We start from the raw sequence: 72,089 nt of genomic DNA on the forward strand, positions 1-72,089 counted from the left end.
TAAAAAGCCGCGGCGGGCAAAAAGCCGAGGCGGGGTGGGGGCAAAAAGCCGCGGCGGGTGAAAAGTCGCGGGGGCAGGGGGGAAAAATCCACGGCGGGAAAAAGCCGCGGCGGCGAGGGGGCAAAAAGCGGCGGGGTGCAAAAGGCGGCGGGGGGCAAAAAGCCGCAGCGGCGGGGGGCGGGCAAAAAGCCGCGGCGACAAAATTCGCAACGGCGAGGGGTCAAAAAGCCGGGGCGGACTAAAAGCCCTGGCGCCGGGGGGGCACAAAGCCGCGGCGGGCAAAAAGCCGCGGCGGCGGTGGGGCAAAAAGCCACCGCGGCGGGGGCGCAAAAAGCCGCAGCGACGGGTGGGGGCAGAAAGCCGCGGCGGGCAGAAAGCCGAGGCAAGGTGGGGGCAAAAAGCCGCGGCGGCAGAGGGGCAGAAAGCCGCTGCGGGCAAAAAGTCGCGGCGGCGGGGACAAAAAGGCGCGGCGGGCAAAAAGCCGCGGCGGGGGGCGGGGAAGCCACGGCGGGCAAAAAGCCTAGGCGGGGTGGGGGGAATAAGCCGCGGCGGCGGGGGGGCAAAAAGCCGCGGCGGCGGCGGAGGGTGAAATAATGGAGATGGAGTGGAAGGCCGGCACAGCTTGGCATCGCTGGAGTGCGATGTGATAGGAAATGTGCAGCCAAAGACAAAAAGATGTAAGTAGGCTTGACTCATTGAAGCTAAGAACCCAGATGTTATCTTGAGGGTATTAACTAATAAGCAGTTTAAATCAGAATGGCACATTCTGATTTGTTTCTTGTACGTTCACATTTGGCAGGCATGGATACTGTTTGAAGAGAGAAAAGTCAGTAGAGAGAGGTAACAAACTTAAATATGTGCCAAGTCTAGAAACAAGAGACCAGGGGGATAGGGACCTTTCAAAATAAAATGCAAGATTTGAAAACTGATTGGCTGGGGGATGAGGAAAAGGCAGGTCTTTAAGGTCCATCCCTGTTTTGCTTTAAGTTGTTAGGGGGTGGTTTTATCACATGTTGTAGAATATGTCATTTCAGTTTTGAACATCTTGAGTTAAATTGTCCTAGCATATCTTATGAATTTGATTTTCTTCCCTGGAAAGCTAATATTTCAAACACTTAAAGAGTATATAGATTTCCAACTTGTATCCAGTTTATAAAACTATCTCTAGGCTGCTGATTTCAGGAGGAGGCTTATGAGTATTCTCCTTGCAGAGAATATATCAGGAGTTAACAGCAGCTTCAATATTTGTGGATGACCGGTTAACTAAGCCACCTCTTAGTGTCTTTAGTTGGGAAATCTTAGCTGAAGATATTCAATAATGAACCAAGAGTGACTAAGAAATTCAATATTTAAGTATATTTCATTGTAATTAATTTGAATTGAAGTAGCCATATACAGCTAGTATTTACTATATTGAACAATGCAAATAAGAGGAAAAAATTAATAACCATCTCTAATACCACAGGCCAAAATCCTCATCAATTTATTCTAGCTAAAGGAGTTGATCAGAAGCAGTAGTTGAAAGCACCAACTAAACCCAGCTGGGGTTAGTTCACTGTCATTCTCTCAGAACCGTCTCTTCTCTGAACAAAACAAGTACAAGAGTTCATTGTGAATCTGCATTCTCCTTGCCTATTTTAAGGTTTTGATGTTGACGCAAATTTGTGAAATCCCTCCTGTGGTGTGATATTTCGTTTTCCTTGCTTTGTGTTAGGACAAGAATGCTTCAGCTCTTAATTTAAAATTATGTTTCTCCCTCCTAGGTTGAGTGAACTTAGAATGCATTCTCTGACATATCCAAGATTTTGTTAATATGAATTTCGGGAAAAAAGCATACTTAATTAGCTAAGACGTCTTATTCTAAGCTTGACCCTATGTTCGACATCTTTTGAATTTCTGGTTGCGTGGGCTGCTCTCTGACACTGGTTAGTGACCTGGAAGCTCTATTAATGTTAGGGGAGGTGGTGTATGAGCATTAGAGGTATCCTTGCAAGGAAAGACTTGTCTTATCTCAATACGTCTTTTTTTTTGCACACAAGAAAGTCAATGTCTGAGTCTTCTAAAATCTTCCTATTTCCAAATTGCAGATTATGATTGATTCCTAAACAAAGACCTAATTTTTGACTCAGAGACGTGGCAAGCTAGTGAATCACCGTTATAATTTAACAATCTTCAAGATAAAATTATCTCTGATATTTAGATTTTGCCCAATTATTAAGATATTTGGGTGTTTCGTTAAGAATGGAAAACTCTAGTCTCTTGAGCAGAGACTATAAAGGCCTCAGATGATCATTTTTAATTTTATGCTCTTTTCTTTAACACCTTCAACACAGTTGGAAGCAGCCGATATTCCGCAGAGTTGTTGTGTTTTTTAAACCAAATGCATGGTTCAGTGGTAGAAAACTGGGCTGATCCAAGCTGTTTTCAGCAAACACTTCATTTCAGGTGACCCATTTCGTATTAAATAATCTCTAGATCCTGTCTTCGAAACTAACTAGATCAGATAAACTACCCTGGATTTTCTCTTTTTAGGGTCTGAGAGCTGCAGTCACTTTTGTGAAAATGATTACAATGACAAGATAGAGTTGTAGATGGGGAAAATGTTTTGACTAATTTAAGCATAGTGGTATTTCATATGAGAATTTAAGTTACACACATTTGAAAATTATAATGGAGTCTCTTGGCTGAGCTTTAAAAAGAAATAGCGTTTAGGCTAAAAAGGGAACTGCTACCTCTCCTAAAATCAGAAAGATGTTACAGTAATTCTCCATTCTCTAGAATTATCAAGAAGCACCTTTGTGATGATTTACTTTTGCTCTTGCGAGTGTGAGCCCGTGTAGTCGTGGAACCATCAATTAGAATGGTGGCTTTCTGATCCCAAAGTCACTCGTTCTGAAAACAATATTTTTCATAAATTTGAAAGTGAGAAGTTTTGATCTTGCCATTCCCAAGTAACTCTCTTAATAAGAGGCATCAGCATGCTTCAGTGACAGCTGTCACCTTCCATTGCTGAGAGTCATCTTTGAGTTCTCTATTTCACTCCCTACACTCCAATTTACCTGCAGTTCTCTTGGCCAGTCCTATGAAATACATCCATGGCCTAACGACTTCTCACCACTACTACCACTCATGCTGACAGCATTCTCACCTAGGTCACTACCTTTTTTCGCTGGATTAGAGTAGCCTCCCAATTTATTTGCTCACATAACCTATTTATTCTACACAGTGCACCAGATACACCCCTTTGAAATGCAAACACAATCATATTATTCTCTGGTGAAATTATCTCATATATTCCTATCGCATTTAAAATTAATTCAGAATCATCCCATGATTATCAAAACCCTACATGCTCTTCCACAACATGGTTTACTTCCAAGATATCTCTTCAACATTTTTTTCACTGTACTGAATTGGTGACTAATAGTCATATTTTTGTTTTTGCTCAAAAAGTCTTGACTTGTAAATTTTTCAGTTTCTCCTTTATCCACAGGTAACTCTTTCCTGATAAGGCGAATTGCTTGCTTCCTTGAATTCTGCTCTCAAAGATACCCTTCACTTTCTACCTAATATTAATAACTTTAATCATTCATTATTCCATTACTATGCTCTATGGTGTATACAATTTCTGTTCTTTGTCATGTTATTAACTAAATTATTTATTGGGTCCAGTAACGTATTCCATAAATATTGTACACATAAAAATTGTGTTATTTTTATTCCTGTATGCTGAGCTGCCCAATAACAGTCTGAGGATTAACATATTTGTTAAATGCACAAATACATTCTTTCACAAATATTAGTTTAATAATTTTATATTAAACTCCCTCTATACTTACAATATGAATTAGATAATTCAGAATAAACATTCCATTGGAAAAAGCTACACAATTTGTTATAAAACATCCTTAAAAGCATCAGAAAATTAATACAGCAATGAAGAATTACAGGACCAAATTAAGAATGGTATGAAAGCCTGTTTGTGACGCTTATGTTTGGGTTATCTCTTTATTTGAGTGACTATAAATCTCAAAAGAGAACTAAAGGGAGAAATAACCGTATCTACTAACACGCTGAGGGTACTTAAACATCTCTTAGTAATTGAGAAAATTGAAAGAAAAGAAAAAAGAGAAAGGGAGAAAGAGAAACAGCGAAAGGGATAATGAAGGAGAGAAAGAAGAAGAGAAAGGAAGAGGAAGAAAAGTAAAAAGGAGGAGGAGGGGGAAGGAAGAAGGCACAATCACAGCTCACTGCAGTCTCGATCTTCCAGGCTCAAATGATCCTCCCACCTCAGCATCCCAAGTAGCTCACACTACAGGCACCCACCACCACACCAAGCTAATTTTTATTTTTTTTGTAGAGATGGAGTCTCACTATATTGGCCAGGCTGGTCTTGAACTACTGTAGTCAAGTGGTCCTCCCACCTGAGCCTCCCAAAGTGCTGGGATTACAAGCATAAGCCACCATACTTGGTGAGATATGAATTTCTAGGAAAAAAAATCAAAATTGACTCAAAAAGTAGAAAAAAAACTTACATAGATTAAATATATTGAATCAGTAATGAAAAAACTTCCCATAAAGAAATTTCCAGGCCCAAGTGCCTTCACCAAAAAGTTTCATGAAACATACAAGAGAAACAAACCAACCAACCAAACAACAACAACAAAAAAAACTCTGCCACCAACACAGAGAATAAAAAAAGAAGACTCCCGAGTTCATTTTACAAGGTTAAAATAAAAATAACCTTGATATCAAAACCCAACAAGGCAAGTGCAAGAGAAAATATTTACAGGCCATCATTATTCAACGTGGATCAGCAATTATTTTTAAGATGTACTGGCCAGGTGTGGTGGTCATGCCTGTAATCCTAGTATTTTGGGAGGCCCGAGTGAGAGGATGGCCTGAGCTCAGGAGTTTGAGACCAGCCTGGGCAACAAGGCAAAATCACGTCTTTATAAAAAATACAAAAATTAGCTGGGCATGGCAGCACACCTATAGACCCAGCTATTCGGGAGGCTGAGGTGGGAGGATCACTTGAGCCTAGCAGGTTGAGAATGCAGTGATCCCTGATCATGCCACTGTGCTCCAGCCTGGGCAATAGAGTGAGACCCTGTCTCAAAACAACAACAGAAAGATATGCTGACCGCCTGTGATGCTGGCCAGGATGGCGTATGCATGCTACGGCCTGTCATTTCCACTGATCACAATTTGAAACTCTGGACAAAATATAAATAGCAATGACCCAAGTACTCTGAAAAGTAACCAGCAGACAGGTTGGGAAACGTCAAAACCTGAAGAATTATCTGGATGGTGGTGGTGAGAGATCATATTCTGGGTCATAAAACAAACCCTAAAGTTAAACAATTAAAATTCAGTGAATTATTTTCTCTGATGACAGAATTAAACTAGGAATCTAGAACATTTCTAGAACATCCCCAAATATGAGAAGTTAAATGGCATACTTCTAAATGGCCCATAGGTCAAAGAGAGTATCTTAAGACAAATTGGAAAACAGTTTGAACTTAATAAATATGACATCATCTTATCAAAATATGTGCTTACAGGGCAATTTATGGCACTAAATTATGAGAAATGAAGCATCAAATCAATAATGTAAGCATTTACTTTAAGTAAAAAAAGAACCAAATAAACTCAAATCAGGCATAAGAAAAACAGACTAAATCAGTAATATTTAAACAAAAACAGTAAAGGAAAAAAATTCAACGAAATCCAAAGTTGGTTCTTTGCAAGGGCGGTGGGAGGTGGAAGTCAATCAAATGAGGAAGCCTCTAGCAGACTGACAAAGGAAGAAGAGAAAACACAAATTGCCAATACCAGAAATGAAAGGAATATTATTACAAATCCTGTAGACACTAGAAGGCTAGAATGGACACTACAAAAACAAAACAAACAACTATATGCTTCTAAATTCTACAAATTAGGTGAAATAGATCAATTCCTTGAAAGACAGACTACCGAAACTCAAGAAGAAACAGACAGCTTGAATACCCCTGTATTTATTAAAGAAACAGAAGTGGCACAGCACTTTGGAAGACAATTTGGCAGGTTCTGATAAAGTCAAACGTACATGGACCATGTGACTCGGCAATCCTACCCTTAGGCATTTGCACAAGTGAAATGAAAACCTATGCTCAGACAAAAAGCACTTTGTGAATTCCAATCCACTTATAATTTATCAAAAAGTGAAAATAGTCCATATTCCTCCAACGACAAACCAATAAGCAAACCATGTAGTATTTATACAATGGATTACTATTTGGCAATTAAAAGGAATAACTGTTGATGCAGTATATGAAAGTAGCCAGACTCAAAAGGCTACATCCTGAACGATTCCATTTGTATAAAATTCTGAAAAAAAAGCAATGCCAGAGGAACACAGATCAGTTATTGCCAGAAGTTTACAATGGAAGGTTTTACTATAAAGGGCAAGGTAATTTTTGGAGTGATCATATAATTTTGTAATCTACCAAAAACAAACATAATAAATGGGCAGATAAGTAAAGTTCATGGATTGGAAAGTTCAATATTGCAAAGGTCTCCCAAAAATGACCTATCAATTTAATCCCAGTGGAAATTCCAATCAGTTTTGTGAAGGCTGCTAAGTCAACTCTAAAATGGCCAAGAATAGACAAGATCACCGGAGAGGAAGCAGGGAGGTGGACACAAATATCTTCTGATTGATGAGTGAAATCATTAGAAGGCCAGCAAAAATACAAGTAAGCCAGAATTTCTAAAGCACCACAAAAGAACACTAGTTAGTAGTGCATAAAGGTATCTCCTAAATTTGTTGTAAACATAGGCCTTTAAAAAAAATATTAGAAACTGATATTTAAAGAGATATAAACTCATATTAAGCTTTTAAAAAATTCTAAGCAAGGGCCTCACCTAATTTCATAAAAGGTTGCGTAGAATCAACCATTGCTGCAAACGATGTGCTGCCCTGAGATGTGAGGATCCCAGTGGTCCCTCTGGGTCAACAGCAGCTACCGCAGGTGAGCCCAAATTCTGATACATTATCTATCTACAATCATTATTTTTAACAATTTATATCAATGCTACCCATAAGGCACAGAGAAGCAGAAATGTTTATGTGGCCTCCTGCCAAAAACAATCACTTGCACTTATTTCTAGTACTCCAGAAAACAGTAATAGAAGTTTTTCAATTTAGAAAAACATTTACAGCAAAGAAAAAAATCTCTGTAAACTTCCTGCTTAACCAATCTAGTGAATTGTGATGAGCCATATAAATTCATTTAGCCACCTTATGAAAGACTTAATCCAAAGTCACTTCTAACTTCTAGAAGAGCTAATGTATTATAATCACAGTTGTGAAAGACTCAAAGGCCAGAAATGTCAAGGTGTGGTCTATATCCTAAGTCCAGAAAAAAAAACAAAAAGCAACATGTACAGGCCAAATGATTGCCAATTTCTTCTGCCTACGTCATCTTTCTTCACTATAGCCTGAAATTACATTTCATGTTTGACAATTCTCAGCAAGGAGACAAAACAAGCTTATGAGTAAAATAATAGAAAGCAGAGCCACAGAGAGGACGAGAGGCAGGAGTCATCTCCCAAGTCCAAGTTCAACTTCTATATTATTAGACAAGGCCTCAGTGTCTTTGAACTGCAAGGAATTAATATTGATTGTAGCATGAGTAAAATCTATCTTCTACTCAACATGAAAAGTCACAGTCGTTTTGTTTAAAGACTCCAGAATTATTATAGGCAGAAACAAGTAGGTTCCACACCTATTTGGTGAAACGAGGAATCAGGAATGAGCATTCCCAAGAGAATACAATTACAAAAGTAAAATCACCTAGAGTTTTTGGGCTGCTTAAAAAACCCAGAAAGAAGTGCCAAATGGGAAAATAATCAAATTCAGTGGAAAAACTCACTTGAAGGTATCATGGTCAGCTGGGTTTCCACCCCTTTGTTGCACTTCAAATCCTGTGTATTCCACAAAGACTTGCTCCTTTCTAAAGGCTATGGTTCACATTCAACAGAATAGCAGCAACCACCATGAGCCTGAGGGCTGGCTAGTCTTTAGTATTCTGCCTTATTCAAAGAAAGGATCATTTCCCTCATTCCTAAAGATCTCTTAGGTCCATCACAAAAAAAAAAGGAGCAGCAGCCAGGCGCAATGGCTCACACCTGTAATCCCAGCACTTTGAGAGGCCAAGGGGGGAGGATCACCTGAGGTCGAGAGTTCAAGACCAGCCTGGCCAACATGATGAAACTAAAAATACAAAAATCAGCCGGGTGTGGTGGTGTGTGCCTGTAATCCCAGCTACTTTGGAGCTGGGTAACTGGCAGAGGTTGAACAATTTGCAGGTCTCAGAAGACAGGAAAATGTGGGAAAGTTTGAAATTCCAAGAGACTTGTTGAATGGCTTTGACCAAAATGCTGATAATGATATGGACAATGAAATCCATGCTGAGGCAGTCTCTGATGGAGATGAGGAACTTGCTGGGAACTGGAGCAAAGGTGACTCTTGTCACCTTTGATAAGATGGTGGTTGAGGAGAGGTCTTGGCAAGCAGTGATGTGTGAATGTAGTGAGGGGCCTGAAAATGGAACTCAGAGAGGACACTGGGTTTTAGAGGCTGAAACTACAGAAAGTCCGCTGCGTTCAAGGCCTGCTTCCACCAAAATCTAGCAGTGTGGCCTCAAACCATTTCATTTCTCTTGGCCTCAGTTTCTACATCTGCAAAATGGGATTTATAATCCACCCCAGCCCACAGAATTCAGAGTTATATGAGAAGGCTAGAAGAGCTCACCTACCAAGGGACTCTTTTAATGACAAGGTGGGGAAACTGAGGCACCGAGAAGGCTAGGGCTCTGCTAGCTGTCACCCAGAGTCTGATGGACCTGAGATGAGAAACCAGAACTCCTGCCCCTAGTTCCCCCGGCTTTCCTCAGGCTGGGGAGTGAGTGCGGTGAGATAGAAAGGGCAAGCCCTCCTGCTGTTTCTCTCTGGACAGGGGCGGGATGCTGGGTGAAGGGTGAAAGGAAGAGGCTGGAGAAGGGAGAAAAGCTCCAGCTCACACTAAGTCTGAATTTTTTTAAAATGCGGACTCCGTGGCCCCTCCCTTACCCGCCCCAATCCTCTCTGAAGTCCTGGTTGTGAGGGGCCAAGTCCCAAAGTCTGCTGCTCCGCCTCTCTGTGTGCAGAGCCATGGGGCCTTCACAGGCTGCAGTGGGTCCCGAGCCCCCAGGGCTGTGCCTGCTGGTCCTGACCAAGATCGCGGCTGCCGAGGTCAGTCCAGCGCCAAGGGCACAGGGCCAGGGCAGGCGGGGCAGGGCTACCCGAAGCGCATAGAGGCTGCTGGTGTCAACGTGACGTCTTCTGGGGCGCCTGGCATCCCTAGGAGTGGAAGCCGCTGATGAAGTCAAAGCTGCCTCCTCCTTCAGGAAGACTTTGCTCCCATAGCTGGCGAACAGGAAGCGGAGCAGCGCCAGGAGGATCTGCGGGCGCTGCTGAGGGCTTCTTTGCAGGGACAGTGCAGCAGGCAGCCAGGGACAAGACTGCACGGCAGCGCCCCATGGCCAGGGGAAGCTCAGAACCGGAGTCGCCCGCTGCCCGGCGATTCTCCATCCCTGGATCGGTACAGGGGCATTTGGACGCTGTGGGGAAGTCGCGGTCTGGGGATATTGGGTCCAGCCTTCGGGTAGAAGCAGGTGATAAACGCACTCAGGCCAGCCCGGAGCGTCAGCCACACTGCGGTGCCCACGATGCCCAGGGTGAGCGCCACGAGGCGCAGGAAATTGGCTAGGGTGGGAGCTCACTGGTAGGCGGCCCTGGAAGTCAAAGATCTGCTGCTCCAGCGCTGCCACCAGTTGCAGGCAGCAGAAGGCGAGGAGCGTGTGGCACCCGCGTACTCGCCCATCGCTCCGCGGACCTCTTTATCCAACCTTCAATAATTATTCTTTTTATTATATTCAATGATTATTCTACTTTTCATAGAGAGCAGCTGTCAGTCCAATAACACACTTAACAAATGATATACCTAGTCCTCAAGGTTAACAAACACATGAAGACCAGCCCAACCCTGAAAATCAGTTTGCAAACCTTCGCTATATCTGATGCCATTCCTAAAAATTTTTAGGGACAAGTTTTGTTTGTGGTAAACAACATAAGGTGGGGTGTGTGCTGAGCCCAAAGCTGACCAATTGCTCACAATTACTCATAACTACCCATTGACTTGATTTTATCAAACTTCAGACAGTCTTGTCTCCTCTCCTCAGGCCCCTGGACCTTGGCTCACCACCTAAGACTGAACAAGCACTAAAGGACAGACCAGCCCGCTAACAGCTCACTCCAAAAATGAGCGGGACTCCCAGAGAAACTATTTTTATTGGAGCATCCTGGTTTTGCCACCTGCTCACCCGACTGCCTGTCCTTCTCTCCAAGGAGGCTTCTGCCAGCCCTGCTTGTCCTTCCCTAGAAAAGGAAAGCCTTTTCCTGTTTGATCCTGAGACACCTGTAGATTGAGTTTGGAATATTCTCCCTATTGCAATAGTATTTTTGAATAAGTTTTATTTTTCCCTACCTCTGGTTGATTTTTAATTAATACCAGTAAGCTTGGATGAAAGCCTGCACACCTTAGGTGTGTGTGTGTGTGTGTATGTATGTACTTTAGCATTATCATGAAAGTAATAACAGTAAAATCAAACAAACACAGATGGATAAGCAATATGTTGGACTAGTATGAAAATGGCATTGCCAGCAGTGATATGATTTTTTTTTCAAAATGGTACACTTTTTGAAGTATAATCTTATTTTAACCTAAAATCTTACTATCAGAAAATGCAGTGTACATTAAAATGTTCTGAACTGCTTTTATTCATATATTAAATGGTTGTACTCAAATATCTACAAATTTGTTTTTCACTTATGTAATTGTCTTATAGAATGTTCAAAAGTCTTGCAGAATGTGAGACAATTTTCTATTGAATACGATCGCTTTATCATTGCAAGACATCAAACATCCCTGTTTCCTGCCAAATAAATGTACAATAGCAATAAATGTAAAGGTGTGTTTTGTAAAAAAGATATATTTTTGAGTTACAAAACAAGGATTTTAAAACTTGAATTGTTACAGTGAATATGTCTTAATACAGGCCAGAGTCATTTAGGTAAAAAATTACCTCATATCTATTCTTTGCAGTATCACTTAAAGGTGTTTATTTAGCGGCAAAGATTTTTTTTTTTGTGCCTAGAGGCAGATATTTTGCCCCATGGCTATTTACGGTATGAAACTGTATTTAAATGAGTGTACATATATAAAAGCTGCCATTCTGGCTGTAAACTATTGCAGGTTATCAAGATTAAAAAATAAACAAATAAAAATATTTCAGTTTTTCTATGAAATGTCTTTACTCGAGTCCAAATGTAGAGATATAAAATGCTTGAAATTCATAAAACCAAGTGTTTCACATATTTCAGTTGTGATGGCCTTTGTCCTACTTTTGTTAGTGAAGCAGGCAGACTGCATTTTTTCCCTCTCATACATCTTCAAATGGTAGACAGAAAAATTTGATAAAACTTCTAGGGCATTATCTGATGAAACACATTAAACACTAAAGGAGAAATACAACTTCATTGTTTATAAAAGACGTATAAGAAGGAAACCTGCATACATATATCTATCAGTTTTGTATTTTCAAGAAATATTTGCCTTAAAATGAACTTCATTAGAATATGTGTTCTCCCACAGAGCCAAGGAAAGTAAGTTAGACACAGGATCTGGAAGTCTACCTGTGTGATGTAATTACATTGAAAACATTCCACAAATAATGCAGAAATGTATCATTGTGACCCAAAATATTCTCTAAATTTTCTCAAAGCAATGTGGCCACATCTATTATCTTTTACTATGACTAGTCATCATTCCATGCATTTGAACATTACCTCACCCATTTGCAGCCTCCTATCTCTGCAATTAATTATGGCTAACATTCTCAGCAGTCCAAACATCTTGCAAGTGACAGCTTGAAAAGGCCTACCAGAATGATGTTCACTCTGCCACCTGACTAGCTTGTCTTCCATCTAGACATTGCAGTATGTAGAAGAGTGCTTTTAGTATTATAAATTTGATCCAACACGTGTTCAATTAGATGAAATCTTAAATATTGCACTACATGTGAATTGGGAAAATGTTAATTTGCTTCTGTAGTTTTAAGTGTATTCTCAGAGGCAGATGAAGACATATTACATCACTGAGTTCAAGAAATAAAGTAAATAGAAGAAAAAAGGTGTTATTTTAGTTTGGTTATGTTTATATTTGAAGTTTTCTTATCATACCTTATTTTTTGTTTATTAATTCCAGGGTAGAGTAGAAAAATATGCTCTCATATAATATAAAAATGATATGGGGAAAAGAAGTAAAAAATTAACTTAGAGACACCATTAATTAATTTCTTTTATAAATGAAACACTAGATAGTTTCTATTTGTTTTGACAAATAGATAATATATTTAGAATCAATGCTTTATTTCTTGGAAAGTGGAGTGAAAAATTTAAATGTAGTATTCAGATTGTATTATAACTGTGCACTACAGATCACATACATTTGTCTTTTCTTTGTATTATACATTATTTAATGGTAAGCATCCTTTCAAGGGCTATTTTATATAAGTAGTAAGGTATCTGGAATTTCTGAAATAATAAAAGTGACCTAAATCACTGTGTTTGGTAAATTCACAATACCCAAATAGCAGGAGGGGAGTGCTAGAGGTAGGGAGGAGAATGCTCATGTTCTCATTATTCCCAAACAGATTCTTAAAGTCTTCTCACTGGACACATGGATGCACCTCTGTAATACCCAATGTCTTAGCCACAACTGTCTGCACTTTTTAATGAGATACATTTCAACATTATTCCTTGTCACCTCAATATCAGATACTTTCTCATGTAATCTTTTACTTCTGAGGAGTTGAATTCTTGATCCATAAACTGATTCCATAGTTATGCATCCGTGGATGTTTTTAAATTATGTGAAAATTTTGTATATGCATTTTTCAGGGGAAAGTATCAGATCACCCACCTGGTGATTGTAACAAAAACAATCACTCCTGTTGGTATTTAAGTCTTAATTCAGAAAAATTTGCACACACCCTAAGGTCAGATAGTATTTTGTACCCTACATATAAAAACTCCTTTTTTTTTTTTTTTTTTGAGATGGAGTCTCACTCTGTTGCCCAGGTTGGAGTGCACTGGCATGATCTCTGCTCACTGCAAACTCTGCCTCCCATAACATTAATGATCACTGATCACAGATCACCGTAACGAATATAATAATAAGGAAATATTTTAAAAATTGTGAAGATTACCAAAGTGTGAAACCAAGACACAAAGTGAGCACAGGCTGTTTGTTAAATGGCACCAATAGACTTGCTTCACCAGGGTTGTCACAAACATCTCATTTGTAAATAAAGAAAAAATGTTCCTATCTGTGAAGCACAATAAAGAGAAGTGCAATAAAATATGTTTGTATTAATTTGGTTAACTTTATTCCAACTTAATGTAAATTAGTTTTAAAACAGTTTATAAAATTCTTAAATGAACCTGGCAAATTTAGAGCAATAATAAAATTATTTAAATTAGAAAAGTCTTTTTTAAAAAGGATAAATAACAAATGTCTCATTGGAATTATTAAAGTTGTTTCAAGTTCAGCTCTGAGGTTCTTAGAAACTAAAGTAAAAAAGTATGACCAGTTTCTGAAGTCAAGATAAAATCATACAATCTTTAACTTAGAAAATTATCTTCTGTGTTGTGTCCTAAGCATAAACAAATGTAAGGACTTGCCCTGACACTCTGTAAGTAGTTCCACTCCAATACGCCCTGCAGAAATATTTCCTGGCAAGAACAGCAAGTCAGAAGCCTTTTCAGCATGGCAAGGAGGGAGAGAGACTATGCTATTAAAAAAAAAAAAAAAAGATGAGGAGGAACAATAGTACCTTAGACAAGTGAGAAGTTTCAAAAGAGACATATAAGGAGAGCAGTTGCAATTATAAGGAGCAAAATATGGAATGATGAAAAAAGATACTTTAAAGAAAGTTTTCCTCAGTACTTTGCAATGCGCTTGCCACCTTCTGAAGAAAGCTGGCTCCTTCTGGAACCTTAGGGTATTTCGACTCATGCTTTGGAATGGGGTGACCAGCTACATCAAGCTAACTTAAATTCAAATTTGTGTTCATAGGATAAGAATAATTGGGTTAAATAAAATTCACTTTTAACCTAAAATGTCATTCATTAGTTTTGACCAACTTTCCTTACCACTGGCCACTTGGTCCTTGTCTTGTTTGACCAGGGTTGTCAAACAAGGTTTGTTGTTTCCTTCTTTGAAGGAAAGAGTCAGTGTTTCTTCCATTCCAATGCATCCACTTGAGGAATTTTTAATAAAATGGGCAATGAATGGGCAGCAGAAGAAGTTACAGGCCTGCTGATCAAATGCTAAGTAATAAACCCTGGAAATTCTAAACTCGTTTACATGAAGACCTTGCTTATTTTGTAACTATTATGTATTATCAAATGTATACTTAATTCTTTGAATGTGTTAGTATGTGTTCAAAGTACACCTTAATTTTATATATATATATATATATATATATATATATTTAAATTACATAAAATAAATAAGCCACTAAAAATTTTTAAACATTTTCTTATATTTCCTTTCAGTATTTTTAGGTGCATGCATCTGTACTTGGTAATATTGCTGAATGCATGTTTGCATTGACAAAGCCTCTCCCCTTGCCCAAACTCTAGTTGGGATCCTCTAAGCCACCTCTCAGCCTCAGCTTTCAGTGTTCATCCTAGTCTGGCCCACATCTCTCAGGTTTAGGAAGAAACTTGCAAAGAATCCCCCACTCTCAGTACTGATCACCTTTGATATCTGATCAAATTTGTTATCTCCCACCACCCTCCAGATGATTTCTGATCGGTCTGGCCTGCCTTCAGTAAGAATCCTGTTCGATCTGTTTAACCCAAATCCCCTTTGCCCCTGATATTTCCTCTTAGTATCCCCAGTTGAGCCAATTTTCAACCATTAAAAAAATCTTGGACAAAATTAAGTTCAGATAGGTTCCAGAGTGCTTATATTCAGTTCTTGGCTTTCTGAAGACCTGGCATATCCTCTTTAAATTGCCTCAATACAAGAAAATACAAAATGGAAAGAAGTAGACATTAGAAATTGGAAAAATGGAGAAATACAGGAATGAACATAAGTTTCTATTTCAAGTAATTAGGTAAATTGTAAGATGTTTATATTTAACTTTTTCTCATTAGCTTTAGCCCCTTGAATCTTTGAGAACATGTTATTACTATAGTTATCGAATGTTATATTTTTTATTTTAACGTAGAATGGTATTTTCACTCAAATCTCTTGAAACATATATTTATAGTCAATAGTTAAATTTTATTTAATATCAATTGTTCCTTTTTATTAGTATTTTCTTAAAAAAATAATATTGGCCCAGCGCAGTGGTTCACACCTGTAATCCCAGCACTTTGGGAGGCTAAGGTGGGCAGATCACTTGAGGTCGGGAGTTGGAGACCAGCCTGAGCAACTTGGAGACAACCTTTCTCTACTAAAAATACAAAAATTAGCCGGACGTGGTGGTGCATGCCTGTAATCCCAGCTACTCAGGAGGCTTGAGGCAAGAGAATTGCTTGAACCTGGGAGGTAGAGGTTGCAGTGAGCCGAGATCGCACCACCGCACTCTAGCCTGGGTGACAGAGCGAGACTCCATCTCAAAAAAAAAGAAAGAAAGAAAATGCCAGACATTTATTGAAGGGCTGGAATGGTATAGTGAAGTGTTCTGAGTCAGTTGGGCTCTGATTGATAAAGAGCTTGGCATGTTTGAAGGACAGCAAGGAAGCCAGAATAGCTGGAGCATAGCAGCAGGGAGACAAGTGCCACAAGATGAGCTGGAGAAAGGCACTGGGAAAGGTTTGTCTTTTAAGTGCTCTGAGAAGCAATTGAAGATTTGAAATAGAATAGTGACTTGCTTGATCACATTTGTACTTTTGAAAAGTTCCTCTGGCTGCTGTGGGGAAAGGCTTGAGTAGATGCAGGGTGGGAGAAGCATAACCAGCAGTAGACTCTTGTAGCAGGTTAGGTGAGAGATGGTGGTGGCCACGAGTGGGCTGCTAGTGGTGGAAGTGACAAGAAGCAGAAGGATCGGAGACAAAACTTGAAGATAAAAAGTCTTGAATTTGCTGATGATTTGCATTGACGAGGTGTTGGGGGAGAGGACTGAAGGAGCAGAGGAGAGTGACAAGGGACTGGATGCCATTTATAAGGATGGGGAAGACTGGGATGAAACCGGTTAAGGGAGAAATTTTAACCATGGCAAAATTAAGAGGGGTTTTATGTGAGAAAATGGAAATGCTAAGGAGGAAGTTGAAAATCCTGCTAATTTGGAGATCTTTGATTAAAACTAGAAATAAGAATGTGGGAAGCATCAACTTGCAAGATGCCCTCATTGTAGATAACACCATTTAGGATCTAGGCTCAAGCCCTGGGAAACTCCAGGGCTTTGGAAGTCAAATAGAGGAAGAACACGTACAGGAGATGAAGAAAGATTAGCGAGGAAGTCAGTGAATTATCCACAGGTGGGCTGCTGCCAAATCCAGCAGAACAGTATGCCAGATGTTAGGAGCATGAGTAAAATGAGAAAAGAGAAACGGCTTTTGACAACACTTCCCTACTAATAGTAGGGAAGAAGACATAGGTACAGATTCAAGTTGATTTGAAATTATGAAAGTGAGGTAATTGACCTGCAGTGGTTGCTGCTCAGTGAAATCAGCATAGTGATTACCTGAGCTAGGTTAGAGATTTGATGGGTAAGAAAGAACACCTGAGGGTAATCCTGGAGGGGGAAAAAAATAAAGTGTTTGCTGGAGAGAATGAGTTGGATTGCTGGACTTCAATGTGTGTGGGTTGAGTTTGTGACTTAAAAATGAAACCAGTCTATTGCTTGTGTGGCTTTTCCAAAATACCGTTATTCCGTTACCTATCTCTTACCCCAAGAGTAGTCACATTCTTATTTCTGGTTATTTTAATTCCTGGTGGTATTTTTATGTGATTAATGAGATAGTACTTGTTAATTTGATGATATTCTAGAAACCTGGTAAGTACTATGTACCTTGTCTTAAGTTTTGGTTACTTGATTGGTAAAATTATGCATGCACCATTGAATTACCTAATTCAAAATATATCCTTTTATTGTTTGACATTTGTCTTGTTTTTCTTTAAAATGTTACCTTTGTGGAGTAAACATTTTTCTTTATGCTGTTTAGCATCTTCAGATTAGTTCAGGGTATTGCTGAATGTGGTTGTTTGGAAGTAAAATGCTTTAGTTTTAGTTATATAGATTTTAATAAGATACTACTTTCTATATAATTTATCAGGTACTTTAGGCATTTTAATTTGCAAATTTAGGACAATTTGCTTTAACGTTTCTTCACTTTTGTCCATTGGATGTAATTTCCATAAAGTATTCATTTCCCTGAGTAAAAACCGAAACCAAACCGGCAACTAATGGTCACTGAAGAAAGAGTGATTAAATGCTAAGATTATAATGGTATTTGCATTTTAATGTTACCAGCTCTCTACAGTGTAAAGTTTATGCATTTATCTATTGCTTATGTTTCTCATTGCATTCTTTGGCCTACTGGTTTTGGTTGTTTATAGCTATAGAATATAGAATTCCTTATGGTTATCCATTTCTCCTTTTAAGTAGAGTGATAGTTGTTAGAAGAAAAATAACCCCCCAATACTTTCTTCTAGTGTTAATTCTTAAAGTGTGATTGACTTTTATTTACTTTTTGGTGCAGTAATTGCAGTTCATGAGTCAATGTTGATGTCATATAAACCTTAATTTTTAATGTTTCATTGTAGTGATGTCTCTGTAGCAGCAAACATTTAAGTTATTTGTTATACTTAAATGTTTAAATCACTGTTAGTGATTAGCTTATTTTGCCTTCCTTGAAGCAATTTGTCCTAAATTTCCATATGTTTGCATTTGTTTTTGCTGTTCTAAAATTCCTTAGTTGCTGGCTTTGACCTTTTATGTTGCTGAGTTTTACACATCTATTTTCTCAACTGCCATATCCTAGGAGGCTTGGAGTACCCATAATACAGTGAGCCCACCTTCCTGGTCCCCAGACATTTCAGGAGGTCGGGAAATTTTTAAACCCAGGCAGCTTCCTGGCAGTGCCATTTGGAGCATCAAAGTGGTAAATAAAATTGCATTTACATTCATATATCATTTCTGTCTGATTTGTTTTGCCCTACTGGGTGTAAAGAATTAAATCTTTCTTTTCTAGATTGAGCTTCCAGAAACACTTTTTAAATCTAAAAATTTTAATGTAAAGAAATAATATGCTTGCATTTAAAAATCAATATACATTTTTAATACCTCTTTTTATGGTTAATTCCTTTTGTTGTGATTACTACCGGTTTTATGAGGGAGAAGTCCTTGACATGTAGACCAAAAGGTAATTAAGGACCTTTTCATTCATGATATCATAAAACTTTGTTGCTTAGAAAAAAGCAAAAGAAAAAACTCCATTAATTTATTATGTTCTTATGGAGAAGAAATACCAAAATTGTGGCAGATTTCATTGTCTGTTTAATACCTTAAAATGACAAGGCTTTTTTCCCCATGACATTGGTTGATGGCTGTGCCAGTCCTTGAAGTGAGTTAAGTAGTGTGATGCATTTTGAAGAGAAAAAAATTAATTTGAAAAAGTATTAACTCAAAAGTTAAAATACTTCATTGACTGGAGATGACAGTTTTTCTTCATATTCTATATTTAATATTCTGGAATATGGCTGTTTAATTCAGACTAATCAAGGATTTTAAGGAATTCTAGATTATACTTTATTTTCTTTCATGACTGGAAGAACTATTTTTTTTTAACCTCCCTACCTCCCCCTGATATCATCCAAGATATTGAGGTATAAATATACCTCATTTGACAGTTTGATAATATAGACCACCAATTTTTACTTACCTTTTTTCTGGGTCAGCATTTCATGTTTGAGAAAATAAATTGAGAGATTACTGTAGTCTTGATTTTTAATCACTGACTTAATTTTTCAAAAATCTTTTATACCAGTTTAATAACAAAACAAACTCGGCCGGGCGCAGTGGCTCACGCCTGTAATCCCAGCACTTTGGGAGGCTGAGGGGGCAGATCACCGGAGGTCAGGAGTTCGAGGCCAACCTGGCCAAAGTGGTGAAACCCCGTCTCTACTAAAAATACAAAGAGATTTAGCCGTGCGTGGTGGCATGTGCCTGTAATCCCAGCTGCTAGGGAGGCTGAGGCAGGAGAATTGCTTGAACCCAGGAGATGGAGGTTGCAGTGAGCCAAGATCACATCATTGCACTCCAGCCTGGGCAAAGAAGCGAGACTCCATCTCAAAAACAAACAAACAAACAAAAAACCCAAAAAACTAACCTGACCCCATCTATCTGTTGTGCAAAGAAGCTGATGCACTTCTCAAAAGGGATCTCAAGGAGAGCAGGGTAAGAGAAGACAGGAGTGGCAGTTTGAAACTGGGAGCTGGCTGTATTTATTACATCCAAAGGGAAAAAAGCCATTCCTCCCATTCCTTTTGTTCATGTGTTTCTATTTTATGCTTACAGTATCATCATAAATTTTTGACTTGGAAACCATTCTGCTAAATAGGGAATCAGTTTATTTCAAACTATGATAAGGGACATCAGTTGAAGATATGACATATTATTTAACTTATGGTGAGGGAAACACCTAAGTATTTTCCTGAGCATCTGGATAATTTTAAATACACATAATTCATCTACTTAGGTAGGTGCCAGGTTTTTTCAAGGAGTAATTAATTAGTACGAACAAGGGTGAGGGGGCAGGGAACACCATACTCTGGTACTTAATGTCTGAAATTATCAGGGAATTTAACACATTTTCCCATAGGTTTATTTCTTGTGTAAGAAGTCAGATAAATTATTTCCATTTCAAGTATTTATTATTCAGATTATTTAAAGCAAAGCTTTCACAAAGCCTTTTGTCAGCTTTCCTGTAATCCTCAAATAATTTTTCCTGGCTGGACGCTTTGGCTTACTCCTGTAATCCTGGCACTTTGGGAGGCAGAAGCAGGAGGATCACTTGAGCCCAAGAGTTCTAGGCTGCAGTGAGCTGTGATCACACCACTGCACTCCAACCTGAGTGACGGATCAAGTTCTTGTCTCAAAAATAAAAGTAATAACAATAATAATAAATTTTCCTCTAAATACAATGGTGAATGAGGTAGAAATGTTGAGTTCATAAGAGAACTGTTGAATAGTGAAGGAAACTGACTTAATTTTAATGACAGGAAGAATACTGTTACACACTAGCAAAAATAAACTTTCATGCTGATGTAGCAGTACAGAATATGCTTCCAACCCAGGGACGCTGGAGCCAGGCTTGCTAGCTAAGCGACCTTGGACAAGTTACTTAACCATTTTATTCCTCAGCACACTCATCTCAAACGAGGATAATAAAACCTACTATATGGGATTGTTGAGAGTAAAAAATACTTAGATTAGTACATAGTAAGTACTCAATAGATGTTAGCTATTACTGTAATCACCGCGAGACCAGTTAATGAGAGAGTTCTTCCTTATCCTTACTCTATATTGAATACAATTTGTTGCACTTCGAAATATCTGGATAAGGCTATAGTTGTTGTCGTCACCGAGAATGTAGGAGTGGCAAAGAGAAAAATCATGCAAAGGCTTGCTGATAGCGTTCACAGTGACAGCCCGAAAGTATGATTCTAAGGTTGTAAGCATTTTATATTTAGAATTTTAAGTTGTGGAATATACTTTTAAAGATAAAAATAATAAGCCAGGTCTCTTAATACTTATCTAAAGAAGTGTTTGTATAACATTTAATAAAATGTTTTATCTCAGTGGCATTTGGATTTAAAAATTATTTTGGGCTGTCACAGAATGTTGACTTTTCCTAATCTGTTACATAGGGCCATGGGTCTGGATTTCCAGGAAAGCGGAGACCTCGAGGTGCAGGACTGTCGGGGCGAGGTGGCCGAGGCAGGTCAAAGCTGAAAAGTGGAATCGGAGCTGTTGTATTGCCTGGGGTGAGGCTTGCTTCATGTATATTTTCTCTAATCTAAATGTCAGTTAATGATGAAAATCTCATAGCAAGTTATTTTGAACTTAAAAATCATATAAATAGGTCAAAATGTTTATTTTACTGTCCTACTTTGCTTTTTTTTTTTTTTTGAGCCTCTGGTTACGTTTTCTTGTATATTTACTTTCTCATCCTTTCTCTTTTCTTACCTTCCTCTTTGACTCCTTATCTTTCTATGCCAACCCTCTCTAAAAAGTCAGTATGTAATATAGTTGCTCTTTTATTTAAAAAATTTTAAGATTGATATTTGCTTACTATCATGTTACGAGGCTTTATTTATATGTGTATTACAAATATATTTGTTAACTACTAGCAAATATTTTATGTAATAACTTCGCTATTTTATTAAAATCCTGTTTTTAAAATTCTGAAATGTCATTTTAAGTATAGGAGACAGGTGAAATTGTTCAAGTTTACTACTAAACCAGGAATAAGGAAGCTTAGATTCTTGTCCTTTTTTCAAAAAGAAAAATTTTAAAACCAGGCTTATTGAGGTATAGTTGATATAAGCTATATTTGACATGTACAATTCCATAAGCTTTGATATATACATATACACCCTTGAAAACGATACCACAATCATGATAGTGAATATATTCATCTCCCAACGTTTCTTCATGTCCCTCTGTAATTTTCTGCATTCCCCCTGCCATCCGTCCTTGTCCCCAAGATTAGTTTGCATTTTCTAGAGTTGTATATAAGTGGAATCATACAGAACTGTGTGCTTTTTGGACTGATTTATTTCAGCACAATTATTTGGAGATTAATCTATGCTGTTGTACTTGTTAACAGTGTACTTCCTTTTCTTGCTGAATATTAATAAAACTGTGGATGCACCACGGTTGTAGACCTGTGCACTTTTTTTCTTCTTTTTTTTTTTTTTTTTTTTTCTGAGACAGGTTCTCGTTCTAATTCCTGGCTGGAGTGCAGTGGTGCGATCATAGCTAACTCCAGCTTTGACCTCCCACCTCTGTCTCACAAGTAGCTGGGACCATAGCTGTGTGCCAACACACCCAACTACTTTTTTAAAATTTTTAATAGAGACAGCATCTCACTATGTTGTCCAGGCTGGTCTCGAACATCTGAGCTCAAGCAATTTTCCCACCTTGGCTTCCCAAAATGCTGGGATTACAGGCGTGAGTCACCATGCCCCAGCCTGTAGTCTTAATTTCTTGTAATGTCTTCATCTGGTTTTGGTATCAGCATAACTCCAGCTTCATAGAATGAATCAGAAAGTATATTCTCATCTTCAGTTTTCTGGAAAAGTTGTGTAGTAGTGGAAATGTATCTTCTTATATTATACATGAATTTATTAGTGAAACCATCTTGGCCTGAAATTTTCTTTGTGGGGGGTTTTTGTTGTGTTTTCTTTTTTTTTTTCTTTCTTTTGAGATGGAGTTTCGCTCTTGTTGCCTAGGCTGGAGTGCAATGGCACAATCTCAGCTCATGCAACCACTGCCTCCCAGGTTCAAGTGATTCCCCTGCCTCAGCCCCCTGGATAGCTGGGATTACATGTGCCTGCCACCATGCCTGGCTAATTTTTTTTTTTTTTTTTTTTGTATTTTTAGTAGAGACAGTTTTTCACCATGTTGGCCAGGCTGGTCTCGAACTCCTGACCTCATGTGATCCACCTGCCTTGGCCTCCCAAAGTGTTGGGATTACAGGCATGAGCCACCATGCCCAGGCTGGAGTGCAGTGGCGTGATCTCTGCTCACTACAGCCTCCACCTCCCAGGTTCAAGCAATTCTCCTGCCTCAGCCTTCTGAGTAGCTGGGATTACTGGCATGCACCAACATGCCTAGCTAATTTTTGTGTTTTGGGTAGAGATGGGGTTTCGCCATGTTGGCCAGGCTGGTCTCGAACTCCTGACCTCAGGTGATCCATCTCCCAAAGTGCTAGGATTATGGGATGAGCCACTGGTGCCCAGCCTGTGGGACAGTTTTTAACAACAAATTTTATTTCTTTAATAGGTACCTATTTAGGTTATCTGTCTCTCCTTGCATAAATTTGCACCTTTCAAGAAATTTGTTCATTTTGTCTATCTTGACAAATTAAAGGAATGGAGTTGATCATAATGTTTCTTATTATTTTAATACCTGTAGAATCTGTAGTGATTTCACCTTCCTCATTCTTGATACTAATAATTTGTATCTTGTCTTATTTTTTTCCTGATCAGTCTGGCTAGAGATTTATCAATCTTATTGATCTTCTTGAGTCAGCCTTTGTTTTCATGGACTTTTCTCTATTTTCTTTCCCCTTTCTGTTTTATTGATTTATATTCTCATCTTTATTTTTTCCTATCTTCTCACTTTGAGTTTAGTTTGATCTTCTTTTTTTGTTTACTCTTACGTGTCCCTGCTTGGAAGGGACACTTGTGAAGTTTAGGTCAGAGCTTTCTATTCTCCTTGGCTTATATCTGTGGTCTAGGAAAATGAAATTTCTATCACCTTCTGGATAAATCACACTATTATCTATGCAGGCAACAATAGCACATATTTTCTCAAAGATTACCTTTGCCCTCAAGTTAGGTTTTATTTTTCTAGCAGTCTAAAGGTCATGAAATAAATTATAAAATAAAAACAGTGGGTCTTCAAGCTAGAGGATACTGTTTTCTTTCTTGCATGGACAATTATTTTAAAATATTTTGGTTTTTCTGCACTTATTATTTAAATATGACTCCCCACCCCCACTTGAATCTAGGGACATTGTAGTTTTCTACTGCAGACTTTGTTTCTGGTTTATACTGGGAATATATTGTTTATCATTTTCAGTGAAAGCATCCACTGGTTAAATTTCCTTTTAAAAATAATAATGGATCTTTACAATTTCTTTGAGCTGCTCAGTGTGTATAATGTGTTGAATTTTCTGTTAGTGGTTGGGAGGTAGAAATAGATACTTTATCTCTATTTTAGCCATTTCCATAATTATATATCTCAATAACCTTGTCAATGCATCATTAGTCCTATGACTGAATTAATGATTACTTTTAGTAGTCACTTAGTTTCTTACTGGTGATGATGATTCTACTTTTGTGAATCATCTTGGATGATTCTCTAAAATCTTAGAAAGCTAATTTTGTTAATGCTATGCATACAACACATCAATACATTTTCTCTATTAAAAAAATTAAAGCGTTATAGGTAGATCAGAATTTACCATTACTAACTCCTCAAGTCCTCCTTATTTCCCTGTTACCAGTTTGGTATATTTATATATTAGGTTGATCCATATGAAATTGCCAATATTATTTCTGAACTGATGAAAAGCAGCAATTTCTTATGATTCAACCTATTATATGTGCCCATAGACTACATATAATGACTTTGCATGTTTTTATATTATAGTGCTATACCTCAAATACTGTTCTGCAATTTATTTTTTCATCAACAACGTCTTTTGATAATTTCTTTCATGGCAGTCTATACAAGTTTCTACCTCCCTACTTTTAAAATGTTGCGTAATTTTCTAATGTTTGGATTTGTCATGGCTTTACTTACTCCCTAATGATGAATATTGGCATTATTAACACTTGTAGTCATTAGGGTTCATATGAATATAAATTGCTCTTATAAAGCATTAGTACTATCCATTAAAACTGCTTTTAGGCTGGGCACGGTGGCTCATGCCTGTAATCCCAGCACTTCGGGAGGCCGAGGTGGGTGGATCGTGAGGTCTGGAGATCGAGACCATCCTGGCTAACATGGTGAAGCCCCATCTCTACTAAAAATACAAAAAATTAGCTGGGCATGGTGGCAGGCGCCTGTAGTCCCAGCTACTCGGGAGGCTGAGGCAGGAGAATGCCGTGAAGACAGAGCTTGCAGTGAGCTGAGATTGTGCCACTGCACTCCAGCCTGGGTGACATAGCGAGACTCCATCTCAAAAACAAACAAACAAAAAAACAAACAAACAAAAAAAACTGCTTTTAAATGTATTTGTATTGAAAAATACTGAGATATAGTCCTTCTATTTAGTTAACCAACCAACCTTCCTTCCTTCCTCTTTTTTTTTTTTTTTTTTTTTGAGACAGGGTCTCCCTCTGTCACCCAGGCTGGAGTGCAGTGGCGTAATCTTGGCTCACTGTAACCTCTGCCTCCTGGGTTCAAGTGATTCTCCTGCCTCAGCCTCCTGAGTAGCTGAGACTACAGGCGTGTGCCACCACGCTCGGCTGTTTTTTGTATTTTTGGTAGAGACAGGATTTCACCATGTTGCCCAGGCTGGTCTCGAACTCCTGAGCTCAAGCGATCCACACACTTTAGCCTCTCAAAGTGCTAAGATTATAGGCATGAGCCACCACACCCAGCTGGTTAATCTTTCAGTTGTTCCTCAAGAAAAGTAATTCAGTCGTTTTATGTTTTGACCTTGAACATAACCTGTTGTGTTTCAACTCTGTCTTTCCAGGCTTCGGTTGTAAGCTTTTTAAAGAAAGAGGATTGTATTTTATGATTTTGGCAGTGCCCTCCTTGTCTTCTTCTACAACTTCTAGTTCAGAGCTTTATTTTGTTTCATATCACTCTAGAAATTATTAACAAACCAGTGGCTACTTAGTTGATTTAGTCAAATAGAACTAAGTCCAGACTGAACAATATTGGTTGATAATCATTTGGCTGATACTGAAATTTGGATGTTATTCAAAATAATATTCTAAAGCGGTGCTAATAGAAATATAATGAGAACCACATATGCAATTTAAAACTTCCTAGTAGCCACATTAAAAAGTTACAGTGAGCTGGGTGCAGTGGATCATTTGAGGTCAGGAGTTAAGAGACCAGCCTGACCAATATGGTGAAACCCCGTCTCTACTAAAAATACAGAAATTAGCTGGGCATGGTGGTGGACAACTGTAATCCCAGCTACTTGGGAGGCTGAGTCAGGGAGAACAGCTTGAACCAGGAGGCAGAGGTTGCAACGAGCCGAGATCGCGCCATTACACTCCAGCCTGGTCAACAAGAGTGAAACTCCTCTCGAAACAAAATAAAGGTTATAGTGAACAGGCGAAATTAATTTTAATGCCTTCCATTTTGACCGATATATCTAAAATATTACCATTTCAACATGTAATATGTAATTATGTGCTGTATTTTATGTTTGCAGGACATCTCAGTTCAGACTAACTACATTGCAGATCCCAAGTGTGTGTCATTAAAATAGTGATAGATTTGTGGTGTACATACCTATAATATTATCATTTATAGTTTCTTGATTAGAATTCTGCATAATCAAGTCTTACTAAGACAGGTTTATTATATTTTCTCATTACCTCTTGGTCTAAAGGAATTCTACCTCTAAAGAGAGAATGAGTTGAATAATAAAATGTCATGACTCCATTTTGCTGTAGTATCTTAGCATTAATATTTGGAATTGTTATTCTAGACCTTAGCAAAAATATATGTTTTGATTATGAATTTTCTGAAGCTTTCCAGTTAAGTGTAAAACAAGTGAAAAATATAACTTCGTATTTTGTGTATTTTGCTTTTTATAGGTGTCTACTGCAGATATTTCATCAAATAAGGATGATGAAGAAAACTCTGTGCTCGATATGGTTGTGTTGTTTTCTAGCAGTGACAAATTCACTTTGAATCAGGTTTGAACTTGACAATTTACTGTCTTCCTCATTGAATTCCTCCTTGCACATTTCTGCTTTATCTCATATACACAGAAGTGATCCAATATTTAGCTATAGAGCTATATTAGTTAAGAAGGTATTTTTAAAGTAAAATTTGTAGGTTTTTAGCTTAGTCTCCATTTAAAATATGTTCTGTTTTCTTAACTTCAGGATACATGTGTAGTTTGTGGCAGTTTTGGCCAAGGAGCAGAAGGAAGATTACTTGCCTGTTCTCAGTGTGGTCAGTGTTACCATCCATACTGTGTCAGTATTAAGGTAAACATCCTTAAACTGAGTTAACAAATATGTATTGAATTTTTATTTGGTTTTAGTAGTAACATGAGCTCCCAGTTCTCACAATTAAGTATTATGATTATTAAACATATGTGACAGTATTTAAGTACTTTAAATACTGCTTTTAAGGGTTTCCTATCTCAAGAAATTTGCTCCTCTATAAATCTTATATTGTACTAATATCCTGCTTTTGTCTTGAAAAAGTAAAACATAAAAATATATGCATTTAATTTAAAAGACAATTTATACTATTCACAAAGATTTTAGGTTTAGCTGATTCATTTTGTCTGTTGACTTATAAAGCTGAGAACTGGAGTATTTAGTAAAAAATTATTATCCCATTCTGTTCTTTCCCACATTCTGTCTCCTCTGTGCTCACTCATATACAAAATGACATTTTCTCCTTATAGCCAAAAGAAAGAAAACAAGTGTCATATTTAATGCAATCGGTAATAATCGAGAGTCAGCACTGCTCACTTTCAAGCATTTCAGGATAGAGGCTTTCTGGGGAACCTTTTAAGTGGTATCGTGTGCTTGGTTTTAAATATGGACAGGTCTCAATACTTCACTAGTTGTATCTAAGGTTCTTGGTTTTTTCTTTTTAAGAACTCAGTCTTAATAAAACTTACATATTTGAATAAAGTGTCATGGCCACTGGAAGCAAGCATGGAGGTATAGCTGTACAGCAGAGGTCTTAAACTGTATACTCCACAAGGAAATCTTTTCTAGTATTGCCATACCATGTAATATAAATACTAACCTCAGTTTCAATAATAGGTTGTGAACCATGAGTGATTTTTATGCCATTCTCCCCTGCCCTTCAGACATCACTGTGTTATATCATTGTCAGTAAAATGTCAGTATAGTAAGCAAATCAACATTATCTCCTTCAGAATTCTTTGTTGATAACTACACTAGTATTTATTTTATAGGGTAATACAGGTTTTTGTGAATTTAGGAATCAAAATGAAAGATTGTAATTAATACTATCCAAAATAGAAGACTAGTACGGTTAATTTCTGTAGTTTTTTAAAATTAGTTGCTCATGCTATGTGACTGAAAAACACAGAGTATATAAAGCCAATTAAAAATGGAGTTATATATGCATAAAACATGTTTCTTTTCTTCTTTGTACTTTATATTCTGTATAAAAGTAGCTGCTATCATTAGATTTTGTTTTTTAGAATGCTTAATGTTTTGGACCTAAGGAAATTGAATAAGATCCCTTTCAAGATAGTAATGTATTTCTTTTAACCCATCCAACAATTACCGAATTCCCATTTTACAGATGAGTACGACTTACATAAGTTAAGATTGGACAATTAGTGCACTATCAGACACCTAGTTATTCCTGTTTTTAAAAATTATGTGTGGTTCCTTTTACATGACACTGTTTTGGACAGTATAGAATACTGCAGTCTCATTGAGAAATACAGCAGTATCTAGAAATATACTAGGGATATATGAATTGGCTCAGCTTGCATTTTTATTGCAGGAGGCAATTGTTTGTGGATAAGTTTGATACCTTTGAAGCTTCTTTTTAAGCTTGCTGGGGCAAGTCTAGAAAGCCTTCACTCTAAGGTGGATATTTTCAAACTTTATGGTTTTAGAACCTTAACACTCTTTAAAATTACTGGGGACGCCATAGTTTTTGTTCATGAGGATTTTAACTATGGACTATTCAGCATTTTAGAAATTAAAACTAGGAACATTTTGTAACACAAGACTACAGAAGCACAACCTGTACAATGTCAATGTAATATTATGATACAACATGTAGCTTCTATAAACACCACTGTATAATTGTGAATAAATTAAAGTGAAAAAAGGCAAATTAAATCTTAGTATTATTTAAACTTGTTTTAACTTTACAGACCCACTGGGGTTCCCTAGTCCACATTTTGGTAGCTGCAGTCCTAGCATTAGTTTAACCCTATACTTAAGACTTGGCCTTTCTGGGATCACTACTGAATTCTACCCCCTGTTCACCAGTGTCTTTGTACTCTGACTGGTTGTGCTTCACTTGTCTTTGAGCCTTTTGCAAGCTCTGGTAATTGTGCAGCTTACACATTCCCAGTAGATGTACTTTCCCCTGGTTGTGGGTCTTTGGGCTTCTAGAAGTACGGCTTGGTGTTCCACCAAAGACTTCAGGGGATCCTTTGTAGATTTCTGGAGCTCTTAGTCCTTATTGCTTCTTCATTTTGAGTACTGTGTCCTGCAAATTCCACTGCCTCGCCTCCCCTAACCTCAGCGAGGCCATTGATTGTACTCTGCTGAGGTTCTCCCTCCCTGGGCAGCATTCTGGAAAATGTTTCTAGGCAGAATATCATAGGACTCCCTGAGTGTTTCCTTCCTCTCAGAGACCACTGTCTCCTTTACTATGTGTTGTCCAATATCTGAAAACAGTTGTTTCATACACTTTGTCCAATTTTCTACTATCTTATGGGAAAACAGGCTGGTCCCATATACTCCATTATCGTTGAAGCATGTATCCGTATTAGATTATAAAACATATCTGTAACAACTTTGGACATGGTACCATGGATGGAATCCTGGATGACATCTTATTTGAAAAAACTTTTAAAACTAAGGCTAAACTGGTTCAATGGAAGAAAAAAATGATAGTACAACCCCAGTACCTAAGTTAAAAGGAAATTTCAAAGACAGAGAAATTGTTGAAGTGTTGAAGTACTAGAAGTCAAGAAACACAAACACTAATGTTTCCATTAGATTTGAGAATAAGAAGGTCTTGACAAGCCTGGCTTAAGCAGTTATGAGTGGATGTGGGTGTAGAGACCAGACTGTAGTGTTTTGAAGAGTGAATATAAGCGGAGAAACTTGAGAGTTTGGTTGTAAAAGGGACCACAGGTATCTGTGAAGAAAACTTAGTAGGAATGAAGATAAATATTTTAAAAATTCTGCCACTAAACACCTCAGATCTGTCTGCCACTTTGTCTTCAGGTCATTGTTTAAGCCAGGGTCAGGCAGACTGGCCCATAGACTAAATCTGGCCCATTTCCTGTGTTTGCAAATAAACTTTTATTGAAATATGGCCAAGTTCTTTTGTTTACATATATTTGTAGCGGTTTTTGCATTACACTGGCAGAGTTTTTATAAAGTTGCAACAGATCATATGGCCCTCAAAACTTTCTGTTTACTCTCTGGCCCTTTATTGGAAATGTTTGCTGGCTACTGCTCTAAGCCACCCTGATCTTACCCCAGGCCATTTCCTTCATTTGGGCAAATAATATACTAACTTGGTAATCTAAGACAAATTCTTAAAAATCAATAAGCTAATCAAAATAATAAATATACATGTTTAAAAATCAAATGACATTAAAAGCCTCGTAATGGGCCAGGTGTGGTGCCTCACACCTGTCATCCCAGCACTTTGGGAGGCCGAGGTGGGTGGATCACTTGAGGGCAGGAGTTCAAGCCAGCCTGGCCAACACAGTAAAACCCCATCTCTACTAAAAATACAAAAATTAGCCGAGTGTGGTGGCTCATTCCTCTAGTCCTAGCTACTCAGGAGGCTGAGCCAGGAGAATTATTTGAACATGGGAGCCGGAGGTTGCAGTGAGCTGAGATCACACCACTGCACTCCAGCCCAGGCAACAGAGCAAGACTCCATCTCAAAAAAAAAAAAAAAAAAAAAGGCCTTGTAATGAGCAACCAACTCTTGTCTTACTCTACGTCCACATCTGAGGGAATCACTTTTAATCTTTTCAGGTCTTTTTTCTTGTGGTTAATGCTATAGCTCTAAATAATCAACTGGTTTACTGCTTTATCAATGCTAGATTTTGTTGACTTTCTGCTGTGAATAAATAAATTCTGATTTAGGTCTTAAAATACACCTCCTTCCTTCTCCCAATATAGTTGTATTACTATGTTTAGTTCAATTAATAAGGTGTTGGTTATGACTCAGTAAATGTTCACTGCAGATCTAAACAGTATACTATGAGTTTCTTTTGTCTTTCATGGAGTTTTTAATAACAAGAAAGTAATAGTGACTCTCCATTCGTACTTTGTTTTTGCCTACTATAGAACTATCATATAAGATTATTTTTTAAAGTACTGTTTTTTTCTGGGAGAAGTCCTACCCTCTTTCTAGACATTCCCTTCTCCTGCTCTGATATGTGCCAGTGGCTTCTGGGTGTGTTGTTCTCATCCTTAAACTTCCCTGGCCTGATGTCCTTTGTCGGATCTGTTGATTTATAGATCCCAAGTCTTCCTTTTCTTTGTAATACATCCTCATTCTGTTCTGCATATCTCTAAGTAACTTTATTAGAAGGAGAATGAAGGAGCTGAATTTTGAGTCTTCCTGTGTCTACAACGTATTCTGTCTTCACACATAGTTGCTTGTGTAGCTAGGTTGAGAATTGTACTTTGAAAAGTATTTTCCTGTAGAATTGGAAGATTATACTCTTCTAGCATCTGGAGTTGGGAAGTTTTGTGCCATTCTGATGGGTGTTCCTTTGAATTTAACTCTTTTATTTTCTTCTCTGGTAGCTTTTAGGCTTTCTTGTACCTCATGATCTGAATTTTTATTCTGTACCCTCATTACTTGCTGTTTCATTATAATGTGGGCACTTGATTGGTTCTGTCTGAGGATCCTAGTCTTTTGAGATCTTTAAGAAGTTCCGCAATCTTAATATTACATGGTGTGGCTTCCTTCAGGAGTTTGTTAGGGATTTGGAAATTCCCAAATATTCTGCTAACTTATACCCTTGAGAGAGGGGAGAATAAACAGAGGAGTGAATGTGAACTTCAGAATTCCTAGCTTCATAGTCTAAATAGAAATCTTCTAAGATCATAAAATGTCCCTAAGAACTCATGCTTTACATTATTTTTTTTGGTATTTTTTCTATTGATTCTAAGCATGGAAATGTAGATGGAGATTTTGTTGATGTATTTTCAAATTATGTATCAATAATAGTGAAGCTTACTTGATTTCTTTAAAATCTGGTCACTATATCTATAAATACAGTGGACATTAAATGTACAGCATAAGGTAATTATGTGGACTTTAAAAAGGCATTAAAATATGTGCCATTTTCTATTATTCTGCTCAGTAGCCTCCTAAAAGCGTGTATGAACATGCCCAACCCAGTATTGGGCCTCCGTAGGCGCTCAATAAATGTTAGTTGATTGCCCCTTTCTGCTTCTAGGTACATAAGCACCATATTAATTTATATAGTATATTTGATTATGTTAGGTTAATGCATAAATCACATGGATTGGTTGTTTCTTTTACAGATCACTAAAGTGGTTCTTAGCAAAGGTTGGAGGTGTCTTGAGTGCACTGTGTGTGAGGCCTGTGGGAAGGCAACTGACCCAGGAAGATTCCTGCTGTGTGATGATTGTGACATAAGTTATCACACCTACTGCCTAGACCCTCCATTGCAGACAGTTCCCAAAGGAGACTGGAAGTGCAAATGGTTCTCTAGGGTTTGTTTGCCTTGTTAGTCTTTCAAGTTCAGAGCTTTCTCATACCACTTTAGTTTTTAAAAATTAGCCATACCTATTTAATTGAATAATACACATATTCTATGATAGATACCACTAATCAGAAAAATTTTCACATACACATTAAATCATTTGCCCCATTATGTTCGTATGTAGCTTCCTGAATTACAGTAACTGAATAACTAAGAAAATAAAATTGAGACTTTTCGGGGGGATTTGGATTTCAGGTGTGTTTGGTGCAGACACTGTGGAGCAACATCTGCAGGTCTAAGATGTGAATGGCAGAACAATTACACACAGTGCGCTCCTTGTGCAAGTTTATCTTCCTGTCCAGTCTGCTATTGAAACTATAGAGAAGAAGATCTTATTCTGCAATGAAGACAATGTGATAGGTATTGTGCTATTTTTTCATCTTTTTAAAGCTTTTCTCTTTGAAATGTAGCAAAAAAAAAAAAAAAGGAAAATAGCTTTTCCTTAATCACAAGTTTTAGGTACAGAGCTTTTTGCCTTGTAGATTTTTAGTCACCTAGAAACTTACAGAATTGATTTCCTGTTTTGAACTCTCAACTCCAGACTAAAGTTTTGTTTTGTTTTGTTTTGTTTTGTTTTGTTTTTAAATTTACAGACAGAGTCTTGCTCTGTCGCCAGGCTGGAGTGCATCGGCGCTATCTCGGCTCACTGCAAACTCCACCTCCGCCTCCTGGGTTCAAGCGATTCTCCTGCCTCAGCCTCCGGAGTAGCAGGGACTACAGGTGCATGCCACCACGCCCAGCTAATTTTTGTATTTTTAGTAGAGACAGGGTTTCACCATGTTGGCCAGGATGGTCTCCATCTTTTGACCTTGTGATCCACCCGCCTCAGCCTCCCAAAGTTTTATGATTATAGGTGTGAGCCACTGTGTCCACCCAAGACTGAAGATTTTTAATTTAGGCCTTTTTGAGGGTTTAGGAATCCCTTGAAATTAGATGGAGAATTATTGCCTTCATCTATGCTGTTTCTTATGAAGGGTTTCTGAATCTTTTAATAGATTATAAAAAATATCTAACACTTTCTGTTCTCCTTAAACCACTTTCTCTTAAAGCTCTAGATACTAGATATCTAGGTATTAGATAGCACCTTCTGCCCTCCCTACGTAATTATGTGGAATTTCAAAATCAAGAATGTTTCCTTGCTTTCATTGGTATATTGTTGTACTCTTTAGAAGTTAAGCAGTGAACATATATTGATAGTATTATTTTATCAGTAGTACAGTATTCTTGGGACTCTGGCTACTAATTATCTGTTCCATTGCAAGACAACTTTTTACTTTATTTCCCAATTACCATTCAACATCGCTTTCCATGATATATGTCTACTTCAAGTTAGATGCATTGCCTGGAGCCCATATATGCTAGCACTGCCATTTGCCGTTTTCTGAATACCTTTGTGTTTGCCCTAACTAGCTTCCTTGCTGTCTTTGAAATATTTAATATATGATGATAAAATAATTAGCTTCCTTATGTAATGTGCTTTGCTTCCTCTCTAATAGTTGTTCTCATTCCTTTTTATTTCCTCCTTAGCTCTATGAAAGTTTTTCTGTTAATAGGGATAGTTAGGAGAAAAGGGCAAGGTAGGAGGAGCATGTGAGGCTTAGGGCTTTTAAGTTTGATGACTCAGTGTTACAGGTTTTAAAAGGTAGCAGTTCTCAGTATATTCCATTTTTTTAAAAAAATGTACAAATATGGTCTTTTTAGATGGATGCATGCAGTTCGTCAGAACTTAAATACTGAGGAAGAAGTGGAAAATGTAGCAGACATTGGTTTTGATTGTAACATGTGCAGACCCTATATGCCTGCGTCTAATGGTAAGAGAATAATTTAAACTGTGAGTCTGCACTCTTGTACCACTCACTTGCACCTTACTGTCCATAACCAATGAATTAGCTTAGCTCTACTCTATTTTGTCTTTGTGAAACTTACTTTGACAAGTATTTTATGAAAAATATTATTGTTGGTTATACATGACTTATCACAACTTGTTATAAAACAATTTACATGAAACAATAAAAAGCATATACTTTAGATGTAAACTATAATTTTGCTTCCAAGGAACATGATCTTGTAGTTATTGACAATATGTTAAAATCCAATGTGTTGATTCTTTCTTAGCCAGGTTTTCCTCCATGACTTGAGTATTTCCTTCATCACTTCTTGTTTTGTTGTTGCTTTAAAAAGTGCTTTTAACTTTAGTGTTCAAACATTTATTTTAATAAAATGAGTATAGAAACAGAAATTTTAATCATATGTAAGTATGTAAATACACTCTACCTTTTCTGAAAAGAATTACCTGGATTTTTTTTTTTTTCATTTCAGTGCCTTCCTCAGACTGCTGTGGATCTTCACTTGTAGCACAAATTGTCACAAAAGTAAAAGAGCTAGTTAAAATTTGAAATGCTTTACTTAATTTAATTAATTTACTTTGCTTAATTTTTACATAATTGGCTTACCACTTGTAAAATCTGCTTCAATCATATGGGTGTTCTATCCAAATTCTGTAATGTTGGTAATCATTTCCACAATGATATATAAAATGTCATCCAGCTTTACTGGGGCAGTATTCCTATAAATTTCAGCAAGTTGGCAACAAAAATAACAGCTCTTAGAATAACCATTAATGCCATACTTGCTTTGGTTTCATTGATATATTACTGTGCTTAATTATCAGTTAGCAGAAAATACGGCCTAGTTAGCAAGCAGATTTCTTTTAGAATTAATTCAATCTCTTAATTTTTTAAAATAATTAATAAGCCTAGTATGGTGATTAATATGATATTCTTATTAAACAGTCATTCTTTTGAATACTTGTATTTAATAGCACCTGATACAAAAACATTTGGATAGTACAGAAATTGTTCTAAGGAACAACAGTTTTGTACATTTAAAATTAAATCTGCAGGATTTGTACTTATTTATTACTTCTCCCTATTAGTAATTATGTTGATACTCTGATTTTTCCAGATGAGCTTCTGGAGTATTCTCTCTTCTCTTGTGTAAATAGATCCCTGCCTTTTGATCTTTTCCAGGAAAAAGCTCATAGTGGATTAGCTGAGCATTGCATATATTTGCAGTGCTTCTAACTCTTTTTATTGGGACATGAACATAAAAATGCCAGGAAGACTTTTTTGAGACGGAGTCTCACCCTGTTGCCCAGGCTGGAGTGCAGTGGCACGATCTCGGCTCACTGCAACCTCCGCCTCCCGGGTTCAAGCGATTCTCCTGCCTCAGCCTCACGCACAGCTGGGATTACAGGTGCCCGCCACCACGCCGGGCTAATTTTTTGTATTTTTAGAAGAGACAGGGTTTCACTGTGTTTGCCAGGATGGTCTCGATCTCCTGACCTCGTGATCTGCCTGCCGCCTCGGCCTCCCAGAGTGCTGGGATTACAGGCATGAGCCCCCACAACGGGCCCAGGAAGACCATTTTTTAAAAACATGTAACATTTCTGCCTATAATCCAAGGAAGTTTGACCTATTGTTCCTAGTTTTTATTGGGTATCATGAAATTAATTATTCATGCATTTCATAGATACGTAATTACTTTCTAGAACTACAGTCACATTCCCTTGACATGGGTATTTTGGAACAGTAATCAGTCAAATTTAAAATGAAAGTTTAAATTTGTATTCTTGGGATTTTGTAATTTTAGACCCACCCAAGACTTATACCCAGGATGGTGTGTGTTTGACTGAATCAGGGAAGACTCAGTTACAGAGCCTCACAGTTACAGTTCCAAGAAGAAAACTGTCAAAACCAAAACTGAAATTGAAGATTATAAATCAGAATAGCGTGGCCGTCCTTCAGACCCCTCCAGACATCCAATCAGAACATTCAAGGGATGGTGATATGGATGATAGTCGAGGTAATACTAATTTATTTTCCGTGAAATATGTGTGCAAGAATTACAGCATATAAAGTAACTTTTGAAATATGTGTATGGTTTACCAAAGGGTAAATCACACTGACTTAGATAACCCCGATGTGACCCTTGCCATCTCCAAATGAGTGATCTTCTTAGACCTTGCCTTTTCGGGTTCTCTTCCTTTCACACATTTTAGAACAGACCTACCTTACAGAAATCTCAAGGAGCACCATATCTTTGAAGATCACAGGTGGGGAAATACAGAGGTCTTGACTTTAGTTTGCTAGATAACGACACAAACCTTCTCAGATACTGTGAGCTTGGATAATACCATGTTTAAGTTAAGGTAGTTGAGGCATACATTCTAGAAATGGAAAAGCTGTCATTTAATATTACTTCAGGTATAACTTCATATTCACCAGTGTGCATCATAAAGTATTGGTTTATAAACATTTTCTTAATCAAAGTAAATATAAGGTTTTTCTAGCTGAATTCTTTTTTTTTTTTTTTTTTTTTTTTTGGTTGGGAGACAGGGTCTTGCTCTGTTGCCCAGGTTAGAGTGCAGTGGCATGATCTTGGCTTACTACAACCTCTGCCTACTGGGTTCATGCGACCCTCCTACCTCAGCCTCCTGAGTAGCTGGGACCATGGATGTGGGCCCCCACGCCTGGCTAATTTTTGTATTTTTTTGTAGAGATGGGGTTTTGCCATTTTGCCAAGAGTGGTCTTGAACTCCTGGGCTCAAGCCATCTGCTCTGCTCAGCCTGCTGAATTCTTGAGATAGCAAAATATTTTAATAGTAACCTAAAATCCAATATGAATTAAAGAGGATTACTGTAGGTTTCCTCATTTTTGGGGCAGTTATTTATTTTCAACTGATTCAGAAGTGAAGTGATAATTATTTCTGTTCCATTACATTTTATTTCATAGCTTTTTTTTTTTTTTTTTTTTTTTAAGGGGCAGTGTCTTGTTACATTGCCCAGGCTGGTTTCCAACTCCTGGGCTCAAGTGATCCTCCTGCCTCAGCCTCTCAAGTAGCAGGTACTATAGGCATGCGCCACTGCAGCCGGCTTTTAGACAATAGAATTTATTGAATACCTACTGTATGTCAGATGTTGGAAATCATACCAGTGTACAAAGCAGGTAGAATTCTCTGCATAGAGTTTATATTTTAATGTTAGGTAACTCAACTCTTAAAAAAAATCAGTTAATTATAATGTGTTTGGCAAGTTCCATGGTAAAAATAAAGTTTGATAAAGAGGAATTGCCTGGCCAGGCACAGTGGCTTATGCCTGTAATCTCAGCACTTTGGGAGGCCGAGGTAGGTAGATCACTTGAGGTCAGGAGTTCGAGACCAGACTGGCCAACATGGTGAAACCCGTTCTCTGCTAAAAATACAAAAATTAGCCGGGCTCAGTGGCATGCACCTCTAATCCCAGCTACTTAGGAGGCCAAGGCAGGAGAATTGCTTGAACCTGGGAGGCGGAGGTTACAGTGAGCCGAGATTGCACCACTGCACTCCAGCGTGGGTAACAGAGCAAGACTCCGTCTCCAAAAAAAAAAAAAAAAAAAAAAAAGGAATTGGAAGTACAGACAGGTGTTTAGGGTCCATATGAACAGAAAGCAGTATTTGAGCACAGATTTTAAAGAGGTGAGTGAGTGAGCCACTTGATTACCTGAGAGAAGAGCACCCCAGACAGTGAAGAAGCCAGTGTAAAGGCTCTGGGTGAGAGTGTGCTGAGCATGTTTGAAGAGTGTTGTGGAGACCAACAGAGTGAGCAGAGGGGACAGTCAGAAGGTGAGAAGATTAGAGATGTGAGGACAAGAAGGACGGCTCAGTATATCTCACACAACCATAAGGTGATGTGTCAGTAGTTTGTGCTTAATAGCAATGGAATGGGAGGCCATTGAATGTTCCTGAAAAGAAGAACACCATGATCTTATTTATATTTTAAGAGGAACACTCTCCTATGATATAAGTAGATGATTAGGTGCAAGAGTTATGACAGGTAGATCAGTGAGAAACAATGGTCCAGGTGAGAGGTAATTGTGGCTTTGAAAAGGTATGTCTTTTGTGGCCGGGCTCGGTGGCTCATGCCTGTAATCCCAGCACTTTGGGAGGCCAAGGCGGGTGGATCACCTGAGGTCAGGAGATCAAGACCATCCTGGCCAACATGGTGAAACCTCGTCTTTACTAAAAATACAAAAATTAGCTGGGCGTGGTGGCAGGCACCTGTAATCCCAGCTATTTGGGAGGCAGAGGCAGAGGATTGCTTGAACCCAGGAGGCAGAGGTTGCAGTGAGCCAAGATCGAGCCACTGCACTCCAGCCTGGTGACAGAGTGAGACTCCATCTCAAAAAATAAATAAATACATGAAAAGATATGTCTTTTGTATGTTCTTGATAATTTTTGTTTTGTAGTGTGTTTTGGGTCTATGTTGCTGGGAGAAACACTTTCTGATGCTTGTATGTAACTGATTTTCAGATACAGTTGAACAGGTAATTTGATTTGGGGGCTTGGAGTTTGCAAAGAAGTAGTCCATATACTTGGAGGAATTGATCAGATCAGCATTAACAAGAATTTCCATTTCTGAGGATGTTAAAAAATGTCTGAAAAAGGTTTCCATAGTCTCTTAAATTTGGGAAGTGCTCCATTTCACAAAATATGAAAGGTTTCTTGATAATAGTACACATTGTTTCCCAAATTATGTGATTATAATACCTTTTAAAAACAACACAGAAGATCTTGGAAGGTTTTCCTTGTGACTTACCACTTGTAAACACTGAGAAATGGTGATATGTTTCAATTTCATATTTTCTCATTGACTCGTATCATGGTAAAAGAAAATCAGTTGAAAAATTACCCTTGCTTTTTTAAAATTTACGTGATAAAATAGCCCATCTGAATTTACTGAATTTGTCTTTATTTTTATTGAATATGAAAAAAGATTGTTTAGTGTGTTAGATGTTAAATGCTAAGACAATTTTAGAATTTAAGGAATTGAATATACAGTATTTTCATGACTAGTCCCTCACGTTCCTTTACATGCCAGGATCTCACATCCTTTGCAGAAGGAAAGGTACATTCCTAGGGATAAAATAAATGCATGTTACTTGGACAACATTTTTGCTTTCTGTTTGCTAAATAAAAATCCTTTTTAAAAATTTAGTATTGCCAAACTTTGCCATATTAAAAATGTTCTAGATTACTATATTATCCTGAAACTACATGTACACACACACCACTAAAATAAGTTTTATGGTATTTCATATGCCTGTACGGGAGAAAAAATAGGAAAAGAATACAATCATCATAAGTTCTTATTATTACATTATGCTGAGATTTCTAATAACGCTGCCCTTTTCTGGGTATTTTGTATTAAACCTAAAATTTGTGATGTTTTAGACTGTTTCACTAACATGTTTTGATAACGTCTCAGTACCCTTGGGAAAGCATTATAAAGTAGTGGGCAATGATGAAACCTACTCTGGATGTTTTTAGGCAAATTTTTTAACTTCTCTGATTCTAGTGTTCTCTTTTATAAAATAGGTGAACCAGGATGAGCCCATAGGATAGTTGTGCTGATGAGGTGCAAGGATGCATGCCAGGCACCCAGCACTGGCTCTTCCCAGACATGGAGTGCTCAGTAATCGTGAGCTATTAGAATACAGGTGCCCAACCAGTGCTTGAGCAATTGTGTTCTGTGTCCAACAGAACTCAACAGAATCCCACGTTTGTCTTTATATGTGAATTCAGTTCCTTTTGAGTTAGTAAGAAATTTTGCCTGTGTTGGGGTAATTGAACTTTCAGGAGGAGGGAATTGTCTGCCACAATTATTCTCTGAACTTAATGTTTCCATGTCTTTTTCTTCATTTTGGAAGTTGTGGAAAAATTATAATGAAAGAGTATATAAACGTTTTCCTCTGTATTATAGTGTATCTGACAGTTTCCTTTATTAAAAAGTACGATACATTAGGGAGAGACTTAATGAATTTAAAATTAAAGTTTGAAAAGTGTTATTGACTATAAGTGATCTTCAGCTGTGCAGTTTTCAACTTGAGGTTGTCAGAATGTAATATTACACATTATATTACACACATCTACAGAATCCAAATTGTGATGTTCCTGGAGTATTGGAACAATACCTATGACTTTTTGTTTCTATTGATTTTTAACTCTTCTAATAACCACTTCTTTAAGAAAAGTCATACATCATCACTTTGGTGTATCAGAAACAAATTCCTTATGCAATAAAAGCATACTTCTTTCTCATTCACCTACTGGGATCTAGAAACCCTGTTAATGCAAGAAAAAATCCCAAACCTCAATAAAATAACACTCTGTTTGTCTGAAGAGTGGAAACACAACACATTTCCTCTCAACTGGTGGTCCCAGATCGACCATCACAGTGTATGGATGTGTTTGGAGGTGTGGGAATAGGACTGCTCTGAGGCTCTAGAAGGCCAGCAGGTTGGGCAGACTGAATGGAGGGAGGGGACTGGCATTCAGTAACTACTGGAGCGTGGGAAGAGTGAGGTAGACTGTCCATCTGGTGAAGGTGGCTGCTTCCTTGAGGTTTGTTACTTTCTGTAATGTTAATTCCCTCAACTTTTAAAATTTGATTTTTAGACAAGTTATACATTCAAATGATTTAAAATTGGAAAATAATAAAAAGGTAAACAGTGAAGTCTCTCCCTTTCCCCTGCCTTCATGCCCCCAGTTTGCATCTCCAGAAACCTCAGAGGTTTCTCGTGTAACTTTCCAGATGTGTTTTATGCATGTACAAGGAAATGTGTGTTTATATATATATATAGTGTGTGTGTGTGTGTGTATATATATTTTGTTCCTTTTGTCTTACTACTTTTTACTGTCCTTCATTTTTTTATGGCTGCAAATATTCCTTTGTATGGAAATATAAGCAATTTAATTTACCTGTTCTTTCCCCTGTTGATAGACCTTTGGGTTTCTTTCAATCTTTTTTTTTTTTTTTTTTTTTTTTTTTTTGAGACAGAGTCTCACTCTGTCACCCAGGCTGGAGTGCAGTGGCATGATCTTCGCTCACTGCAAGCTCCGCCTCCTGGGTTCACGCCATTCTCCTGCCTCAGCCTCCCGAGTAGCTGGGACTACAGGCACCCGCCACCACGCCCGGCTAATTTTTTTGTATTTTTAGTAGAGACGGGGTTTCACCATGTTAGTCAGGATGGTCTCGATCTCCTGACCTCGTGATCTGCCCGCCTCGGCCTCCCAAAGTGCTGGGATTACAGGCGTGAGCCACCACTCCCGGCGTTCTTTCAATCTTTTACTGTGAATAGTACAATGAATCACCTGGTATATTTATAATGTTGTAGGTAAGTGGGCCTGCAAAGGTGAATTCCATGCTAAATCCAAAGACATAATGCATTTGAAACTGTTTTTGGCAGGTAGGATACAGTTTTTTGTTTTTTTCTTCATTTATTTTTATTATACATATCTGAGGTATACAACATGCTTTGTATACATAGTGAAATGATTACTATGGTCAAACAAATGTCTGTATCCTTCACCTTCCATAGTTACTCTCTGTGTATGTACACCTAAAATCTCTTTCAGCAAATTTTCAGTACACAATATTATTAACTATGGTTCTCATGCTGTGTATTAATTTGATCTCTAGAATTATTCATCTTACCTAACTGCAGATTTGTACCCTCCGACCTACTTCTGCCCATCCCACCCATCCCCTACCTCCAGACTCTTGATAACCACCATTCTACTCTCTATACATTCAGCTTCTCACCCCCCGGCCTCCCATTCTGCTTCTTAAGTGAGATCATACAGTATTTTTCTGTGTCTGGCTTACTTTATTTAGCATACTTTCCTCCCGGTTCATCCATGTTGTCACAAATGGCAGTATCTCCTTTCTTAAAGCTAACTATTCCATTGTATAAAGTCCTCATTGTCATCAGTAAGTTCTTAGAAACTGTGGTTAAGAGGGGAAAAAAAGTATGACAAAACTGATTTTTTTTTTCATTTTGCATTATGCCAAAATTAGATTGAAGGAAACAGTGTTACTTGAGGACCTGCTGTATGTTCATTTAGCTTAACGTCTCAGTTCCCAAGAACCTATTGATGACATTAAGGGAGGACTTAATATATGTATAAACAAATGTCACAATTTCTTTATCCATTCATCTGTCCTTGAATGGGTAAGTAAATTGTCCATTAGGACACTTAGTTTGTTTCCATGTCTTGGCTATTGGGAGTAATGCCGCCATGAACGTGGGAATCCAGATGTCTCTCTCAGATGCTGATTTTATTACCTTTGAATATATGCCCAACAGAGGCATTGTTGGATCTTATGGTAGTTGTATTTTTTTTAAGGAAACTCTATACTGTTTTCAATAATGGCTATACTAATTTACATTCCTATCAACCATGTACAAAGGTTTCATTTTCTACACATCCTCACCAACACTTATGTCTTTGCCTTTTTGTTAATAGTCATTCTAAGAGACACGAGATGATATCTATTGTGGTTTTAATTTTCATTTTCCTCATGATTATGATATTGAGCATCTTTTCATATACCATTTGACCATTTGTGTGACTTTGGAAAAATGGCTATTCAGGTCCTTGCCTATTTTAAAATCCAGTTATTTGGGGATTTTTTTTTTTGCTACTGAGTTGTGTGAGTTCCTTATATGTTTTGGATTTTAACCCCTTATCAGATGTGTGGTTTGCCAATATTTTCCCCTAATCCCTGTGCTACCTTTTTACCCCATTTTTTTTTATTGCTATGCAGAAGCTTATTTGCTTGATGTGGTCCCACTTGCTTATTTTTGCTTTTGCTGCCTGAGCTTTTGGTGTGATATCCAAAAAATCATTGTCAAGGAGGATATTAAGGAGTTTTTCTCCTATATTTCCTTCTAGGAGTTTTATGGTTTCAGGTGTTAGGTATTTAATCTATTTGAGTTGCTTTTTATGTATGATGTGTAAGATAGGCATCAGGTCCAGTTTCATTCTTTTGCATATAGATATCTAGTTTTCTTACCACTACTTATTGAAGACACCATCTTTTCCCTATTGTATCTTATTGGACTTGTCAAAAATCAGCTCATAATATATGTTTGGGTTTATTTTTGGGCTCTGTATTCAGTTCCATTGATCCATGTGTCTGCTTTTATGCCAGTACCATACGTTTTGATAACTATCACTTTGTAATATAAGTTGAAATCAGGTAGTGTGATACCTTCTACTTTGTTTTTCTTTCTCAAGATTCTTTTGGCTATTCAGGGTCTTTTATGATTTAATACAAATTTTAGAATTGTGTTTTCTATTTTTGTAAAAAATGCCTTTGGAAATTTGATAGGGATTGCATTGAATCTGTAGATCACTTTGGATAGTATGGACATTTTAACAATATTCTTCCAATCCACAAACTTGGGGATATCGTTATATTTATTTGTGTCTGTAAGTTTTTTCTGTTTTTTGAGACAGAGTCACGCTCTGTTGCCCAGGCAGAAGTGCAGTGGTGTGATCTCAGCTCACTGCAACTTCCACCGCCTCCTGGGTTCAAGCAATTCTGCTGCCTCAGCCCCCCAAGTAGCTGGGATTACAGGTGCCTGCCACCATGCCCGACTGGCCAATTTTTGTATTTTTAGTAGAGACAGGGTTTCACCATGTTGGCCAGGCTGGTCTTGAACTCCTGACTTCAGGTGATCTACCTGCCTTGGCATCCCAAAGTGCTGGGATTACAGGCGTGAGCCACCATGCCCGGCTGTGTGTCTTCAGTTTACTTTGTCAGTATTTTATAGTGTTTAGTATATAAAGCTTTCACTTCCTTCATTAAATTTGTTTCTCGGTGTTTTATTCTTTTTGATGTTATTTTAAGTGGAAATGTTTTCTTGATTTTTTTTCAGATCATTATTTGTATAAAGAAATGCATCTGATTTTTGTATGTTGATTTTGTATCCTGCTACTTGACTGAATTCATTTATTCTAGTAACTGTGGAATTTTTAGGGGTTTCTACATACAGGATCATGTCATCTGCACACAGGGATAATTTTACCCCCTTTTTTCTGCTGATGCCTTTTATTTCCTTTTCTTATGTGATTGCTCTGGCTAGGACTATGGTGAATATAAGTGTTAAGAGTAGGCATCCTTGCCTTGTAGCAGATATTGAAGAAAAGCTTTCAGTCTTTCCCTGTTTTGTAGGTTTGTTTTTGAATAGGCAATACCTGTGCATGATACAAGAAATACAAAGGTCTTAAAAAGAGTGAACAATGTTAAGTTAGCCTACCTTTTGGCCATCCCTTCCTTGGAAAGAACCAGTGTTTTCTTATAACTTTCCAGAGATTAGTCATCTAGATACAAGTATGTATATATGGGAGAATTTCTCATATTTGGGTGATATGGTCTTTTTCTCTTTTCTTTTCTTTTCTTCCGGTCTGTCTTTCTTTCTGTCCTCGTCTCGTCTCTTCTCTTCTCTTTTCTTCATTTCTTTTGATGGAGTCTTGCTTTGTCATCCAGGCTGGAGTGTAGTGGCGCAATCTCGGCTCACTGCAAGCTCTGCCTCCCAGGTTCACGCCATTCTCTTGCCTCAGCCTCTGGAGTAGCTGGGACTACAGGCACCCACCACCACGCCCAGCTAATTTTTTGTATTTTTGTGTTTTTAGTTCCTCTCCTCTCCAGGAGAGGAACAGGGGCCACAGGGAGCTGATCATGAAACACACTGAGGGTGTTTCATCAGGGAAGTGACAGGAGCATAGTCACATTCAGGAAAGATCACTGCCTCTGGGAAGACAGAGGGTCAGGGCAGAGCCTGGAGGCCAGGAGAGTGCCACCTTCAAACAGGGTGGAGGAGGCACAATTCTGGACAGGGATGTCCATGGCCAGAGGAGTGATCCAGCTCCTAGAAGATGAGGAGAGACCGAAGGTGAGGATGGCTCTTCAGTTTCAGGTTTAGGCACCTGGACAGATGGTCTTGCCTTCTCCAGCGGCAGAAAGCACTGAAGGGGAAAGAGGTTGGGGGAAGGGACTGTGTAGGCTGAGCAGCCTAAGTCTGAGAAGCTGGGCCACTTGCAGGTGTTGGTCCAGGGTGCAAGTGCATTTGGTGAAGGGGGAGACTAGGAAGGGAGGAGAAAGTCTAGTCTGTTACTAGACCTCACCATGCTGCAGGTGTCTGGGCCAGCAGGTCGCAGCCGGAGCTGTGCAGCTGGCTGCTGTCACATCCCTTTCTCTCCCAGCTGCCTTCAGCTGAGCTTAACGCCAGCAGAGGCCGAAACACTTCACAAATGCAACTTGTCAGCTGGGAGGTGCACTCAGAGCTCAGGAACACTGTTTTCCCTCTTTATTGTTTTCCATCATTTTTTTTTTTCAGTCTGGGTTTTGGGCCCCGTCAGTTCCTTTTCTGTTCAACACTGAGCTATGTATCCACCCCTCTCAAGGTTGAAAAAGAGAAAGACTGTAAAAGTGCCCTGCAAAGAAGAGGCTTCCAACTCTCTGGGGGTGGGGGGGGGTGGGGGGCTCTCTTCCTCCTCTTGTCTTCTGGGTTCATTCCAAATTATTCCCCAAAGGAAAAATCACTGAAGGACTGGGGGCGGTGGTGGGGAAAAGGACAGTCTCCCAAGAGGTCAGGTGAAGCCCCAGCCTCATGGTGTTGAGGGAGGGGCTGGGGGAAGCGGGAGCCTGTTCCTAGGAGACACTGTCTACTGGACACCTCATCCTAGAAGGCTTCCCTGAGTTCTGACACTGTTCTAGGAGTAGGAATCATTATCCCACGCTGTGGAGAAGGAAACCAAGGCCGGGTAAAGTAATGTAGGGCCCTTAAAGTTGCAGAGCCAGGAATAAAGTCCGGATTGGGACTCAGGTCTGTGGGCAATCCAAGGCCGTCCCCTTTACACTTCAAATGCTCTTTCCCCCTCCGGAAGCCCTCGCGTCCTCATCCCTACCCCACCTCTTGTTCCCCAAGCGTGGCTAGGGCTAGGGCTCCAGGGCTACACCAAGCACCCTTCGGTCTTCCCGGGAAGAATTTTCCCCGGCCCGGGGCTAGGGTCTGGCGCTGGGGCGCTCCTGGGACCTGCGGGATCACCACTACACTCTGGCGCGCCGAGCGCGGTGAGCTAGGGCGCCAAGGCACAGGTGGGGCTGGAGTCCAGCGCGGAGGCGCGGGGGGCGGGACGCGGGGCCGGGGAGCGGCCAGGGACCGCGGCAGCGCCGCAGTGCCAGCCCGGCGCTGGCGACTGCCTGCCCCAGCCCCTCAGTGGCGGCTTGCTCTCTTCTCTCGCTCCGAACCAGACACAGCCGCTGTCGCTGCCATGTGGCGCGCCGCAGACTCCCGAGAACAGCCCTGGCTGTCAGCGGGCACCAGCCGCTTCCTGTGCCCATCGCGTAGACTGGAGGGGCGCACCACGGCCACCGAGCCAGAGGCGCTTCAGGAAGCAAGAGAAGTCCCCGCGCGCTCCGGGACCCGGCGCAGCTCATGGTGAGCGCCCTCTAGGGCTCGAGGGTCCCTTGGCTGAGGGGGCGCATCCTCGGGGTGCCCGATGGGGCTGCCTGGGGGTCGCAGGGCTGTAGTTGGGATCGCGCACAAACCGACTCTGCGGCCCAGCCCGAAATGCTGCCGCCAAGGAGCAACGGCACCGCGTACCCGGGGCAGTTAGCGCTGTACCAGCAGCTGGCGCAGGGGAATGCCGTGGGGGGCTCGGCGGGGGCACCGCCACTGGGGCCCGTGCAGGTGGTCACCGCCTGCCTGCTGACCCTACTCATCATCTGGACCTTGCTGGGCAACGTGCTGGTGTCCGCAGCCATCGTGCGGAGCCGCCACCTGCGCGCCAAGATGACCAACGTCTTCATCGTGTCTCTACCTGTGTCAGACCTCTTCGTGGCGCTGCTGGTCATGTCCTGGAAGGCAGTCGCCGAGGTGGCCGGTTACTGGCCCTTTGAAGCGTTCTGCGACGTCTGGGTGGCCTTCGACATCATGTGCTCCACCGCCTCCATCCTGAACCTGTGCGTCAGCAGGTCATCAGCGTGGCCCGCTACTGGGCCATCTCCAGGCCCTTCCGCTACGAGCGCAAGATGACCCAGCGCATGGCCTTGGTCATGGTCCGCCCGGCCTGGACCTTGTCCAGCCTCATCTCCTTCATTCCGGTCCAGCTCAACTGGCACAGGGACCAGGCGGTCTCTTGAGGTGGGCTGGACCTGCCAAACAACCTGGCCAACTGGACGCCCTGGGAGGAGGCCGTTTGGGAGCCCGACGTGAGGGCAGAGAACTGTGACTCCAGCCTGAATCGAACCTACGCCATCTCTTCCTCGCTCATCAGCTTCTACATCCCCATGGCCATCATGATCGTGACCTACACGCGCATCTACCGCATCGCCCAGGTGCAGATCCGCAGGATTTCCTCCCTGGAGAGGGCCGCAGAGCACGTGCAGAGCTGCCGGAGCAGCGCAGGCTGCGCGCCCGACACCAGCCTGCGGTTTTCCATCAAGAAGGAGACCGAGGTTCTCAAGACCCTGTCGGTGATCATGGGGGTCTTCGTGTGTTGCTGGCTGCCCTTCTTCATCCTTAACTGCATGGTCCCTTTCTGCAGTGGACACCCCAAAGGCCCTCCGGCCGGCTTCCCCTGCGTCAGTGAGACCACATTCGACGTCTTCATCTGGTTCTGCTGGGCCAACTCCTCACTCAACCCAGTCACTATGCCTTCAACGCCGACTTCCGGAAGGTGTTTGCCCAGCTGCTGGGGTGCAGCCACGTCTGCTCCCGCACGCCGGTGGAGACGGTGAACATCAGCAATGAGCTCATCTCCTACAACCAAGACACGGTCTTCCACAAGGAAATCGCAGCTGCCTACATCCACATGATGCCCAACGCCGTTCCCCCCGGGGACCGGGAGGTGGACAACGATGAGGAGGAGGAGAGTCCTTTCGATCGCATGTCCCAGATCTATCAGACATCCCCAGATGGTGACCCTGTTGCAGAGTCTGTCTGAGAGCTGGACTGCGAGGGGGAGATTTCTTTAGACAAAATAACACCTTTCACCCCAAATGGATTCCATTAAACTGCATTAAGAAACCCCCTCATGGATCTGCATAACCACACAGACATTGACAAGCATGCACACACAAGCAAATACATGGCTTTCCAGTACTGCTCCCTTTATCATGTGTTTCTGTGTAGTAGCTGGTGTGCTTAGAAACCTCACCCCATTGATTGATAGTTCAAAGAATTGGCAGAAGCAGTTGCAATAAACTCAGTCAAATGTACCCAGCCTACCAGAGATGGAACAATGATCCTGTGAGAGAAGAGAGTATGGTGCTGGCTCCTTAAAAAAAAAAAAAAAAAAAAAAAAGATACTTGGTCCTTAAAAAATATGCTCTCCCCTCCCTTTTTAAACAAATGGCTTTTTCAGTCACTTGTTTGTGTTTGAATTGATTTTTAAACAGCAGGTTTTGTGTGTGTGCAGTGATGTGGTGGGAGCACAGCTTTCCTGGGTCTGGATTCCCGTGGCTTTGTGCTTGTGTCATTTCTTCTCTCTGTGCTGGTGGGGGTCTCTTTACCATAGCTTAAGAAGTCTCCCTGATTTATTCTGGTATCTAATAAACACAGATTATTTGTATTATGTGGTGACTATCTTTGCTTTGCTACACTGGGTTTCAGGATTGCTTCTGAAGAAACGATGAGTGCATCCTTAAAATGCAAAGAAGACATTTGCTGGGTCTGGAAGTACATGCTTATTCTCTTTACAGTTTGGCCTTAAAGATACACCAGGGCAAAGGACCTTGAGGAGCTTCTGTTTTCTCAGGTTTCTTTTTATTACTTATACACATGTTGGGTCTGTGCTGAAACCTGGCTTCAATGGCATGGCATTAGATCTTCTCAAGCCCAGATTTTTTTTTTCATTTGGAATCTTTTTTGAAGTAACATGAGACAACTCTCCTTATTCCTAGACAGATGCGATCAGTTCATTGAAAAGTTCATGTAGAATAATATCTTGAATCTTTCTCCATCTGAAATCTGTAGCATGTTTTAGAATCACATGGCTTTTGAGAAATCCTGTTTTCTGAAGGGCTTTGAAATGTGTGAATCAAGATGCTTTAAAAAAGAAATCTATTTTTAAATAGGCATTTTCCTTAGTGGACAATAGCAAATAGAGAAATGCTTTTTAACTAAAATGTAGAAGCCAGAGATGAAATGTGAATGAACTTGAAATTGGAAAATCTGTAGGTCGAGGTGCTCAATAGAAAAGCCCAGCTGACTCCAATCATTTTGTTTTTCCTCTCTGCAGTGTGCACAGTCAAGGGGAGTGTTTTATTCCAGACCCACACCAGTTGAGAGCATAGTATTACCATCAGATCTAAATATGAGCACTATTAATGGAAGCAAATGAAATGTGAATATGCAATTTCTTGCAAGTCCCTGCTTTGAAGCAGTTTTATCAAGGACAGTTCAATCAATTTTGATCTCTCTAAGGCTAATTTTATTGTCAGTCTTCTGTGCAGCCAACTGCAAAATGTGCAGCTCCTGGCACATCGTACTTAATAAATATTTGTTGAATGAATGACTATTCTGGAATAGTGAGATTGAAAGCAAATCCTATTCGGTACATCAATTTTTATATATAATTTAGTCAAAATGATACTGGAATCTGAGGCCCGTGTTCAGTTTCTGACCTCCTGTGAATGGATAGCTAAGTGAACCATTAGGCAACATTAGGGGCAGTGAAAAGCACACAGCTCTACGATTCAGGAGATGGTCGCATGACCTTGAGTGAGTCAATTAACCTTTCTGGGCCTCATTTTCTGTCTGTGTCTGTAAATGGAAGGACTTCAGCTGGATCACTGTTTACCCAATTGTGCTTTGTGATGCAGATGTTAATGGATGGGGTCTCTGGTGAAATAAGTTCAGCAAACCCAGGTTCAACACCTGTTTTCTCGATAGGACTTCTTAGAGTTTCTCCTGTGCATGATGCATCCTCCAGTGCGAGAAGATTCTGTATCATTTCCCAATGCCATTCACTTTGTGAACCTTGTTTGGTGGAATTCCTGTTACTGTTTCACTGGAGTCCACAGTCACTACTTGAGAAACTCAAATCTAACTGATCTGGAAGTCTTTACAATATTCTGTTCTAAAGCATGGGTTGCTATAAGCAAAATCTTTTGTGAAAAACACTGTTCTAGGCTCCAGTTTAAATAAGTTCTGTGTTATGGAAAATGGGTTATGTGAGGACTTTGGAATTTCCTTCTGTAAAATATCACTCACCATTCATTATAATTATGTACTATGCTCTAGGCATTGTTCTAGATGCTGGGAATATAGTTGTCAATCAAATTCTCTGCTCTCTTGGAACATTTATGTGAGCTGTGGGAGAGATAAGCCAATAAAGAGATCTGTACTATACTGCACTGCATTGCACTGTGCTGTACTGACCAGGATAGATAATGCCAGGCAGGGGTAATTGCTATGTTGCAAAAAGCCCAGGGTGAGTAGGGTGGTGAAGCTGCTGTTTTATTTATGGTGGTCAGGGGAGGACTTTCCAAAGAGCCACATGAAGAGAGACCTTGATGAAGTAAGGATTGGAGGGCTGCTAATGTCTGGGAAGGAGAGCAATCCAGGCAGAGGGAGTGGCAAGTGCAAAGGCTTGGAAATGGGATTGTTCTTGGCACCCTCAGAGGAGTGTGGCTGGAGGGCTATAAAAGAGGAGTGTGATAGGATTAATGTTAATTGCTGTAGCAGCAATTGCAGCAGGCATGATGGAGACCCAGCCTGTGCTGGGTACAATACATGTATTAATTCATTTCACTCTCATTGCCCTGTGAGGTAAGCACTTTTATTACCCCATTTTACAGATAAGGAAATGAAGGCATTGGCAGGCTAAATAACCAGCCTGTGGTCACATAACTCCTGAGTGGCAGAGCTCAACTTGAACCCAGGTAGCCTGGCTGTGGAGTCTTTAATCCTAACTGCTCTTTGATGGTGAGAGAGGATGCCAGGACATCTTCAGTCAGCAAATGCACTAGTGCACAGATCAGGACATTCAGTTTTTTGTTCATTTGTTACTGAAATGGTTAATTGATTCATCCCCACAGCTATACAACAGCAGATCTTCACTGTGTACCTCCTCTGTGCACAGCTTTGTGTTTGGAGGGAAGGCACCCTAGGGTTATGGGCAAAGTAGCTCTTACATGATGGGCCAATTGCTTTCCTGGATTCTTATTTATTCCTCACATTAACCTCACATGTTATTATTTTTCCATTTTACAGGTGAGGACATGGGGGCACAGAGGACCTTGAGGACAAGGTTGTTTGTCCAAGGTCATGTGAAAAGTAAGTAGTGGAACCACGGTTCACCCTAGGTCAGTGGTTCTTAAATGAGGGAACTTTGCACCCTGCACCCCCACAGATATTTGGCAATGTCTGGAGACATTTTTGGTTGTCACAACTGGGTGTCAGGTGCTCCTGCCGTCTTCTGGGTAGAGGCCAAAGATGTTGCTAAACAACTTATGGTGCACAGAGAATTATCCGGCCCCAAATACCCATCTTGCAGCACTCGAGAGGCCTTGGCCAGGCGGGCAGACTCCAGGTCCCAGCTCCCCATCCACAAGGCCACCTGCCTGGGATTGGAGGCTCCGGTGCCCTAAGTTTGAAGTTTGGCTCCACCATTTATTAGTCTTCTGAATTTGGGCACCTTTCTGAGCTCCAGCTTCTTTATCTGAGCAATGGGCACATGAACCACACAGAGCGTGAATTACACAAAACACATGCCCCAGAACTTCCTTGTTCTGATACATGCTGAATGTTCTTTTATAATTAGGCATCCATACACCATATTCATTGGTTAGAAATGAGTCATTACGTCCAAATCATATTCAAGGGGAGGTGATTAGACTTTACCTCTTCATGGGAGGAGTGCCAAAGAATTTGCAGAAGAGATGTTTTACATTTTATGCTTTATTTTTAAACACTTGTTCTCACATAGTTTCAGACTTACAGAAACCTTGCAACACGGTACAAAGAATTTCTAAATATTGTTTACCCAGATCCCCCAAACATCAGGGTTTCACTGTATCACTTATCTCTGTTCTTCCCTTTTTCTTCTGAGTCATCTAAGGTGTGATGCCCATTTACTCTTGAATATTTTGTTGCATATTTCCTAAAAACAGGGAATTCTCTCGTCTCATCTACAGACTTTATTCAGACTTCACAATAATGTCCTTTATAACAAAACAATCCAAGACCATGTGTTGCATTTAGCTGTCCCCTGTAATTTGAAAGTTTCTGCTGCTTTGTCTTTCTTGACACAGACCTTTGTGAAGATTACCTGGCCAGTTACTTGGTATAATTGTCCTTCAACTTCGGTTTTTTGGTGCTTTTCCATGATCAGATTCTGTTATGCATGTTGGGCAGGAATATCACTGATGCCATGCTGAGCTCCTGTAGCTCAAGGCATGAGGGGCAGGTGCTATTAATTAGTCCCATTACTAGCAATGTTAACTTTGTTCATGGGGTTACGGTGCTGTCCACCGTTTTACTCTTTATAATTAATATGTATTTCCTTTGGAGAAATACTTTGAGACTATGAAGATATCCTATTATTTCTCAAACTTGCATCCATTGGTTTTAGCATTTATTAGTAGCCCTTCCCTGAATCAGTTATTACTGTGGTTGTCAAATCATGTTTTTTAAAAAAATTCTGTAATCTTTCTAAATGTATTGTTGGTTTTCTACTGTAAGGAAGAACACTTGTTTATATTATTGACATCGGCATAGAATCTTGGTTTTCTAGTTTTCTGTTTGTTTTTGAGACAGGGTCTCACTCTGTTGTCTAGGCTGGAGAGCAGTGGCATGATCACAGATCACTGCAACCTTGACTCCAGGGCTGAAGTGATCCTCCCACCTCAGCCTCCCAAGTAGCTGGGACCACAGGCATATGCCACCATGCCCAGGTAATTTTTTTTTTTTTTTTTTTTTTTGTAGAGACGGGGCCTCCCTATGTTGTCCAGGCTGGTCTCAAGCTCCTGGGCTCAAACAGACTTCCCGCCTCAGCCTCCCAAAGTGCTGAGATTTACAGGCTTGAGTCACCATGCCCAGCCCGGGTTTCTAGTTTTTATAATAGGTTATAATCTTTTACTTGACGCTGTTAATGGATACTATTTTTACATTCCAGGTATGGGACCTGGGGACACATGTGTCCCATTTCTATGATATTAACACAATGCTCATTCTAGGGGCAACACTCAGAACACTGTTTTCTATTGTCTTCTAAGACTGTCCCTGACCTCAAATCTCTCAGTGAACTGAGGGTATCCATACTTATCATGATATTTAGGTTGCCCTAGATTTGGTGAGTGGGAGCCCTTTAAGTTGGTTCTTGTGTCCTTTTGACATGCTGTCATTATTCTTTGAGTAGTTTGTTACTTTTCAACATGAGATATGTCAGACTCATCTTGTGTATTCCCTGTCCAAGCCTTGGAATCATCCATTTTTCCAAGGAGACCAGGGTTCCTTCTAGCAGAAAATGATATGGAGAAATCAAGATGTGGGCACTAGGGTGTTTATTGTTACTGGGGTGATATTGTTTCTATATCCTCTTAAAAGACAGAGTTGGGAAATGGATACATGTATATACATGCACACATATTCATATGTGCATATACACATATCCTTGAGCATCTCTATCTATTTCTATGCCTACCTATGTACATATATCAAATCCCATGCACTCATTTTGATATCTAGCAGACATATTTTAAAAACCATCACCTCTGGTTCAAATCTCGATTCTCTAATGTTCTAGTTCATGAGAACTGGAAGTCAAAGAGATTAAGTTACCTTCCTAGGTTTAAAAAATATTAAAAAGGGAATAATTAGTTGCTTACCTTGTAGTTTATTGTCAGAGTTATGTGCTATGATGCATGTGGAATGTGTAAGGGTGTTACACAATGAGAATTTAAAAATGGTCTTCTTGTGACTGTGCCCTTAAGAGCTGAGAGTACAGGGCAGAACCTTCCTGTTTCTATGTAGTGGTTCCATGCTCCATTTTACAGACAGTGTGAGAAGCTACTAGGGATCAAGAATTCAAGAGTCAATATGCAGGAGAGGGATAGAGTAGCTGAAGAGCAAACTAGACTTGCCTACACCTAGAATAGGAAGAAATAGCACAAGATGTCAAGCTTGATAGGAGGAAGTTGTTGATATGAGGGGAGAGTTAATCAGAGAATGTTGAGCCCATGTGGAACCCCCTGGACCTCTAGGCCAATTTGGGGGAAGGGCTTAAAGGGAATATGAGTACCCCTACTCACAAGAGCAGGCAGAGCCATCAGACTTTTGCTTTGACACTGTTAATGAAGTACCATTTTGATATTCCAGGTATGAGACCAGGGGATGCATGTCTCCCATTTGTAGGATATTAATAATACAATGCCAGTTCCAGGGAAAACACTCAGAACTTTGATCTGATTCTCTTCTAAGATCATTGCTGTCCTAAAAACTCTTAGTGAACTATGAGTACCAGCACTCCACCAACACTGACAGAATAAAGGTGACAACCAGCATTTGTTGACTATCTATTGGGCAAGGTGCTTTGTATACATCTTCTCATGGAATCACTGCAATATTCTTGTGACATAGGCACCATTGTCCTCATTTGGAAAAGGAGGCTGAGAGAGGCTCAATAGCAAGCCAGGTTATACTTCTAGTAAGGGATAGAAGTGGGATTTGAAGAGCATCTACTCCTGGAGAGCCCCCCTTTTGGGCTTTACACAACTCTTTGGAGGGACTCAGGAAGAGGAGAGCTCCTTCATGTATATTGCCCATGGGTCCTCTCCAGGTGAAGTATTTTGAGGTTCTGAAACCATTATCAGACTTGGCTGTAAATTCCCTCTCCATCTTGGACCTTTTCCTGTGCTCTTCCAATGGCCCTTTCCAATGGGTAATTAGACCTCAGTTGTCTACATGAGTGAGATCTGCTCAGCATGGAGAGGGCTCTATTTTTCTACACCCTTGATAATTTGTAGGTTTGGGAAAGCATGCCCAGTGTGGCTTGTCAGGGCTAACACATATGCCTTCATTCATATGTCAACTTGGCTTCATGGGTAGGGGCTGCCTGGAGTCCTGGGATGAGAAAGACTACACAATTGCATTCCAACCAATGACATTGAGGGGACTGGCTAATAAATGATTTCTGTTAGGAGCTTGGGAGGTGGGGGATGTGTGAATGTTCTAAGTACTTGCCATTCTGTGTCTCTCCACAGCCCCTAAACCTGTCTTTCCTAGAACCACTTGAAAGTTAAAATATTGATGTCTGGGGCCCACTCCAAATTAGTTAAATCTGAATTTCTAAGGAATAGGACCTAAGCTTCACTTTTTAAAAAAAATTGAATGTGTTAGAATGTATATAGCCACAATTGAAAAACACCATTGGTCTACACTATCATTAGGCATGTTTGAAAATTATCTGCCTTGACCCTGCCCTGATCTTGCCTTTGCTACAATATTAAATGGGCTCTTATTAACAATGAATATATCTAATTATTCTCTAGATCTTTTATTAGCTTGAATTATTCTTAGATATTCTGCCACATAAAAGTATTTGAATGTGTAGTCTTTGTGGTTGATGGTCTAATCAGCTAAACTCAAACCTCACTGCAGCTGTGACTAGAAAGTCCTCATTGATGGAGAATCCTAGAGGTCCTTTCAGAGAAGAAAAAATAATTCAGTGGGCCAAGCTGTAATATTTTGCCTCTGATTCTCAGATTCCTTGTTGGCAAAATGGGAATGCAAAATAAATAGAGTCTATAGTCAGTACCTAATAAGTATTTGTTGAATGAATAAATTAGTGGAATACAAAATTAAAATACTTGTCTCATCAAACATCTAGAGAAAAAGGAGACAGATATAGAGCTAACCCATGCCTGTTATACCATTTAATGCTAGGAGTATGGAAGCAGATACTGTGTCTCTCTAGTTTCACAGGCTCTCAGAGAGAGAGGAACTGTACTCTAGGAGCTGCATGTGACTAGTCATTCTCAAGAAGTCCCCACCCCAATACCTGATTTGATGAGATTCTGAACTTTAGTTGATGCTGAAGGGGGAGGAGATTTTTAGGGATCTTGGCAGGACACAAGTGTATTTTGCATGGGGTGGAGGATGTGAATCACTGGGGGCTGGAGGACAGGCTTCCCAGCAGCCCCTAAGATGGCCTCCAGTGATCCATGTCTCCTGGTATTCATGCCCTTGTATAATCCTCTCCACTCCCTTATATCTTGGCTGAACCTAATGTCTTGTTCCTAACAAACACAATATGGTGAAACTGATGAACAGCACCTCTGAGAAGTTACAAAAAGAAAATGACTTCCATCCTGCTCACCCTCTCTTGCTCTCTTGCTTTCTTGTTCTGATGGAAGCCAGCAGCCATGTTGTGGGTGTTCTATGAAGAGGCCCAGTAGCAAGAAACCAGAGGCTGGGGGAGTGTCTGACCAAGAGTCAGCCAAAACCTGAACCTGCTAATAATCACATGAGTGAGCTTGGAAAGGAAGCATCCCTCATTTGAGCCTTCAGATGAGACCATAGCCTTATATTACTCCTTGATTGCGGCCTTTGGGAGACTGTGAGCCAGAAGACCCAGCGAAGCTTTGCCTGGGCTCCTGACTCATAGACACTATCAGAAAAACACTTGCTGTTTTAAGCTGCTAAGTTCTGGGTTAATTTGTTATTTAGCAATAGATAACTAATATAGAAGAAAAGGGAGAGAACATTTATTGAATCCTTTGCTATGCCCCAGGTACTTTGTAAATCTTTTTCCATTTCATCCTTAAGTCAACCTGGATGAAAATATTCAGGTTCAGAGATGCTGGGTGAGTGCCAGGGGCAGGATATGAATCACTACTGTTTGATTTGAAAGCCTGTGCTCATTTCTCTATTCCAGGATGCAAACCAGGAGACGTTTTCTATTCTATGTTTCTTTTTCCTTTTCTTTTCTTTTCTTTTTTTGTGGCAGGGGGACAGGGTCCTGCTCTGTCATCCAGGCTAGAGTGAAGTGGAGCAATCATGGTTCACTGCAGCCTGAAACTCTTGGGCTCTGGTGATCCTCCTGCTACAGCCTACCAAGTAGCTGGGATTATAGGCATGCGCCACCACACCTGGATAGTTTTTTTTTTTTTTTTTTAATTTTTATTAGAGACTAGGTCGCACTACGTCACCCAGGTTGGTCTCAAACTCCTGAGCTCAAGGGCTTCTTCTGCCTCAGCCCCTACAAAGTGCTAGGATTACAGGTAGGAGCCATTGTGTCCGGCCACATTTTCTCTGTTCGTAAAGTCAGCAGTAGAATAGCTAACATTGTTGCTAAACAGTTTGTATAAAATGAGTAATTATTAGTGCCCCTGCATGCAGCCACCTGCTGTTGCTGACCTTCTGTGCCTCTGCAGCCAAACATACATCAGGTACTTATGTATACACACTCCACAGGCACACAGATGCCTCCACAATACACATGTGCCCAAGATGCAATTGCAAGCACACAAGTGCACAAATAAGTACACACATGTGTCTTCACAAAGAACTATCTCCACCTTCATTTTCTCCCATCCAAGTACTAATCAGGTCTGACCCTTTTTAGCTTCCAAGATCAGATGAGATTGGGCATGTTCAGGGTATATGGCTGTAGCCTACATCCTCTTTTTTTTTTTTTTTTTTTTTTTTTGAGACGGAATTTCGCTCTTGTTGCCCAGGCTGGAATGCAATGGTGCTATCTCGGCTCACAGCAACCTCTGCCTCCCGGGTTCAAGCCATTCTCCTGCCTCAGCCTCCGGAGTAGCTGGGATTACAGGCATGCGCTACCACGCCTGGCTAATTTTGTATTTTTAGTAGAGATGGGGTTTCTCCATGTTGGTCATTTTTAAATGAAAGACCCTTTGAGACAGTTCATACCTAAATATGTAAATAGTGCACAAGATTTTGCAGCCTGAACAGAAATGGCCACTATAGTTTTTTCTCTTTAGCAATTTTCTGTGTGCTGTAAACAAATTTGAAATCTGGCTAGAGACTTTGGAAATCATGTTGACCACTCCCCATATTGTGCAGATGCAGAAATTGAGGCCCTGAGGGACTTGCCCAAGTACCCCAGCAAAGTGGTGTGAACTGAAGTCCAGGTCTCCCAACTCCCAGTTGACTGTCCTTGCTGTGGCACTGTGCACCGTCGGTGGGGAGAACACTCCTGGTCCTTAGGAATCCATTTCTAAAGGACATCAGGAGCACAAACAAGTTCATGCCCTATTGTTCTTTCCACGTAAAAGAAGTTGATGACATTTATGCTTTTCTCACAATACACCATTAAGATAGAACATTGTTGAATTATTTGTGGATTAAATACAGATGTGCAGGGATTTTAGGGCCCTGATTGATTTTCTGTTGAAAGAAGCGAAAGGAATGTTAATTTACAACTGGCAAATGTTAGCTCTTAGGAGGAGGCAAAACAGCATTTCGAAGGCCTGTTTTTTGTTTGGTTTTGGTATTTCATGAAAGAGATTTTTCTGTGCAAAGTGGCAGGAAGCCATTTTCAACAAGAGCTAAAGGGAATGAAGATTTAAAAAATGGACCAAAAACAAACTCAAAGGTGCCAGGCCTTTGTTACTGCAAGCCCCTCTTGCAGGATGAGAGGCTGCTAAAACAAAATCAATAATTTAAGCAACTTTCTGTCCCTCTCTCCCCTGCTATTCTGGTAAAATGATTTGACATTTCAGACAACAAGGAATGAACATCAGACCAGGAAGAAAAGGGCTTGGTTATGAGTCCCAGTTGTGTGATTTTAAGTACATGATTAAACGTTTATTAATTTGGTTCTCTCATCTCTAATAATGAAACCATCACTCTTACATCTTGAGTGTAAAAAATGCTCATTTACTAGAACTCGCCCTGTATCAGATGCCACATTAGGATTTGTGCGGAGTGATCTCATTAATTCCTTTTTTTTTTTTTTTTGAGATGGAATTTCACTCTTGTCACCCAGGCTGGAGTGCAGTGGTGCAATCTTGGCTCACTGCAACCTCTCTCTGCCACCCGGTTTTGGTTTCAAGCGATTCTCCTGCCTCAGCCTCCCAAGTAGCTGGGATTACAGGCGCCCACCACCATGCCCGGCTAATTTTTTGTATTATTAGTAGAGACGGGGCTTCACCATGTTGGTCAGGCTGGTCTCGAACTCCTGACTTCAGGTGATCCACCCACCTCGGCCTCAAGTGCTAGGATTGCAGGTGGGAGCCACCATGCCCAGCCTCGTTAATTCTTTATAGCAGCCTTGTGAGGAGGTCTGTTCATTCTCACTGTACAGCTGAAGGTGCTGAGGCTCAGAAAACTCAAGCTTGTCGCTCAGGGTCACACAGCTAAGAAATGACAAGGTGGAGATTTAAACCTATGCTTGTCTGGCTAGGCACTGTCTTATATAGTAAGAGTGTGGGGATGACAGATTGCAAAACAAAGCAAAATAAAACTCACAAGCTCTGAAGATGTAGTGACTGCCTACTCTGCCCCTGTGCTAGCGACCCAGAGTTAAAGATGGGTTCTCATCATGGTCTCTGCTTCTATGGATCCCTCAGTGGCTTGAGAGGAAAGCAAACCTGGTGGTGGCAACGAGGGCATCTAATATTTTGGATTCCATTTTGGACTCATGTTTAAAGTGCATATGGGCTATACAGGTGGGTGTATGAGCCGAGGACAAGAGCAGAGGTCTGGGTTTGGGACCAACATCACCAAAGATGATAGCCAACACTGAGTGACTGCTGAATTTGTGCTGGGCACTGTGCCAAAGAGTTCTCAGGCATTAACCCATTCTTTTTTTTTTTTTTTTTTTTTTTTTGCGGAGACAAAGTCTCACTCTGTCACCCAGGCTGGAGTGCAGTGGTGTGATCTTGGCTCACTGCAACCTCCGTCTCCCAGGTTCAAGCAATTCTCCTGCCTCAGCCTCCCAAGTAGCTGGGCCTACAGGCATGCACCACCACACTCAGCTAGTATTTTTGTATTTTAGTATAGACGGGGTTTCACCGTGTTGGCCAGGGTGTCTTGATCTCTTGACCTCATGATCCGCCTGCTTCGGCCTCCTAAAGTGCTGGGATTACAAGCATGAGCCACTGTGCCTGGCTGCATTAACCCATTCTATCCTCAGACTGATGCTGTGAGGCTGCTGTCCTTACCCTGCTGTACAGAGCAGTGAGAAAACTTGCTTGTAGGTGAAAGTTAAAACTTCAAGGAGGATTTTTCTTGAAAGCCATCCCAAGGTTTTTCTATTTGGTGATTCATGATCAATCTTATGCCCCAAGTCCCCACATTCCCTCTATTTTGAGTCACTCTGTCTCATAAGAGCCCCTGGTGCCTTTGTTTTGCTTCATTTGAATTCTGGATTCAGCATGCATCAGAAATGTTCTCGCTGAGAGCTGGAAAGCATTTTTGTGATGGCTGGGCTGCAGGGCCATTAAGAAAATACCTTTGCACACCAACAAAAAAGACTAAAGCCTTAATTGCTGATCCAAAAGGCAACAGGAAAGGATGCACCACTGCATATATGGTGAGGGATGCATTGCCTTGGTCAGGGCACAGGTCCTCTGTCCCTGAGTCCTGTTTCCTTGTGTGGGTAGAGGGCATTTTCACACTCTCTGTCCCCAAAAGACCTCAGGGGGAACAAAAGAGCAGCATGAGCAGGGGGCCATGGTCATGGGCATTGACTGGGTGCTTGCTGCATGCAAAGGCTCTGTGTTAAGCACCTTGGGAACACTAACTCATTTACTGTCCCAACAAATCCAGGATGTAGGTACAAGTAATAATCCCACTTTACAGGTGACAAAAATGAGGAATAGAGAGGTTTGGTGATTTGCTCAAGATCACACAGTATGTGTGGCACAGCTGAGATTCTGACCCACAGGTAAGACTCTTGAGCTTATTCTTCTCACTGAACCCCCTGCCTCTCATGGTTATGTGGCTCATGCTCCCATAGCCTTAAGTCCTGAGGCTAAGGAAGGGTCCTCAGATAAAAGACGTCAATTTCTGTGTCTTTTTTGAGCAGGCTTCATGAACATCAACACTCATTTGAGGTTACTGAGAGCATTTGCCTGGCCTTAACATTGTCATCCCAAAGCTGTTTGCCAATTCATTCCCATCTTCATAGCCCTGTCTTTCTCCAGCAGGCTTGGTCTGTGGTTCTAATGAACACAGGAGGCTTGGTTCATTCGGATGCAGGAAGTGAGGAGGAATAACATGAAGGGGATTGACCAGATGCCTCAATTCTAATCAGCTGAATGGAGATACTTATGATACCTCCTTATGCAGTGCTGTAACGATTAGATGGGATTCTTTATATAAAGGACTTAGAACAATACCTGGCATGTTGTTAGTACTCAATTAACTTTATACAATATATTAGTCAGGCTTTGTTGTGATGATGCCACATAAAAAGTAATCCCCAAATCTCAATGCTAACAACAACAAACATTTACTTCTCATTTCCATAGGTCAGCTGTGGTTCTACAGGGCTCTTCTGGGCTGGCTAGATTCAGATGGGCCTGGATCTGGGTGGTGAATTGGGTTCCTATTTGCTTCACTTGGCTCTCAGAAGAGGATCCAGGGGAGTAGCAGCAGCTATCTGAAGCATGTTCATCTCATGCTGGAGGACAGGATCACCAGAGGCCATGCAGGAATATTTAACACCTCTGCTTGGATGTGGCATTCACTGAGTCACCCACATTCCATTAGCTGAAGCAAGTCACATGGCTAAGCCCAATGTCAGTGGGGTGGGGAGGTACACCACTTCCATTGAAAGGAGGGAAAACAGATGTTTGCTGAACAATAATACAATACTATGATCTATCACAATACTATGATCTACCATTATACTATGATCTACCATTAACATTTCTTGAATGCCTAATAGCTCTCAGGAAGTGTTCCAAGAATCATGGATTCTAGAGATGAATCACATAGCAGCTCTGCTGTCTGCTCTCAAGGGTGCCCTCACTACAGAGTGTGGTCACTGCAATGACAAAGGTGGCCCCAGGACAACTTAACCTCTCCTGAACTATTTTAATTCTCACAATTTCCTTGTAACCCCAGTATCACTATCCTTATTTTATAGACAAATAAACTGGGACTCAGAGAGGTTCAGTAATTTTCTTTTGTCCCCATGGCTAGAAAATGGCTAAGCCTAGTACCAAATCCTTGTGTGATTGTTCCAGGGTTCTGTTCTTTGCATGACAACTCTGGACTCAGGTATGTAGGCAGAGACATTAGAATTGAGACAGAGACTGACCAAAACTCTCATATCTTGGCAGGAGCCCAAGTCTGCATATGTATGAACCTCATCCATATATATGCAAGCTGTGGCTGAGACATCTGTAACCTAGACTTTCATAGCTGGGCTACTAACTTCAATCATCTGAAGGAAGACTCAAGTTATAAACTGCCACCAATTCAGTGAATTATCCATAAACTTGTTTCTATATTGCCCTATGATGCTCAGTTCAAGCCCAAGTCAAATGCTCCCTCCTGAAAACTTCTCTGATTCCCTAGCCACCAGTTTCTGCCTGTGTTGCCTGTCCACAGCACCAAACACTTAAGACACTTTCTCCATGATCCTACAATTTTTTTTTTATTTTTCTGAGACAGGGTCTCACTCTGTCACCCCGGCTAGAGTGCAGTGGTGCACATGATCCTACAACCTTGATGTATATATTTTAGGCAATCACTGCTCACAGAAAGCCCATATTCTCCTATTCCACCTCCACAGTCCCCAGAGTTCCAGCCCAGTGCTTGGCATTCAGCAGGGGCTAGATGAAAGTGTGTGGAATGAGTGAATGAACGACGGATGGATAGAGGCTGCTGGGTCCTTAGGAAAGAGAGCAGATGAGATTTATTTTTTATTTTTGTCCGTATCTCCTCTTTGGTCCTTTGGAGGGATTTTAGTCAGGATGGGTCTGGTGCAACCAGGTGATCCAAGGGTTATAGGCACAGAGGGAAGTAACTGGAGCTCCCTTTGGGTACCACAGTAAACACTGGTGGTGGAATGCCATTGTCTTATCTTCTGAGAAGTAGCAGGAGGCTTCCATATTCTTGTGTTTCGTCAACTGGCTCTAATCATTAAGCTAAATACTCAGCTTATGCAATGCACTTAGCCCAGCTGATTTAGAAGTGGCACCTTCCCAATCAGTCTAGAGCATTTGGGTGGTCACTGTATTCCAACATTCACTACAATTAGGGACTGCCAGAAAAGCCTGATTGTCTTCACTGGTTATTTATAACCAAATCATAGTAGCAATCATTATGTAAAAAGAGCTGTTTCTCCACGCCCCCAACTTCTCTGCCTCGCCCACTCCCAATGTCAGTCCTTCCATTTTATTTAATGCTTCTGGCTGCAGTGATTAGATGTAATGAGAGTGATAGGGCTTTGAGTTGGAAAGTGCTAGAGGCAAAGGAGTTTTGTTATTCTCATCCTTAGAGACACAGAATTCAAGAGGTAAAGGGGACTTAGAGATTTCTAGTCCAGCAGTCCCATGCTATAGATGGGAAAACTTGAGGATCAAAGTTAGGTAGCTTCATGAAAAGGGTATAAATGTGGAAATCCAAGACTCCAGTTCTAACTGAGGCTTAATCACAGATAACGTGTGTGATCTTGAGCTACTTGCTTAGTGTCTCTGGGTCTGAGTTTTCCTTTCTAGAAGATGGGGAAACTAATACGTATTCTGGAGTGATTAGAGATAAGGTGTAGAAGTAGCCAGGTGTATGGCAGCTGGTACAATGGATGCCATAGTAAAGGAGTTGGTGCCAGAATCACTGCATCACTGCTCTCTTCCCATCACTCCACATTGCCTTCAACTAGCTGAGTGCTCCTGCTGAAGAACCGACTCCTATGTTCCCTGGCTCTCAACATGACTCAGTTTGACTTTTCATAAGTGCAGGTAAGCAAGGTAAAATGGGAGTTCTTTTTCCTCTCTACAGATGGAAAATACCAGCAGGAGACCAGCCAAGTAGAGTTGGGGGAAGTCTTGAGACTCACCCTATGGTCTCCATGACCTTTGTCTTAGTTCCTTTGAGCCGCTAAAACAAAATACCTTAGATTGGGTAATTTATAAACAATAGAAGTTTATTTATTTATTTATTTTTTGCAGTTTCAGAGGCTGGGAAGTCTAAGATCAAGGCATCTGCATATTCAGTGTCTTGGTGAGGGCTTGCTCTCTGCTTTAAGATGGTACCTTCTTGCTATGTCCTCATGTGGTGGAAGGGGTCATTTGTTCATCTTCATTTCTTTTATAAGGTCATTAATCCCATTCAGAAGGGCTCTGTCCAAATGCCTTAATCAGCTCCTAAATGCCCCACCTCTTAAAACTATCACCTTGATTAAGTTTCCACATATGAAATTTGGAGAGACACAGACATTCAGACCATGGTAGTCCCCATCCTCTGATGTGGACCGGCAGCACACTCACAGTCTTACATAAATGACTCTGCAAGTGCAGCTTTCTGAGCTCCATTCCAATTGTCCCTCTCCCCACCTCCATAGCAGTTTTGGTGAAGCCCTATGTAATTTCATGATCTACAGGTAGATTTGATAGATGGTGTTATGGTACCAGGAGTGGGGAGCAGCCAAAACACAAACCCTAAAATATGTGGCTCTAGGGCCAGATGGCAGTCAGCAAGAGAACCGTTACTGAGGGTTGGAAAGATGGTAATCTATGTTATGCAGTGGTGAAATATTTGGTAAAGCTGTTGTAGGAATAACTTGAAGGGCGGATGATGTGCTGAAGGAACTTGAAGCTTAAGGTGAAAAGATGGGGAAACTGAACGTTAGTAACATCCCTTGGTCACTACTGTAAGAAAGAGATGAGCTCAGAAAAGAATTGGCTAAATTGTAAGCAGGTATAAAAAGAAGTAGAGAGGGTCCAGGACTTCTGGAGTCCCATTTCTCCCAGGAAGGGGCCTGCCTCAGTATCCATGCCAAGCTCAGTTACTGGCTGGGAGCTGCTTGTGGGAATCACTTCCCTCTGAGTGTGACTCAGTCATACTCTAAAGTACGACATGACTCTTCCTTGCAGAGATCTGGACATATACAGTGTCCAGTCACACGGACAGATGCAGCTTCTGTGGTCACTCTAGATGATGCTAACTTCCTTATGCTGGCATGCTATCCTCATAATGCAGGCTGCAGTTAACTATTTTAAAAGTTAACATGGTAAGCAGAAGTGATTCCTCTTTGGCTTGAACATGGACTGTTTGGAGGGCACTGGAGAGAACCAAAAGAGTGACAAGTTTTGAGTGCTTGTCATGTAAGAAACAGGAAAGAAAATGCGGCATAATTACCTGTCTCTGGGGAGAGGAGCAGGATTGCTTTTGTTCCTCCAAGTAGGCAGAAACAGAAACACTGGGCAGCTGGTACAGAGAGACGGGTTTTGAGAGGCAGTACTCTCCCAGCAGCACTGTCTAGCCAGCTGTCTGCCCGAGTCTGGGGGTGCTAGTGCCTTCTGCAGGATTACCCTATAGGAGGCATTTCCAGGGTGCTGATGTGGACTCATGCCAGAGGTGACAGTGTCAGCCATCCATGGTGGAAACACAAAAATAAGGACACTTAGTGAGCTTGGCCCAAGCTATTACATTTTCATCTCTGAGGTTATATTTCCCACACCTTTACCGTTGAATGTCCTTTTATCAAAATAGTAGTCATTGTTTAAGTGATATCTCTATGTTAAACCTTACATTTTTTTCTTTTTAATTTTATTGATTTGTGAAATCCTAAAGTCTTGAAACTCCTAAGCTAGCTGACTTTTCAGATCTGGGATCTGTTTTATCTCTAAATGATTATGATTCCTGACTTTTTTTTGATATAAACACTCAACTGCCATTAAGAGTGCTCATGATAGGGAATAGATGCTGCATTTGTTCATGTTTAAATACTGAGGCTCAAGTACCTGTCAGAAGGAGTTTATTATATTTTCTAGGCTCTCTGAAATTACATCAGAAAAATGTGAATTAGAATATAACCCATAAATAATATCTGGCCACATGCAAAGTAATTGAAGATCAATTGAAATAGCTATTGGATTAAGAAATAGAGACTGAGGTAAATTTACAGGGTCAGGGAGGATCTAAGGAGGAAGCATTGACACTGGAGCCCAGGGACCTGGGATTACAGAACAGATTCTACCAGTGCTAACTTACTGCTCCAAAGAAAATATCAATTCTGCTCATCCGCAGGTACTATTCATCAAGAAAGGGATTACAAGTTCACAAATGTGTTCAAAATGTACCCATACTTCGACATATTAATGAAGTAATCACATTCTACACATGACTACTCCATATGGAATACTGGGGTGGGGTGTTCCAAATAAAGAGACTGAGGATTTCTCATGAGAACTCAGTGTCTGCTAGAAAATATCTAAGTAAAATATTTTACTTATGTGGAAGGTGTGGATGTTTGTGCATCACAAGTTTCAAGAATCCCTAAAATGTACAATGGAGATGAGGAGAAAATATCAGAATTTCCCAGCACCAGAAATGAGGCAAGAAAAAATTCAGAGGAGTTGTAAATGTGAAAAGCCAATGGCTGGTCACACAGCAACATTGATAACCTTGTGCCAGGACAACTAGAATAAATACATAAACATACAGATTGAAAGTATTTCCAATATTAGATCTCCCTCATGTGAGAACTAAATTATAAAGATTGAAGCATATAAGAAAATAAGCTACCAGAATTTAGGCTACCAGAATAAATTCGATTACACATAAATTTCTGATATTGAAATTCTCACAAATGTTTAAGTTGGTAGTGGAAGACAAAGGACATATAATCTTGGGAGTCCTAGGGCCCTGCCCGCTGCCAGTTCCTCCATGCTACTACAGCTGATGCTTTCTGGAAAGCAACACCTCCTGGCAGGAGGCCAACCAGCACAAATATAGAGCATTAAACCACTAAAGCTAAGGACCCTCACAGAGTCTATTGCACCCTTCACCACCTCCACTGGAACAGGCGCCGGTATCCATGGCTGAGAGACCCATAGATGGTTCACATCACAGGGCTCTATGCAGACAACCCCTAGTACCAGCCCAAAGCCAGGTAGACCTGCTGGGTGGCTAGACCCAGAGGAGAGACAACAATCAATGCACTTTGGCTCACAGGAAGCCATGCCCATAGGAAAAGTGGGAGAGTACTACATCAAGGGAACACTCTGTGTGACAAAAGAGTCTGAACAACAGTCTTCAGCCCTAGACCTTTCCTCTGACAGAGTCTACCTAAATGAGAAGGAACCAGGAAACCAACCCTGGTAATCTGACAAAACAAGACTCTTCAACAACCCCCAAATAATCACACCAGTTCATCACCAATGGATCCAAACAAAGAAGAAATCACTGATTTATCTGAAAAAGAATTCAGGTTAGTTATTAAGCTAATCAGGGAGGGGCCAGAGAAAGGTGAAGCCCAATGCAAGAAAATCCAAAAAATGATACAATAAGTAAAGGGAGAAACAGTCAAGGAAATAGCTTAAATAAAAAATAATAATAATAATAAAAAATCAGGAAACTTTGGACGCATTTTTAGAAATGTGAAATTCTCTGGAAAGTCTCAGCAATAGAATTGAACAAGTAGAAGAAAGAAATTCAGAATTCGAAGACAAGGTCTTTGATTTAACCCAATCCAATAAAGACAAAGAAGAAAGAACAAGAAAATATGAGCAAAGCCTCCAAGGAGTCTGGCATTCTGTTAAACGATGAAACCTAAGATTAATTGGTGTACCTGAGGAAGAAGTGAATTCTAAAAGCCAGGAAAATGTATTTGGGGGAATAATCAAGGAAAACTTCTGTGGCCTTGTGAGAGACCTAGACATCCAAATACAAGGAGCACTAATAACACCTGGGAAATTCATCACAAAAAGATCTTAGCCTAGGCACATTGTCATTAGGTTATCCAAAGTTAAGACAAAGGAAATAATCTTAAGGGCTGTGAGACAGAAGCACTAGGTAACCTATAAAGGAAAACCTATCAAACTAACAGCAGATTTTGCAGCAGAAACTTTACAAGCTAGATGGGATTGGGGCACTTTCTTCAGCCTCCTCAAACAAAACAATTATCAGCCAAGAATTTTGTATCCAGCAAAACTAAACATCATATATGAAGGAAAGATACAGTCATATTCAGACAAACAAATGCCGACAGAATTTGCCGTTACCAAACCAGCACTGTAAGAACTGCTAAAAGGAGCTCTAAATCATGAAACAAATTCTGGAAACACATCAAAACAGAACTTCATTAAAGCATAAATCACACAAGAGCTATAAAACAAAAATACAAGTTAAAAAGCAAAAACAACAAAAAAAAACAAGTATAGAGGCAACAAAGAGCATGATGAAAGCAATGGTACCTCACTTTTTAATACTAATGTTGGTTGTAAATGGCTTAAATGCTCCACTTACAAGATACAGAACCACAGAATGGATAAGAACTCACCAACTAACTATCTGCTGCCTTCAGGAGACTCACCTAACACATAATGACTTACATAAACTTAAGGAAAGTGGTAGAAACAGGCATTTCATGCAAATGGACACCAAAAGCGAGCAGCAGTAGCTATTCTCATATGAGACAAAACAAACTTTAAAGCAACAGTAGCTAAAAGAGACAAACACAGACAGTATATAATGGTAAAGGTCTCATCCAACAGAAAAATATGACAATCCTAAACATACATGAACCTAACACCGGAGCTCCCAAATTTATAAAACAATTACTAGTAGACATAAGAAATGAGATAGACAGCAACACAATAATAGTGGGGGACTTCAATACTCCACTGACAGCACTAGACAGGTCATCAAGACAGAAAGTCAACAAAGAAACACTGGATTTAAACTATACTTTGGAACTAATGGACTTAGATATATACAGAACATTTCATCAACAATCACAGAATACACATTCTATTCCACAGCACATGGAATTTTCTCCAAGATAGACCATATGATAGGCCATAAAACGAGTCTCAATAAATTTAAGAAAATTGAAATTGTATCACGCACTCTCTCAGATCACAGTGGAATAAAACTGAAAATCAACTCCAAAAGGAATCTTCAAAACCATGCAAATACATGGAAATTAAATAACCTGCTCCTGAATGAGCATTGGGTGAAAAATGAAATCAAGATGGAAATGTAAAAAATTTCTTCGAACTGGATGACACAACCTATCAAGACCTCTGGGATACAGCAAAGGCAGTGCGAAGAGGAAAGTTTGTAGCCCTAAACACCTACGTCAAAAAGTCTGAAAGAGCACAAACAGACAATCTAAGTTCACATCTCAGGGAACTAGAGAAGCAGGAACAAGCCAAACCCAATCCCAGCAAACAAAGGAAATAACCAAGATCAGAGCAGAACTAAATGAAATCGACACAACAACAACAACAACAACAACAAATACAAAACATAAATAAAACAAAAAGTTGGTTATTTGAAAAGATAAATAAAACTGATAGACCATTAGCAAGATTAACCAAGAAAAGAAGAGAGAAAATCCAAATAACCTCACTAAGAAATGAAACAGGGGATATTACAACTGACACTACTGAAATATTAAAGATTATTCAAGGGTACTATGAACACCTTTTGGCACATAAACTAGAAAACCTAGGAGAGTTGGATAAATTCCTGGAAAAATACAACCCTCCTAGCTTAATCAGGAAGAAGTAGATACCTCAAGCAGACCAATAAAGCAAGCAGCAAGATCGAAATTGTAATTTTAAAATTACCAACCAAAAAAACCGAGGACCAGACAGATTCACAGCAGAATTCTACCAGACATTCAAAGAATGTCTTCTTTCATTCAAAGAAGAAATGATACCAATCCTTTCACACTATTCCACAAGACAGAGAAAGAAGAAAGCCTCCCTGATTCATTCTATGAAGCCAGCATCACCCTAATACCAAAACCATGAAAGGACATAACCAAAAAAGAAAACTACAGACCAATATCCTTGATGATCACAGATGCCAAAATCCTTAACAAAATACTATCTAACTGAATCCAACAACATATCAAAAAGATAATCCACCATGATCAAGTGGGTTTCATACCAGTGATACAGGAATGGTTTAACATATGCAAGTCAATAAATGTGATATACCAAATAAACAGAATTAAAAAAAAACTCAAATGATTATATCAACAGATGCAGAAAAAGCATTCAACAAAATCTAGCATTGCTTTATGATTAAAGCTCTCAGCAAAATAGGCATACAAGGGACATACCTTAATGTAATAAAAGCCGTCTATGACAAACCCACAGCCAACATAATACTGAATGGGGAAAAGGTGAAAGCATTCTCTCTGAGAACTAGAACAAGATGAGGAGCCTACTCTCACCAGTCCTCTTCAACATAGTACTGGAAGTGCTTGCCAGAACAATCAGACAAAAGAAGGAAATAGAGGAAATCCAAATCGGTAAAAAGGAAGTCAAACTATCACTGGTTGCTGACGATATGATCTTTCGCCTTGAAAACCCTATGGACTCCTCTAGAAAGCTTCTAGAACTGATAAAAGAATTCAGCCAAGTTTCCAGATACAAGATTAATGTACACAAATCAGTAGCTCTTCTATACATCAACAGCTACCAAGCAGAGAATCACATCAAGAACTCAACCCCTTTTACAATAGCTGCAAAAACAAACAAACAAACAAACAAACAAAAAACTTAGGAATATACCTAGCAAAGGAATCAAAAGACCTCTACGATGAAAATTACAAAACACTGCTGAAAGAAATCATAGTTGGAGCCAAGCATGTTGGCACATGCGTATAATCCCAGCTACTCGGGAAGCTGAGGCAGGAGAATCGCTTGAACCTGGGAGGCAGAAGTTGTAGTGAGCCGAGATCACACCATTGCACTCCCACCTCAGCGACAAGAGCAAAACTCCCTCTGAAGAAAAAAAAAAAAAAAGAAAGAAAGAAAAGAAATCATAGATGACACAAACAGATGGAAACGCATCCCCATGCTCGTGGATGGGTAGAACCAATATTGTGAAAATTACCATTCTGTTAAAGGCAATCTACAAATTCAATGCAATCCCCATCTGAATACCACCATCATTCTTCACAGAATTACAAAAACAATTCTAAAATTAATATGGAACCAAAAGAGAGCCATGTAGCCCAACCAAGGCTAAGCAAAAAGAACAAACCTGGAGGCATCACAGTACTTGATTTCAAACTGTACAATAAGGCCATAGCTACCAAAACAGCATGGTACTGGTTTAAAAATACGCACATAGACTAATGTAACAGAAGAGAGAACCCATAAATTAACCCAAATACTTACAGCCGACTGATCTTCGACAAAGTAAGCAAAAAATAAAGTGGGGAAAGGACACCCTTTTCAACATATGATGTTGGGATAATTGGCGAGCCATATGTAGGGGAATAAAACTGGATTCTCATCTCTCACCTTATACAAAAATCTACTCAAGATGGATTAAAAACTTAAACCTAATTCCTGAACTATAAAAATTCTAGAAGATAACACTGGATAAACCCTTCTAGACATTGGCATAGGCAAGGATTTCATGACCAAGAACCCAAATGCAAATGCAATAAAAACAAAGATAAATAGCTGGGACTTAATTAAACTAAATAG

General features: G+C 40.0%; 1 long non-coding RNA gene and 3 pseudogenes across 3 annotated transcripts, besides 1 other annotated feature; 3 read left to right on the forward strand and 1 right to left on the reverse strand.

Moving 5' to 3' along the window:
- Nucleotides 1-9,388: 9,388 nt before the first annotated feature.
- LOC105371215 (uncharacterized) lies at nt 9,389-11,384 on the forward strand. Its single transcript, NR_160535.1, has 2 exons — nt 9,389-9,625; nt 10,266-11,384. It is a non-coding gene; the product is annotated as an uncharacterized LOC105371215 (long non-coding RNA).
- A 9,397-nt stretch (nt 11,385-20,781) lies between these two features.
- Nucleotides 20,782-46,837, forward strand: KMT2CP1 (lysine methyltransferase 2C pseudogene 1; annotated as a pseudogene). Its single transcript, NR_136328.1, has 10 exons — nt 20,782-20,832; nt 21,032-21,148; nt 26,681-26,782; nt 26,975-27,079; nt 32,791-32,955; nt 33,189-33,315; nt 34,297-34,406; nt 34,915-34,967; nt 36,247-36,459; nt 46,737-46,837. The product of NR_136328.1 is annotated as a lysine methyltransferase 2C pseudogene 1 (transcript).
- Nucleotides 29,700-30,201: an enhancer, noted in NCBI's record as "NANOG hESC enhancer chr1:148884967-148885468 (GRCh37/hg19 assembly coordinates)". NCBI's record gives its function as "activates a minimal SCP1, AML or CMV promoter by ChIP-STARR-seq in primed H9 embryonic stem cells {active_cell/tissue: H9 hESC(primed)}" and the evidence as "EXISTENCE:reporter gene assay evidence [ECO:0000049][PMID:30033119]".
- On the forward strand, nt 46,559-48,787 carry DRD5P2 (dopamine receptor D5 pseudogene 2; annotated as a pseudogene). Its single transcript, NR_111001.1, has one exon. The product of NR_111001.1 is annotated as a dopamine receptor D5 pseudogene 2 (transcript).
- RNA5SP59 (RNA, 5S ribosomal pseudogene 59) lies at nt 57,995-58,104 on the reverse strand (annotated as a pseudogene).

The sequence above is a fragment of the Homo sapiens genome, chromosome 1 (genome assembly GCF_000001405.40).
Source record: "Homo sapiens chromosome 1, GRCh38.p14 Primary Assembly".
Taxonomy (NCBI): Eukaryota; Metazoa; Chordata; class Mammalia; order Primates; family Hominidae; genus Homo; species Homo sapiens.